The sequence below is a fragment of the Durio zibethinus genome, chromosome 26 (genome assembly GCF_047325235.1).
Source record: "Durio zibethinus cultivar Kanyao isolate XHJ-2024 chromosome 26, ASM4732523v1, whole genome shotgun sequence".
Lineage (NCBI taxonomy): Eukaryota > Viridiplantae > Streptophyta > Magnoliopsida > Malvales > Malvaceae > Durio > Durio zibethinus.
The window spans coordinates 422,926-495,014 of NC_143187.1; the positions used below are offsets into that span (position 1 = coordinate 422,926).

Here is a 72,089-nt window from a genome sequence, read left to right on the forward strand (position 1 = left end):
TTTAGCAAGAATTGGAGCATATGGTGGTTCTTGTAGAACTTTTAATATAGTTTAGTATAGCTTATAGGAATGGGATCAAAAGTCAATCTTTCCTAAGTTCGTGATTCCCGAGCACCACTTGTTATGTTAGTTGGGTGAACAAGGGATCTTGCTATGGTTGGGTAAAAAAATAATGTAGTTGATTGGTAAGGGAAGGCAAAAGTATGATTCATAGTGTGATGAGATATGGGATAGGTTGATCGGGGATAATTTTTGAATTGATGCCCTTCAAACTCACAACTTGAGCCTCATTTTCTTTTTTCTTAAATGCCCTTTTAGCAATAGAAGACTCCACACCTTCCATTTTGCCATTTTTAATGGTATTTTCCATGATTTCTTCTGAAATCATCATATTGGAAAATTTTGTTAGTCGCATTCCCAATCATTTTCTTATAGTATAATGACTTTAGAGTGTTTACAAACAGCACTGTAATTTTTTTTGTTAAGAGAGGTTGTACTTGAGCAATGACATCTTGCCACCTTTAGACATATTTCTTGAAGGATTCAGATGCTTTTTTTTTCATTTTTTACAATAAAAGGCGATTATAAGCCATATTTATGATGTGGTGATACTAATTGATAAAAGATCTAGTTAGATCTTTCCACGACCTTATGCGAGTCATGTCTAATTGAACATACTACCTTACGACAAACTCGATTAGGCTATCTTGGAAAATATACACGAGCAGTTTCACATTGCTAGCATGTGCTGTCATCTTATGACAATACATTGTGACATGTGTAATAGGGCATCTTTTTCCATTATATTTATCAAATTTTGGCACATTAAACTTAGGTGGGATCACCATATTTGGTACCAAACAAAGCCTTATGACATCCATAGATCCATAAAAATTAATGCCTTTCGTAGCCCACATTTTTTCCTTGATCATGCTCATGGCATGATCAATTTTAAAGTCCTTAGAGGGAGTAACTGTCTGCAACTTCTCTTTCTCTTTTGTCTTATCCAGATTAGGGATTTGGATGGGCTCAATTACTTTTTAAGTGAAGACAAGATTATTATAACTCTTAACATTCCCTTAATTTGGTGTATAAAGCATTCCTGAGTAATTGTAGTTTGGAAATATGGTTTGCTATGGCTGAAAGCTTGTAGTGGTTTGAGTTTCTTATGGATTGAAACATGGAGGATACAATGATTCAGTAACTTCGTGTAAGCTATCTTCCTCTATTGCTTTCCCTCTGTTTGTCTTTTTTATAGCTTTCAGAATCTTACTTAATTTTTTCTCAAGTATCTTCTGGGCTTTTTCTATCCTTTCGAAACAATTTGCATTATCCTACTCCATTTTCTTGGTTCTGGCCTGAGTGTTGTATGAATGTTGAGCTATTCTTTTACCTTAGTACCATAATTTAAAATTAATGATGATGATATGATAATGAATGAATGTGATGCAATGCTTGAAAAAGAAAGAAAGAAAAACATTTGTCCCTTTAAAGATTTCAGGGAAAGTGAACTTTCATTTATTCCACAAGAGTCTATTTTATATCAAATCTAATACTTTTCCTTTATAAAAATGCCTAACTTGCTCATACTGGTCATTGGTTTCCTTAATGAAGTTTAGCAGTCATTGTTTATACTCTTTTGCTAGCATTACTAAAGCTATCAATGTCTCAGCCTCCTCCGTCATTTCTCCTACCTTGACACTGCCTTACCTATTTGGGCTGTAAGATGCTTTATGTACTTTTATCTTTCCAGCCTTTTTTTTTACCGAACCACACCTGATAAGATAATTTTTTGTATTTTTTTCATAAAGGTCATGATGTGATTTTTTTACTCATTCAACTTTTGTTTCAAAGTCTAAATGTACTCTCTAAGCATTTATTTTCATGCTGAGCTTTGACATAATCATTATCCATTTGGGAGCACTCTCTTTTTAGCTTTTCATTTTCACAAGCTAAATCTATGTTATTTATTTCTTTGGCTTGCACCTGTATACACAACCTTTTGTGTTCATGTCACAGCTCCATCAACTATTTAAGGGTATCATCCTACTCTTAGACAACCTTCTGAGCCTTGCTGTATTCTTGGAACATCTTATGAACTTGAGTTTTGAATTTTTCTACTTTACCTTTCCATTGTTTATTTTCTTCTTGAAGCTTTAGGATTTCTTGATTCAATTTCTCTTTTTCTATTTTATGTTTCTTCCTTGTAAGTTTTGACTTTAAAGGTGCTTTACTCATTTCCTGGTTTATTGTTTAACAATGGTCCTTAATCATAGGTGCAATCTCTTAGCTCATTTTAGCTCTCTAAATTAGATATCTCTGAGTGGCTTTATCAATAAATGGTCTAGGGCTTAACTTTTTGGGTTTCTCCCAAGCTTTGATTATGCTATCAATCCTATTAAAAGTTCCAGGCTCCCCATAAGAACAATCAAATTGGCTAAGCATATATGTCATAGGAATAAACTATTTAGCTCTATGCTATCTCTTTGCCATCAATCGTGCATAGCTTGTTGACCCCCATAAACTTAAGAATGAAACCTCTATCTCATCCCTACAATGATACAATATAGGTTCTTGGTTCATCCATGAAGCTAACCATTTTACCTGATAGGCTATGAACTTTTACAGCATACACTCTTATTCTTTCTGTGTCTTGACTTTTGGCCAATTACTTTGACAAAATTTCTTAACTGGAATTTGACTGTTAAAATAAAGCTTGGAGAAAACATTTTTCTTGCATTCAAAATAACTCTTCATCCATATATACAATAATGGTATGTAACCAATAAAATGTGCTTTGCCATTTTGTCTACAAAAGCTTAGAGATCTGATAATTTCTGCCAATATAGTTGGTGAAGGATTACATCCATTTTCAATTTGTTAAAATAGATCCACCACTTCTATCTTGACTTGGCCTAGGACCTTAGGAAAATGACCATCCCATATATGGCTAAAGTAAACACCCTTATTCCCTTATCATCATTTGGATGTTTGATAATGAAGTCTGAGAGAATCTTCCATGGAATACCTTTACGCTCTTTTTTTTTTTTATGTATGAATCTATGAGCTCCTTTCCCACACCTAAAATGTGAACTAGCTTCTTATGATTTCCTAATTTGTGCATTTTCACATACACTCTATCTGGAGACCAAAGATACATACCCACTAAGGTTGAATACTCTTTTATTATTGGTACAAAGTCAACCTTATTGCAAATAAAACAATGATATAAGGGATCTCAAAACTGTATCATTGCCTTAAGGAATGAGTTATCAATCTTCATTGATAGAAGATATGCAATATGCTCGAACTTCTGACAAAAAGCCTATTATCTCAAAGGAGCCATGCTATTCTATATATCTGATAGGCTTTTCAAGTCATTCTATTTGAGAAGCGCCCGAACTTCCTTTGGTAATGTAGAAACATAACCAACAGGTAAACAATCTTTTTTTTCTTATTGCCTCTTTTTTGAGTCTATCTTCACATCTGTAGGCAAATCACATTTAAAATGTATAGACGAAGCGCAAACCTGACATTCTGTAGGCTCCATGAAAGCTTTCGTTGAAAATACTTTTAGGGTAGGAATAATATACAATCTACGTATATGTTTTTGAATATGCACAAAAGGAAAAACAATAAAAGAAGACAAAAAAATTAGTTAGTCAACTCAATAAAAAATACAAAATAGACACCATAGAGTAAATAGAATAACAACATGACCTTGAGTTTTGGATTAACTATAAAGGGTAGAAAGACATGGCTCTACCTATGGTTAGGCTCTTAAAGTTAACTATATTTGGTTTGGATTATTTTTAAATGTTCCCAAATTGTTCCTTATATCATTGTCCATTACATATTAGTAAGGCACCACGATCCTTGTCCATTATAAGCTATAAGCGAAAAGTATTTAATTTGAATGAGAGTGTTTTGCAAGCCCATGCGGAGATATGAGATCTCACAAAAGTATAGGTATTTCACTCCCTCCTAAGGGTAGAGCTCAGATGGAGAGCTTTATGTTATGTATATGCGAATGAATAATAGATATAATAAATAAATAAATAAATAAATAAATAAATAAGCAAATATAAAAAGAAGTAAATAGGAAAAAAAGAAAATAATCCTAAATTTATTAAGCAAGGCTTGGATAATAAGGAATCATTTATTGGCTTGACTCTCGATGTCCCCAATGGAGTCGTTAAACTATCATAATGTATAGATCTGTGGACCTACTGTTAGACATGGATTAGATGAGTCACCACCAATCTTTTTTGTTTAGGTGCAATTGGCCACTTGATTGAATCTGATCCATGAAACCAAATTTAAGTTTGGGAATGCGGTTACGCATGAAGAAAGTTATAGCACCCTCACAACGCCCATCCAAAGTTGGTATCAATTTGATTCCTAATTATCCAAGTCTTAAACATATTTATGCTTTACCAAAATATTTAATATTAAGAATTAACCTTAAAATTATCCTAATAGTTTGATACTAATTTAAGATCATTCTTTCACCTCAACAGTATTCATGGAGACTAGTGTCCTACGCTGAAGAGGCTTTATTGTCAGATTTATTAATATATTTTATTCAAAAAAATTAATACAACCTTCAAATAGTTTGATAAAATTTATTTTAAGGTAGATCTTCTAATAGTTTGATGAGATTTTATTTAAAAGATACTTGTAGACACCCAATTGGGTCCGGGCCCAGATCAATTGGGCCTGGCCCAAATGGGTAAGGCCCATTTCAATCCTGTATTTTTTTTCTTTTCTTTTTCTTCTTTTGTATTTTATGTATTTTATTATTATTATTATTATTATGTATATCTTTGTGTATTTATTTTTATTTAGATTAGATTTATATGTATTGTATGTATATAGTTATATATTTATTATTATTATTATTATCTCTTTTTTTTTGTAATATATTTTTGGGTTTATCTTATGTTATTTTTTTTTATTATCTGTTAATTTTATCTGATTTTTTTTTTCTGAATTATCTGATATTATTTTTTTATTTTTATACTATCATATCTTTTGATTATCTAGTATTTTTTTATTTATTTTGATTTTAATTCTGGATGGCTAAGATTCAAAGTTGAAGAATCCCACTCTGGAGGGGAATTCAATCAGAAGAGTCCAGTTGGATTCAAAGACTGAATTCCCGTCCAAGGAGGAATTGGGATTGATCAGGAACTCCTGATCAACCCCTATAAAAGGGACCCTCTGGAACAATGCTGAAGACACAGAAAACAGTAAGCAAAGCTACTGATTTGAGAGAAAAGGAGGCGTATAGGAAGCTAGGAAAAGTTTAGGAGTGTTTTGGGAGTGAGAAAAATTTTTTAGAGATTTTTTGGCGAAAATTTTTTCTGGAAATTTCTGGGAAATTTCCAGAATTCGGCGAAAATTCCGGCGAAATTTGAATTTTCCGGCAACAATTCCGGCGAACATTGAAGTTTCCGGTGACCTACCCAGTTTCCGACGAAGAATCCCAAAAACCGACGATCTTTCGGCCAACTTCCGGCGAAATTTCCAGATTCCGACGACATTTTCCAGAATCCGACACCGGTGTTCTTCGGTTTTTAGAGAGAAGGGAGAGAAAAAGGGCAGAAGAGAGAGAGAGGGGGAGGAGCGTTCTGCCAAAAAACGGAGGAAGGTGCCTTTTATACCCTCCCAAAACGACGTCGTTTTGGCCTTCAGTAACCCAGAGGATCCGCGCGTTTTGCCGAACCCGACCCGACCCGGGCGTCGACCCGCTTTCTGACCCACGCGTGCCGGCCCCCTTCGAGCCGAGCCGAGCCGCCAAGCCGCTCCCTCCGAGCCGTTTCTCTTCCTTGAGCCGAGCCGAGCCGAACCGCGATTCGAGCCGCTCCAGGTTTTTTTTTTTTTTTTGAATTTTTTTTTCTTTTTTTGTTTATTTGTTTATTTTATTTTTTATTTATTAGATTAGGTTTATGTAATATTCTTTTTATTTATTTATTATTATTTTATTTTCTTTAAATAAAAATAAAAAATTCCAAAAAAATATATTTTTAGGGAAAAGTTGAAAGTATCAATTTTCCTTAGAAATAAATTTCAAAAAAAATATATTTTTAGGGAAAAGTTGAAAGTATCAATTTTCCTCAGAAATAAATTTCCAAAAAAAAATATTTTTAGGGAAAAGTTGAAAGTATCAATTTTCCTTAAGAATAAATTTCCAAAAATAATTTTTAGGGAAAAGTTGAAAGTATCAATTTTCCTTAAAAGAAAAATAAATTTCCAAAAAAACTATTTTTGGGGAAAAGTTGAAAGTATCAATTTTCCTTAGAAATAAATTTTCAAAAAAAGGGTTTTTGAGGAAAAGTTGAAAGTATCAATTTTCCTTGAAAATCGAAATTTCCAAAAAAATATTTTTGGGGAAAAGTTGAAAGTATCAATTTTCCCTAAAAAAAAATCATTCTTTCCTTCCTTTCTATCTTAATTTTGATTTTGTTTTTTTTTCTTCTTTAAATAATCCGACGACGGAGCCTCTGCAAGTGAAACAGTAGTTTTTCTTGCATACTCTTGAGGTGAGGGAATTTTCTCAATTTTCTGCTAAAAGTATTAGAGTCAATTGAGAATAATTTTCAATAACTAATTACTTGGTAAAATTTTAAGGCTTTTGGATAACACAAATTTAAGCTAGTACCATCTTTTGATGGGCGTTGTGAGGGTACTATAACCTTCCTCACACGTAACCGAACTCCCGAACTCTGTTCTGGTTAGTAGACCTGAACCTATTCTTTTAGGGACCCTTAAGCTTAGGTGTTCCCTGAAAGGACAGATTCTTTAGGTGGCCAATCGCACCTAGATAAAAAAGATTGGTGGCGACTCCCTAAAAGTCAATGTCTAGCTATAGATCCCCGGATCTAGACGTTACGACAGCTTGGCGACTCCACTGGGGACCTTGAGAGTCAGGCCAGCAAATAATTTGTGTTATCCAAAAGCCAAATGAAATTGAACCTTGTTGTATATATGTGTTGTTATTCATTCATGTTTTAGTTACCTTGTTAATTATGTCATTCATATGCATGTGCATAACATGAGCTCTATACCCGAGCTCCGTCCCTCTAGGAGGGAGTAAAGTACCTATTGCTTTCGTGAGGTCTAATGCCTCCGCAGTGGCTAGCGAAATACTCCCACTCAAATTGAACCTTTTCCGCTTGTAGCCTGTAATGGGTGAGGATTAGGGTGCCTTACTAGTCTGTGATGGACAGGGATGTAAGGAGCAATTTGAGGACCTTTAGACTCTGACCTTAAAATCGCATGTAGTGAACCTTAGAAGTGCCTACACCTAAGATAAAGCCTTTTCTACCCAATGATAGATATGCCCTAAAATTAGGACACAAAAAAGGGTGTTTATCTAATCATTTTGATTGCTTAACTTTGTGTATTATTTTTATCATATGTAACATTATGCATCAACATCACTTACGTTTCATCCACGGAACTAACTATGTTGTTTGTCTGATTGTATGCATCTGTATTCTTTTCACGATCATGTTTCAACACAATCATTTGTATTCATTTCATACTAGATTTCATTCAAAAAATGTACATGTCATTTGTGTATCAAAGCATCATACATAAGGTACAGCATAACATTTCTAATCATAAGTATGGTACTCAAGGTCCGAGGATAGCTCCATCTAGCGAAAACCCTGCTCATCCATACAACACAAGATCCAGAGCAAGGCAAATGGAGCAGAAAAATTCTCAGAGATTTGAAAAGATAGAAAAAGCACAGGAGAAGATTGAAAGTGAGCTAAGCAAGATTCTGGAAGCTCTTAATAACATGAATAAAGGAAAGGGAGTTGAAGGAAGTACAAGCCAACAAGAAGTGGCTGACCCTTTGTACCCTCCAGGTTTCGACCCACCTCAAGCCCAGTCTACCCAAGAGGTCCCACCACAACATTTTGCATATCCAACATATCCTAGAATGCCATCAGCTTTTAACCCAGGGCAGTATAATAGCTATATAAATCCTGTCTTCACTGAAAAGGCAGCAGAACCAATTCCTGATCTAGAAGAGAAGGAGAAGGAAAAGATAAGGGTGGAAGCTGAGGAAAGCTCTAAAATTAGCATGCTAGAGCAGAGGCTACGGGCTGTGGAAGGATTTAGCTGTTATGGGTCAGTTGATGCTGCTGGGCTCTGCCTAGTTCCTGATGTGGTTATCCCCTATAAATTCAAAGTACCGAAATTTGAAAAATATGACGGTACAAAGTGTCCTAAAACCCACATCACCATGTATTGCAGGAAGATGGCAGCTCATGCACATGATGAAAAACTCCTGATGCATGTCTTCCAGGATAGTCTTACTGGTTCTGCTGCCAGATGGTATGTTCAGCTGGACAGGACTCGTATTCACTCGTGGAGCGATATGGCACATGACTTTATCAGTCAATATCGACATATCATCGATTTGGCTCCTGACCGTTTGTCTTTGCAGAACCTGGAGAAAAAGTCAAATGAGTCTTTTAAAGAATACGCCCAGAGATGGAGGGATATAGCTTCACAGGTACAACTTCCACTGACAGAGAAAGAGACCACAGTGCTATTTGTTAGCACTTTAAAGCCTCCCTATTATGAAAAGATGATAGGGAATGCAACAAAGAATTTTGCTGACATGGTAATCTCTGGAGAAATTATTGAAAGTGCCATAAAAAATGGCAAGTTGAGAGGAGGAGAAACTAAGAAGACATCAGAAAAGAAAGAAGCTGAAGCTCAAGCTGTGAGCTTTGATAGACAACAATTCAGGGGTTATCAACCCTATCCATCCCAAGGTTACTCTTCATACTATCCTGCTGTGAATAATGCCTCATCCTACCCCTACCAGCTAGCTCCACAACCATCTTATTCATCCACTTACCGCCTTAACATTCAAGCTCCTGTAAGAACCCAAATTCGTCCTACTCATCCAGCAAGTGGCTCACGAGAACAACGGACTACTCGAGAAAAACCTGTATTTGATCCAATCCCTATGACTTATACAGAGTTATATCGAGAACTCTATAATAGCCACTTAATTTCCCCCAGCCATGTGGAACCACTTAAACCACCCTATCCAAAGTGGTATGATCCTACAGCCCGTTGTGACTATCATTATGGAATTACTGGCCATTATACTGAAAATTGCACTGCTTTAAAGTATAAGGTGCAACGGTTGATCAATGATGGAATGGTAAGTTTTGATCAAGGAAAAGCAACAACACCTAATGTTAGTGTACTAAACGAAAGTCAAGAACAGAAAGGATCCGGAGATTCACAATGAATTGAGGGGCAAGATGTCAATGGAGATAAGGCTGGTTGAAGGTTTCTTCTGTCATTTTGGGATTTCTTTTCAAACAATGTTAGATTTTTTTTGCAATATGACTTCACTTGTTATCATTTTAATAAAGGCAAGTCAATGCATTTCATTACATTTTTCTCTTTCATTCGACCATTATTCCATGCCCTGTTACCTTTCATGACTTTACATTCCTATTTTCAAATTTCAGATGATGAATATTTAGACAATGGTAACAATAATTCTGGAATTTAATTTTGAGAACTCATTCACAGAGGAGATGATTTGAGTGAAAATAAAGAGGGTAAGCCATTACCAGAGATGAAAGAGATATATCTTGAAGGTGTGCAATCTTTTATACAAGTTCATGAGCTTTGTTCAATAGATGATGTTCAAGAAAGGTATTCACAATTGAGATGAAAAATGGCCATCTTTCTTTTACCATTTGAAAAACCATTTATTGTTACCCCTTTGAGCTTATCATTTTTTTTTTTACCCCAACCAAGGATCACCCTCTACACTGGAAGGTAAAAAAAAAAAAAAAAGAAAAAAAAAACACCACAAAAGGTCTCAAAAATGGAAAGAGAAAGAAAAGCAAAAGAAAAATAAATGCCACACATGACTTGGGGCAAAGTAACGAGAATCTTTTGTGTGAGAAAAGAAAAAGTAGTGAAACGATGTGGGGCAAAATGCCAACTTGTATCGAATGATCCTTTGGTTTTGAACCTTTTTAATACATGTTTTGAGCCTATTATATCCATTTCTTTTTACCCTTCACCTTAGCCTACATTACAACCTTGAAAAGTCCATTTGGATCAAATGTGAATACTCAACTTGAATGATCATAGGTTGAGCAAAGACATGCTCATGATGAAGCAATGGAATCATGCTACATGAAAGATATCAACAATGGATGAAAAATGAGAAAAGAGAAAAAAATAAAAAAAAATGAAAAAAAAAAGAAAAAAAAATGAGAAAATGAAAAAATAAAAAAAGATATTCAAATTGAAAACCTGAAAGGGTGATTTTGGTACTAAAAAAAAAAAAAAGGATCCAGGTCGAATGGCTCACATGAATGAAAGATCAAAGACATCTGAAGAACCCTCAAAGACTGGGGCAAAGTTCGTCAAGCTCAAGTTGACTTCAACAGTAAATGGAATGAGTTTTTGAAAAAGAATCCTAGATTAATGTTGAAAATTGTCTGAATATTCATCATTTGGACATACCATTCACCCCAATGACATGTATCCAATTTATTTCGTTTCCCATTTGTTTTGTACTAAAACAGATCTTCATTATTTATCTTTACCATAATTCACCTTGTGTTCTCTTATCATTACACCCCTAGAATGAATTGAGAAAATGCTTGATTGCATTGTATTTGTTAGGATTTGAAATGATAATGAATGAATGAATATGTGCTTAAAAGAGTCTTGCATTCATTTGAAAAGAAATCTAAGATGATGGTGGAGACAAAATGAAGAAATGGTAGAAACCTAGAGGAGATGATTTAGAAGGATATATGATGTGATCAAATGAAGAAATGGGGCAGTGATACAATCAAGTGATGAGTACGAGGATGAATTGGTCAATATGACTTGCAAGTTGTGATTGAATGATGAAGACAAAATCTGTTTTGGAAAAGTTAATGCTGAGACACCTATGAGTAATGACCCAGTGATGGTGGATGAAACTTGTTTTGAAATTTGTTAGTGCTGAGAAATTCATTGAATGATGGTTAAGTGATGATCGATTGATGAAGCTTATTCCAAAGTATTGAAAAATAGAACAAGGAAGAATCTGAGCGGAAGAGACAATTAAGAGCTACACTGGTTCGATCCTAGAAGAGCAGTGTAATTGGATCCTTGAAGAATCAAAGGGCTTGGCACCCAAGAAAGAAAAGAGCTTGAGAAACTTGAGTACCATACATTGAACAGGAATTAATTGGCCAACATTTGCATAGCATGCATTGAAAATCATGCACATTGCATAGCATACACTACTTTCAGGAAAGTATAGTGTACAAATTCAAGAAGCAGGGGTGTTCCAACATCCCACATGAAAAAGACAGATATGAAAAGACTTTGCAAGTTTGAGAAGAAACTTGTCAGGTAAGTTCCTAATCCTTGAAATAGGATGTCTCTTGGTATCGGGGTTGATTTATAAGACCTTTGGGCATAATCTCCTGAAATCCCTTCAAACACAACTTTCAACTCCTTCGGACATGATCGTCTAGGAGTATTTACTTTTCAAAGTTCGTTGCCTCTGTTTAGAGGAGCAATTTATTTTCCAAAGTTTGTTGCCTCTGTTTAGAGGAGCAATTTACTTTTTCAAAGTTCGTTGCCTCTGTTTAGAGGAGCAATTTCCAGATTCCGGCGAAATTTCCAGATTCCGGTGACATTTTCCAGAATCCGGCACCGGTGTTCTTCGGTTTTTAGAGAGAAGGGAGAAAAAAAGGGTAGAAGAGAGAGAGGGGGAGGAGCGTTCTGCCAAAAAACGGAGGAAGGTGCCTTTTATACCCTCCCAAAACGACGTCGTTTTGGCCTTCAGTAACCCAGAGGATCCGCACGTTTTGCCGAACCCGACCCGACCCGGGCGTCGACCCGCTTTCTGACCCGCGCGTGCCAGCCCCCTCTGAGTCGAGCCGAGCCGCCGAGCCGCCAAGCCGCTCCCTCCGAGCCGTTTCTCTTCCTTGAGCCGAGCCGAGCCGAGCCGCGATTCGAGCCGCTCCATGTTTTTTTTTTTTTTTTTTTCTTTCTTTCTTTGTTTATTTGTTTATTTTATTTTTTATTTATTAGATTAGGTTTATGTAATATTCTTTTTATTTATTTTTTATTATTTTATTTTCTTTAAATAAAAATAAAAAATTTCAAAAAAATATATTTTTAGGGAAAAGTTGAAAGTATCAATTTTCCTTAGAAATAAATTTCCAAAAAAATATTTTTGGGGAAAAGTTGAAAGTATCAATTTTCCTCATAAATAAATTTCCAAAAAAAACTATTTTTAGGGAAAAGTTGAAAGTATCAATTTTCCTTAAGAATAAATTTCCAAAAATAATTTTTAGGGAAAAGTTGAAAGTATCAATTTTTCTTAAAAGAAAAATAAATTTCCAAAAAAAATATTTTTGGGGAAAAGTTGAAAGTATCAATTTTCCTTAGAAATAAATTTTCAAAAAAAGGGTTTTTGAGGAAAAGTTGAAAGTATCAATTTTCCTTGAAAATCGAAATTTCCAAAAAAATATTTTTAGGAAAAAGTTGAAAGTATCAATTTTCCCTAAAAAAAAATCATTCTTTCCTTCCTTTCTATCTTAATTTTGATTTTGTTTTTTTTTCTTCTTTAAATAATCCGACGACGGAGCCTCTGCAAGTGAAACAGTAGTTTTTCTTGCATACTCTTGAGGTGAGGGAATTTTCTCAATTTTTTGCTAAAAGTATTAGAGTCAATTGAGAATAATTTTCAATAACTAATTACTTGGTAAAATTTTAAGGCTTTTGGATAACACAAATTTAAGCTGGTACCATCTTTTGATGGGCGTTGTGAGGGTGCTATAACCTTCCTCACACGTAACCGAACTCCCGAACTCTGTTCTGGTTAGTAGACCTGAACCTATTCTTTTAGGGACCCTTAAGCTTAGGTGTTCCCTGAAAGGACAGATTCTTTAGGTGGCTAATCGCACCTAGATAAAAAAGATTGGTGGCGACTCCCTAAAAGTCAATGTCTAGCTATAGATCCCCATGTCTAGACGTTACGACAATACTTATAAAATGTTATCTTTTATTTTTTGAAAAAATTTATTAAGTCTCCCAATAGTTTGGTGTGACTTAATTTAAGAGGCAAATCCTCAATAGTTTGGAGGATAAAAATTATTTTTTAATTTTTTTGAAAACTGATTTATGAAATTTTTCAATAGTTTGGTGGATTCCATAAAAATTGAATTCATGAAATTTCTTCAATAATTTGGTAGGATTCATAAATTTATTTAAAAAAGATTTATTTATTTTTTTGTTATTTTTCAAAAATAAAAATTTATTTTTCCTAAATATTTTTTAAAAATAAGTTACTCAATAAAAATGAATAAATAATAAGATTAGTAATATAAAATAAAATAAAAAGTCAAAATATAAAATAAATAAAATTAAAATTATAAAATAAAAGTAAAATAAAAAAAGGAAAACTTGCAATCAAGTTGGATTAGAGCGCGAATCAGCACGCGAATCCTATTCGGGTTACACATAGATCTGGATAAGCAAAAATGGTGTCGTTTTGAGATGGGTATAAAAGCCAATTGTTAGCCCTTTTTTTTTTTTTTTTCAGAAACCCTTGGTTCCTTATCTCTCTACTCAACAATTCCTCTGACCTCTCTCTAGAATAGCCAAGAATAGCCCAAGAACATTCCAATGGAAATTGAAAAACCTAGCGGTTTCTAAAAAAGTTATCGAAACATCCAATTAAAAACTAAAAAACCCACCAGTTTTTGAAAAGGCCGTCAGAATCCCATCGAAAAATTCAACTTCGTTAGAAAATTCCATCGAAAAATTCAAAAATTCATCCCAAACTCAGATTTCTAGAAATATTTTAGTTTTCCTTGAAATTTTCCCAGAAATTCACAAATTTCTCTAAATTACTTCAAAAACCCTCTAGAAACATAAACCTAATCCCAAAAACCCAAATCTAAACCTAAAAATTTCAAATCGAAACCAGAATTCACAAAAGTCAAAATCCTAGAAATTTTTTATTGCCTAAAAAATTTTTTAGAACACCATTTCTCCCAAAATCAATCGTGTTCTGTTCTTTGTAACCTTGTCCAATTTATAAGCAGTTCATAGTAGGGATTTTAGGGATCGGACAGAATCAATCCAAGCTTGAATCCTAGATTGAATTCTGCTAGAGCAAGATTTTAGGTTAAGTTTCAACAATCTGTCTAGATTGAATCCGAAACCCTTAATTATGAAATAAAACCTTTGACTATCTAAATTGAATGTAGATTTCAATTTTTTAAATCTACGATCACAATTGAAAGAAATGAAAGAAAGAAAAAATAATAATAATAATAATATAGTATAGTATAATATAATATAATATAATATAATAATAATAATAAATATGATATAATAATGATATAACATGATGTAATAAAATATAATAATAATATAATGTACTATACCATAATATGTTATCCTACAATATACTATACAATAATATACTATATAATAATACATAATAACATACTATATAATAATAGACCATAATAATTATTATAATAATAATATAATAAAAAAATCAATGGTTGATCTCAGACATAGATGGATGTCTATGACTACCCATGAGCAGCCGACTACTTTAGGAACTACTTATGAATAGAAAGTTTCAAAGACTTTTTGTTCGAGAAGAGCAGTTGATAGCCCATAAAGAGCAATCGATTGTCCTACCTAAAAAGTGGACAATTGATTTTCAAGAAGAGGGCATCTGGATGCTTGCATTCAGCTTGAACAATGCTGTTAACTGCTTTAGAGAGCAAACGACTGCTCATACTAATTTAGCCTCATAGAAATTGACTACTTAAGAGGTTAAAAAAAATCTTAAATTCTCACTACAAGAAAATGGAAAATTAGTGGCATTTTCTTAGCGGTGTTTCACTTAAAAACATCGCTAGCTTTTTTATTTTAATAAAACTTGTGACGTTTTTTTATCAAAACGTCACTAAATATTCAAATAGCGGCATCTGTAGTTATAAACGCCACTAAAATGCTTTAAATAATCCACTCATAAAAATTTAAGGGGATTATTAAATTCAATTTTGGCCTAAAACACCTTCAATAATCCCCTCTAAAAAATTGAAAAAAATTATTGAAAGCATTTTTGGTAAAAAATACCTTCAATAATATTCTCATCAAAATTTATAGGGTTATCGAAGGTAATTTTTGCTTGAAATACCTTCAATAATCATTTCATAAAAAATGGAAGAGATTATTAAAGGCATTTTTTTTTTTGTAAAAAATGTATTCAATAATCCCTTTTAAAAAATTAGAGGGGATTATTGAAACCATTTTTTTGCTAAAATGCCTTCAATATTCCCTTTTAAAAAATTAGAGGGGATTATTGAAGGTGATTTTGGCTTGAAATGTCTTCAATAATCTCCTCATAAAAAATTGATTATTGAAGGTATTTTTTGTAGAAAATGCCTTCAATAATCCCCTTTAAAAAATTAGAATGGATTATTGAAGGTGTTTTTAGCAGAAAATGCCTTTAATAATCCCTTCTAAAAAATCAAAGGGGATTATTGAAGGCGTTTTTGGTCATCAACTTATCTTCGTAGGCAATTTACTAAAAGTCAACAAAATTAGTTTAGATGTTTAATTGTTTGTTTTATTCAGACTTCAAACTTTTTTTCCTCTTTGGTGAGTCATCACCTCATCAGCTGATGACAATTCAATCATGTTCTATCTTATGTGAAATATATCTATCTTGATTTTGGTTTCAAGTCATTTTATTTTATTTTATTATCTTTCACATTTCAAGTTCTAACAATTTTTCATTTTCAACGTAATTTTTTGGGTATGTTTCACTTTCAAGGATGTTTTTGTGAGGTGCTTGGAGTCAACTACTAGTAGTTTAAATTTCTATCTTAGGTAATGAACTAAGTAACAACACCATTATATAGGTTGAAAGTAATAGCTTTTGCCTTTTTGTTCAATTATATTCATCTTTATCATTTGTTTAATGTCAAATAAAGTCATGCTTGTTAATGATCTGTATCTTAAAACTTGAAGAATGATTGGAGATATAACAAACAGTATAAAGTAGGATAAGACCATGTCAATTGGTGTGGTTACTATTCTTGCTTCTGGCTCTTACAAGCAAACAATCACCAGTATCCATATCCAAATAGCAAGGGTGTGTCTATTGAACAATTGGTTGATGGCCTTCATGCCTTATGGATGTTGGTTTTATTTGTATAACTTTTGCTCACTCAATATAAAGCCAAAACCATGCACAGGTTTAAAGAGAACATGTTCTTAGCTTGTCTATAAAAGTGACTTTCAATGCAGTCCACAAAGATTTTTAAGTGGAGAATCTTGGCTCCAACAAAAGAAAGATTGCTAAATAGTTCACATATAAAATTTATTTTATTTAGAGCTACTGAATTTCTCCTCATTAATTAAAAATTAAATCGAGAATAGTTGTCAAAATTATTGTTTCTTGTATCAAAACCTATTAGATTAATTCTCCTTAAAGAAGGCAACAACCATGATCAATCTTTTGAACAAACCCTTCTTATGAAACTGTAGCACCCATTGATATATATTTCATTTAGGTTCGGTCCCTTTCAAGGAAATGCCAAAGAAAAGCATCAAGTATTTATTTTAATTACATTTCTAGCAATGAATTTTGTTCTTTAGCTTTTCTTGGATGTTTATGTGACTATCCAATCTCATGTTGAGATAATTTGAGGTTTTGATATGATATATATATATATATTTAATCTCAACGCCTTCAATAATCTCCTCTTCAAAATTTAAGGGGATTATTGAAGGCTTTTTTTGCTTGAAACGCCTTAATAATCACTTCATAAAAAATATAAAAAAATTATTTAAGGCATTTTTTTACAAAAAATGTCTTCAATAATCCCCTCTAAAAAATTGGAAGGGATTATTGAAGGCGTTTTTTTTTTTTTTATCAAAAACATCTTCTATAATCCTTGTAGAAAAAATGAATTATTAAAGGCATTTTAGATAGAAAACGCCTTCAATAATCCCCTTTAAAAAATTGGAGGGAATTATTGAAGGTTTTTTTCCCCGAAACACCTTCAATAATCCCTCATAAAAGATAGAGGGGATTATTGAAAGCTTTTTTGGCAGAAAATGCATTCAATAATCTTTTTTAAAAAATTGGAGGAAATTATTGAAGGCATTTTAGCAAAAAAATTAGAGGAAATTATTCAAGGCATTTTTGGCTAGAAACATCTTGAATAACCCAATTCAATTTTTTGTAAGATATTATTCAAGGCATTTTATGGCAAAAAATACCTTAAATAATCCTCAAAAAATATTGGAGGGGATTATTAAAGGCATTTTTTGTCAAAAACGCCTTCAATAATCCCTTTCAATTTTTAATGGAAAAGGATTATTTAATATGTTTTTAGCCAGAAATGCCTTAATTAATCCTAAAAAATAAAATTGAAAGAGATTATTCGAAGCATTTTTAGTCAAAAACACCTTTAATAATCACACTTTTCCTTTGCTAAATTTTTCTTAAATTCAAACTCATGAGACCACCTTTTTGTTTTTCTTTCCCTTACTCATTTCTTCCATTTTTGCTCATTTTTGTCATTTTCTTCTCATTTTTTGCTTAAGTTTCAGTCATTTTGTAGCCAATTTTCATCTTTTTTCCTTTCGTTTTTGCAAATTTCAAGTTAACTTTCTTGCAATTTGGGTTAAATCCCTAAACTTCCTGTCTGATTTGTTAGGTCAAATCCCTAAATTTTCTATTTGATTTGTTGTGTGTCTGTTGTCGTTCAAGCTCTATTGGTAAGCTTCATTTCAACATTGGCAATTTTTAGTGTTTAGCCTTTCTTTTTCTTTTTTTTACCAATTTATTTTTTTTATTGTAGTTCTGAGTTTGGTTTTGTTTGGTTGGTGAGAAAAATTCAAGATAAAATAGAAAGTGAAAGAAATAGGGTTTGTCTTTGAAAAACTTGAAATTGAACATTGAATTTAGTTACAAACACGAATAAAATTTTAGGTTTAGTTTTTTTTTTCAACAAAATATTTTTTAAATTACTAAAAAATTGTTACTTGTTAACATGAATTTATTGATTCATTCAAGATATCCTTAGGAAACCATCTGAAATAGTCTATTATGTTTTTTTTTTAGCTCATCTTGGCATTTGTTTTGTTTGTTTTTTCCGATCATGGTGTTTGATGAAACGACTTAATCTTGCTTGAAAGGATTCCTTGTGCATGAAAAACCATCAATAATAGAAGATGGTAGTGACCAAGGTGGGAAAAATCTTTCATCAAATGGTAGTGTTCCAAATCTATGCAGTCATCAATTTCATACATTTTAAATTTTTTGTTAATGTACTAAAATAATTTGAATGTTATTGCATGTTTTAAACTTTGTGTTCCATCCATATGGGAACAAATTCTATATTTATAATATTCAGTTTATGAATTTAAGTTTTTTTTTTATTTCTTTTAATATTTTTTATTTAATGATAATAATCAATATTAAAAGAAAATTAAAAAAAATAAATTTCTTAATTTAGCAACATTTGTACATAAAAACGCCTTTAAATACCAAAATGTAGTGGCACTTTCTACTATAAACGCCATAAATTTAGTGGCGTTTATACTATAAATGCTTCTAAATTTAATGGTATTTTATGATAAAAACACCACTAAGTTAGTGGAATTTTTCTAAAAATGTTGCTATTTTCCCCGATACAAGTATAGGTGGCACTCTTAGTGGCGTTTATAAACGCTGCTAAATATGAAAAAAAAAAAAAAAAAGCTATTAAAAGCCTAATCCCCTGTAGTGTCTATTTGGAAGAGCAATCAACTGCTCTTATCTAGGTTGCATTGGGCAATCAACTACCCTGAAGAACAATGAACTACCCAACATAATTTGAGTTATTATTTCTAAAAAAACGCTTAAGGCAGTTGATTGCCCTTACATAGAGTCGACTGCTTAAAATTCAAAAAATAAATACATGACGTGTTCTTTCAAGCCAAAAAAGATGCTACTTCGTTCAAAAGGTGCTTATTCATAGAAGGAAATTTAAGATGTCTTTTGGGACTATAAATACTTCTCTAAACACGCATTTCATATATTTTTATATTCTTTCAAATTAAAATTCATAATTTTGCTTCTTTCACTATATTTTCTGATTTTGATACAAAGGAGTTTACAGAAAAATTTGAAGTGCAATCATCTTCTTTTTCATTGGATATTGTATATTGGGAACAACATTTCTTGTAATCATCTTACACCTAGTGGAAAAACAATTGTTCTAAAAAAATGTTTCTTGAAAGAGTGTTGCCCAAATTCTTCTTCTATTTCCTTTCATCTTCAATAAAGTTGAATGGTTGCCATTGACATACATACAACATTCCCTCCTAACGGGATTAAAATGGGGGATTGTTGAGCACATGAGAGTGCCATGCGGGTCCAACCCCATGGAATGGTTAAAAAGTCACGTTAGGTGACTGGTGTTATTTAATTGGATGGCTTTGATGATGCCACATATGATTGTCCAAGGGACAAGACATAAAACAACAAAATGTTTCTTTGGACAGCCGAATGTGGTCTTTGGCGTGTGAAAAGTGGTGAGCGACTATAAGGTGAGAAAAGAGAGCAACAGCAGCTTGGTTTTGGTCAAGGCGGCAGCCAAACCAAAGGGAAATTAAAGTGAGTTTTCTTGTTCGATAGAAAGAGCAAAGAGACGAATAAGCTATAGAACAATTGAGTGTTTCTTGGGTAGATTAATCGGTGAATCCAAAGAGGTAAAGATCATTGTTTTATTTCAATTGTTGTGAATCTTAAGCTGTGGCCAAAAAATTTGAGATATTAAAACTTTTTAAATGCTTTTTTTTAATAGTGAATTTTTTAATCAAATTGTCCCGTGATTTTTCTTCTCTATTTTGGAGAATTATTCATGTTAAAATTGGTGTTGCTTTATTTCCACGTTACTGCCTGCAGTTACATCTTTTGATTTGTCTGTCGATTTACTGATTGACTTAGCTTGATTGTTATATTATTCTTGTTGGCTTAGGTTTTATTGTCTATTTGTTCAGTATATTGTCATATCGTGCTTACACGTTGTTGATGGTTGCTTGGGTCCAACAAAATTTACTTTTATTTATTAGACTTTTTATATATTTACTAATTTCTTAGATGATCATTCCATGCACCATCAGTAAAGCATTAAAACTTAAACAAATGGAGTTAGACTATTGCCTCATATTTTTTATTTATCATATTAATTTATTAATTATTTTGAAATATACCTTAATCTTGTATGTAAACCATGATGAAGTTTGAAAACTCCATTGATGGTTTATTATATAATTCTATATTTTAAAATTTTTTTAAGAATAACATTTGTGAAATTCAGCCCAATTATAATTGCTTCTCAAATTTAAGATTGTTAAAGCCTTGAATTTCAAATTCTGAAGTCAGAAAAAGTTAAATTTGTAATTCTAGAATCAAAAGATTTAAAATACAGATTCAATCCAAATTTAAGTTCCTAAATGCAAGCACGAGTCTCTGTTTTGCCAGCAGAGTTTTGATATCTTATTATGACATAAACTTTATTATAAATTAGATAGTAACACAATGAAGTTACTGTCCAGGAAAATTACCCTTGAAAAAGAAAAAAAGGAGATACAACTTCCAAGAGAATGACTGAACGGTTGCGTGATCTGTTTGTAGAGTGCTAAAACTTTTATTTCCAATAATCAAAGTTCAAATTTTGACAGTCTCAATTATAAAAATGAATTTCCAAGAGAATGAATAGAAGAAATGCCCTGGGCAATTGTTTTCTCTGCTTTAGAGTTATCTAGAAAACAATATCTATTTGCCTCTTGCATTAGTACTAGTGATTAATGTGATGTGTTATTGAGTTAATGAAGTAGTCGTAGAAGCTTTACCATTACGATTTATGGGGAAGGAGGCGGACTGGGAGTCCTTTCGCTGGCATTGGCATTGGATCCACTATTATCTTCTCATCAGGTATCAGCTTTTCCCAATTAAACTTTTTGATTAAATTGTGCATGAACACAAGTATCTCCAGACGGGCATACTCTTTTCCAGGACACATTCTAGGTCCTCCTCCAAATGGAACATATGTATAAGGAGCTGGTCCATTCCCTTCAAATCTTGCAGGATCAAACTTCTCAGGCTCTGGAAACCACTTGGCATTTTTGTGTGTTGAATTCACATTCCAGTGTAACTGAATCCATTCAAAACCAGCAAGGTTAATGTTGTCTTTAACAACACTATATAAATGACATGGAATTGTAGTTTAGATTTTTTTTTTTTTTCAAATGAAGTAACCTTCCAACCCTTGGGAATGGAGAAACCAGCAAATGTGAAGTCAGTGATGGCCTCTCTGAAAGCACCCTGAAGAGGAGGAGCAAGTCTCATCACTTCACAGGCGACATTCCATGAATATTTCATCTTTTGAATGTCTTCCCAGTTTAGCAACTCCCCTTGTTTTTTGGATCGTGCAATCTCTATCTGTTCTGCCAGACAGAAAAAACGTGGATCAATATATTTAAAATGAATATCTAACGAACTCCTTCACATTCCATGTTTGTGGATATCTGAGGAAGGAGTTGTATCATATTCCAAATTAGTAAGTCTAGAAATCTTAACCTAAAGGTTCATTTATTCTAGAATTCATTAAGATTTCAGCAAGACATTTAATTAGTATTCGTCTAAATTACTTTAAATTAGAAGTGGCAAATAGACGACTCAAGTCGGGTTTCAGGGATGAAGAAAAGTTATATAATTTTGGACTCAATTCAAGTAAAAAAAAAAAGAAAACGAAAAATCAGATCATTTTGAGTTCAGAAGATTTTAGATTTACGTCAATTTGGATTGAGATAATTTGATTTTGGATTTGATCTTCAAATTATTAGGATTTAATTTAACACTATGGTTATTCATATTTAATTTGTTAATTTTTAAAATCAAATAAATATAATTAAATTATATAAATATTAAAATATTAAAGTTAAATAAGTAACTAATTTTTTATTTATCCATGCAAATGCATGAATTTTTTATATTTATAATAATATTTAATTTAATTTATTAAAAATCTACGTAGAATTTTTGTAGATTCAAAATTTTATTTTTATTATTAAATATTTGTATTTTCTCTTTTTTTATTTTTTATTAAATTTATATATTTAATGTTAAAATCTTTGATTTGATTTTTAATTTCATAAATTGAAAGTATAAAAATTTATAAAAAATATAATTTATCAACAAAATTTTCAATAAATTTTTTACCTCCATTTTAATTTAGAGAAGTATATTAATAAGTATTCAAGACATTGAAATTTTTAATTAAATTCGTGTCATAAATTTGATTACTTAATTGGTAAAAAAAAAATTGCTATATCAAAAAAGGTTTACATAAAATCCAAATGTAGTAAGTATTTATAGATTCCAAGAAATTATAAGAAAAACTAATAATTAAGATAATGTTGGGAATATTGACTCAAATCTCATAAGAGATTTGTTTGGGATTTGTCAGATATTGCTTGATGGACAAGAAGACTTGCAAAAGAAAAATTCCAAGAGAAAGAGGATTCTTAATAGGTAAGTTTGACTTGCAAGAGAAGAATTCTAAAAGGAAAGGGATTCTTAATAGGCAAGTTTGACTTACAGGAGAATAATTCTAAGAGGAGAGGGATTCTTAATGAGCAAGTTTGTATGGTTATAAATAGGTGAAGTCTCTACAGGGTTAGGTATGAGAAAAAAAATGTAAGAGAGTTGTAGGGTTTTGTGGGATAGACACCCCATAAGAGTATTGGGGCTCTACGTCTTATGGGTGTGTATGTTTGTTTGTGAGTGGACTAGAGGAGATTGAGAGGGTCCACATAGGTATGATGTATGGGAGCATATGGGTATGTATTTGGTTGTGTTGAAAGAGTGCACAAGGGTTTGGGTTTGTGTTTGTTTGGGTAGAGAATACTTCATAGGACTAGAGAAGATTGAGAATGTCTTATGAGTATTGATTGTTGAGTGAGGTTGATGATATGATGTATGTTTGTAATTCTCTACAACTAGTGAATCTTGTTTCTCATCCGTGGATGTAGGTCAGTTGGACCGAACCACGTTAAATTGTTGTCTCTTATGTGTTTGATTTATTGTTTGATTTTATTTCCGTTGGTGTGATTAGATTGGAGGCTTTTAGCCCAACAAATGGTATCAGAGCTGTGGTATTTTCCAACAAGTGGTATCAGAGCTGTGGTGATCCCCAACAAATGGTATCAGAGCTGTGGTATTACTCAACAAATGGTATCAGAGCTGTTGTGTTCCCTAACAAGTGGTATCAGAGTTGAAGGTTTGAAATATAAGAAGAGTTGAAGATTCAAGATGTGAAAAGAGCTTAAGGTTCGAGATGTGGGAAGAGCTGAAGGTTCGAGATATGGGAAGAACATGGTTTGAGACATGGGAAGAGGCAAGCTTAAAAGAACGTGATTCAAAAAAAAAAGTTTGAGTTTGTGTTTTGAGGATTGAAGGATTGATTTGTATGAAGCGTGAAGACACAAGAGAAGAGAAGATGATTGTAAGACTTTCATTACAGGTGGAGTCAAGCATGTCTAGCATGAAGACAGATGATTGATGGAATTTGAGTCAAGGTGGAGATTGTTGGGAATATTGACTCAAATCTCATAAGAGATTTGTTTGGGATTTGTCAGATATTGCTTGATGGACAAGAAGACTTGCAAAAGAAAAATTCCAAGAGAAAGAGGATTCTTAATAGGTAAGTTTGACTTGCAAGAGAAGAATTCTAAAAGGAAAGGGATTCTTAATAGGCAAGTTTGACTTACAGGAGAATAATTCTAAGAGGAGAGGGATTCTTAATGAGCAAGTTTGTATGGTTATAAATAGGTGAAGTCTCTACAGGGTTAGGTATGAGAAAAAAAATGTAAGAGAGTTGTAGGGTTTTGTGGGATAGACACCCCATAAGAGTATTGGGGCTCTACGTCTTATGGGTGTGTATGTTTGTTTGTGAGTGGACTAGAGGAGATTGAGAGGGTCCACATAGGTATGATGTATGGGAGCATATGGGTATGTATTTGGTTGTGTTGAAAGAGTGCACAAGGGTTTGGGTTTGTGTTTGTTTGGGTAGAGAATACTTCATAGGACTAGAGAAGATTGAGAATGTCTTATGAGTATTGATTGTTGAGTGAGGTTGATGATATGATGTATGTTTGTAATTCTCTACAACTAGTGAATCTTGTTTCTCATCCGTGGATGTAGGTCAGTTGGACCGAACCACGTTAAATTGTTGTCTCTTATGTGTTTGATTTATTGTTTGATTTTATTTCCGTTGGTGTGATTAGATTGGAGGCTTTTAGCCCAACAAATGGTATCAGAGCTGTGGTATTTTCCAACAAGTGGTATCAGAGCTGTGGTGATCCCCAACAAATGGTATCAGAGCTGTGGTATTACTCAACAAATGGTATCAGAGCTGTTGTGTTCCCTAACAAGTGGTATCAGAGTTGAAGGTTTGAAATATAAGAAGAGTTGAAGATTCAAGATGTGAAAAGAGCTTAAGGTTCGAGATGTGGGAAGAGCTGAAGGTTCGAGATATGGGAAGAACATGGTTTGAGACATGGGAAGAGGCAAGCTTAAAAGAACGTGATTCAAAAAAAAAAGTTTGAGTTTGTGTTTTGAGGATTGAAGGATTGATTTGTATGAAGCGTGAAGACACAAGAGAAGAGAAGATGATTGTAAGACTTTCATTACAGGTGGAGTCAAGCATGTCTAGCATGAAGACAGATGATTGATGGAATTTGAGTCAAGGTGGAGATTGTTGGGAATATTGACTCAAATCTCATAAGAGATTTGTTTGGGATTTGTCAGATATTGCTTGATGGACAAGAAGACTTGCAAAAGAAAAATTCCAAGAGAAAGAGGATTCTTAATAGGTAAGTTTGACTTGCAAGAGAAGAATTCTAAAAGAAAATGGATTCTTAATAGGCAAGTTTGACTTACAGGAGAATAATTCTAAGAGGAGAGGGATTCTTAATGAGCAAGTTTGTATGGTTATAAATAGGTGAAGTCTCTACAGGGTTAGGTATGAGAAAAAAAATGTAAGAGAGTTGTAGGGTTTTGTGGGATAGACACCCCATAAGAGTATTGGGGCTCTACGTCTTATGGGTGTGTATGTTTGTTTGTGAGTGGACTAGAGGAGATTGAGAGGGTCCACATAGGTATGATGTATGGGAGCATATGGGTATGTATTTGGTTGTGTTGAAAGAGTGCACAAGGGTTTGGGTTTGTGTTTGTTTGGGTAGAGAATACTTCATAGGACTAGAGAAGATTGAGAATGTCTTATGAGTATTGATTGTTGAGTGAGGTTGATGATATGATGTATGTTTGTAATTCTCTACAACTAGTGAATCTTGTTTCTCATCCGTGGATGTAGGTCAGTTGGACCGAACCACGTTAAATTGTTGTCTCTTATGTGTTTGATTTATTGTTTGATTTTATTTCCGTTGGTGTGATTAGATTGGAGGCTTTTAGCCCAACAAATGGTATCAGAGCTGTGGTATTTTCCAACAAGTGGTATCAGAGCTGTGGTGATCCCCAACAAATGGTATCAGAGCTGTGGTATTACTCAACAAATGGTATCAGAGCTGTTGTGTTCCCTAACAAGTGGTATCAGAGTTGAAGGTTTGAAATATAAGAAGAGTTGAAGATTCAAGATGTGAAAAGAGCTTAAGGTTCGAGATGTGGGAAGAGCTGAAGGTTCGAGATATGGGAAGAACATGGTTTGAGACATGGGAAGAGGCAAGCTTAAAAGAACGTGATTCAAAAAAAAAAGTTTGAGTTTGTGTTTTGAGGATTGAAGGATTGATTTGTATGAAGCGTGAAGACACAAGAGAAGAGAAGATGATTGTAAGACTTTCATTACAGGTGGAGTCAAGCATGTCTAGCATGAAGACAGATGATTGATGGAATTTGAGTCAAGGTGGAGATTGTTGGGAATATTGACTCAAATCTCATAAGAGATTTGTTTGGGATTTGTCAGATATTGCTTGATGGACAAGAAGACTTGCAAAAGAAAAATTCCAAGAGAAAGAGGATTCTTAATAGGTAAGTTTGACTTGCAAGAGAAGAATTCTAAAAGAAAATGGATTCTTAATAGGCAAGTTTGACTTACAGGAGAATAATTCTAAGAGGAGAGGGATTCTTAATGAGCAAGTTTGTATGGTTATAAATAGGTGAAGTCTCTACAGGGTTAGGTATGAGAAAAAAAATGTAAGAGAGTTGTAGGGTTTTGTGGGATAGACACCCCATAAGAGTATTGGGGCTCTACGTCTTATGGGTGTGTATGTTTGTTTGTGAGTGGACTAGAGGAGATTGAGAGGGTCCACATAGGTATGATGTATGGGAGCATATGGGTATGTATTTGGTTGTGTTGAAAGAGTGCACAAGGGTTTGGGTTTGTGTTTGTTTGGGTAGAGAATACTTCATAGGACTAGAGAAGATTGAGAATGTCTTATGAGTATTGATTGTTGAGTGAGGTTGATGATATGATGTATGTTTGTAATTCTCTACAACTAGTGAATCTTGTTTCTCATCCGTGGATGTAGGTCAGTTGGACCGAACCACGTTAAATTGTTGTCTCTTATGTGTTTGATTTATTGTTTGATTTTATTTCCGTTGGTGTGATTAGATTGGAGGCTTTTAGCCCAACAGATAAAGTATAACTAAAATTTAACAATAAAGTCGATCAAAAGAATAGAGGAATTTGAAATTGAAGAAAAAATATGATTTAGAAAGTCAAACCGAAAAAAATTCATCAAATTCTAAGTCATTCTTTAATCCCTTAAACATTTATATTCTCCATGTATACAAGCACCATGTTTCTATTCATTATAAAAAAAAGAATGACAAAAAAACTCCAATTTAAAATTTTTATCATCATAATAGAATAGAATTTAGAGTAACAACAATAGAACTAAGATATATTAAACAAAAATCATATGAAAATCAAGAAATGAAAACTTAAAAAAAAAAATCATGTACCTCAAGAAAACAAAAAAATGATTTTTTTTATGAAAATATCCATTATTTATTCTTATTAATCATATAAATCATTATAAAAAATAAAAATAGGAAAATTTATGGGAGGAAATAGTGTTTTGAAAAAGAAATATGAATAAAAAATAATTTTAGATGCAGCATTTGAAGAAATTTGGAATGGAAGTTCTAAAGAAAAGAGTATTAGATAGACTAAAATAGCCAAAATCTATTATGTGTTCAATTATACATAAAGTATTTTAAAATATAAATAATTGAATATGTTTTTATTATTTTATTTAAATGGATGTTTTATCTGATTATTTAATTGGAGATTTAGAAAATGTATTAAGATGGATATTTTTAAGTTTTTAAATCAAAATTTTTAAATATTCATGCATGCTCTTATCAATTTAAATAAATATGAATATTTTAAATGGATTTAAATAATACTAAATAAAGTAAATAATCGTGTATCCTTTTATTTGCTTTCAAATTAATATTTAAATATTTATTGTTATTTAATAATTTAATTTAAAAGTTTTTGATATTTGATTATTATGATAATAGATATTGTAATTATTTATTATTATCTTATGTGTCATCTGAAAAAACTATTCACTAAGCATTTATGTAAGCAAACTTTATCAGATTTATATGTATATTATAATATAATATTATATATGATATGCTAATAATATGAAATTATATTACGTTAAATATAAAATTAACTTTGTTAATGATAAAAATTTATTAATGATTTTTATTAATTGATATTTATTATTTTCAATATTTCATGAATTAACTATTAATTTATTGTTAGTAATTGGTATTGATATTGAATACAATTATATCGGTCCACATACTTAATAATAATGAATTGAAAATGAGCAAATAACTAGATAATTTCAAAATACCTTACCATCAAAATCATCAACAAAGAGTATGATAATGTTAAGAAAAGTACGATTCGCCAGTATTGATTACTTAATAGATATAATGGTGATCTAATTATAACACTTTAAAAAATTATCTAAAATATCAAAATTATTTGGACATAGTGTTATTCTAATTTAAATAATTGAAATTTTGAACAACAAGTAGTAAAAATATACAATAAAAAAAATGAAGATAACATAATTACTTTTTGACTATTAGCGTTACACGAAATGACATAATATAACTTGATGTATTTGGCTTAAGTTTGAAATGAATATGAGAGTAGTGATCAAATGCATAGTACTGATCAAATGCGTGCCTTATTAAATCTAATTAAACCTTTTATTCTCCTATATTTGCTTTTGTACCTTCTAGTTCGTTGCAAGTAAATATAAGTAGGACTTTACTTGTGCACCTAGGTATAAAAATGTAATTGCATTAACATTTTCCAGCTTGAAGCTTTAGTTTTGTTTTACTAGTTGCTTAGCCAGTCGTGTCTGCCAATATTTTATACTAATTAAATCAATGAAAATTAAATGCTTTTGGTGGCAATAGGAAACTTATTTGTTCTTTAACGAAGAAAGCTCACTTTCATGTTTTAAAGAGAGCCGATTTATGGAAAAAGTAGTAGATAATAATAAACAAGCCAAGCTGGTGCTGTATACGTCAAATTTAATTTCGCGCTTGACAAAAGATTTCCATAAGGAACGATTTTTTTTTTTGCAAAAGAAGGAACGGAATAAATTATAGCATTATTGAAGCAAAATAGAACAAAATTTTTCTAGAAAAGGGGAAGGGTTTAGAAAATGACCTTTGTAAACCTCATTGTAGATGTTAGGATGCTCAGCAAGATACTTGACAACGAAAGTAATGGCAGCACTAGCAGTGTCATGTCCAGCAATCAACAGACCAAGAATCCTGTCAGCTATGTTCAATTCATTCAAGTACTGCCCTTTCTCATCAGTTGCAACCAACATGTGAGACAAAATATCTTGATTTGGGGCTGCTTTATTCTCTGAAAGATCAATCTTCCTTTGCTTGATGATGGACATCAACTCCTTCCTAATCAATTCTGAAGCATTCATAGCTCGACGGAAAGGTGTCTTCGGTAAGTTTATGGGGACAGAAATTATTCCAGATGCCAAAACATTGAAAGGATCGGCAAATTTAGAAACATGCTCTGGGTCATCTATGCTCAAAAACACTTTGCAGGCAACCGAAAAGGTATATCTCTTTGCAAGTGGAAATACTGTTATGTCTTGCTTGCCTTCCCAACTCGCTTCAAAGTGTCCTTGCGCAGTGATGTCCATCATACCTATGTATCTTTGCAAGGCTTCTGGTTTGAGAAAAGTAGGTAGCATTTTCCTCATCTTGATTGCTTCTTCTTTTGAACTTGTTTGTGTCGAAGAAGGGAAAATCTTGTTAACAGAATCTGGCCACCAGGAAATCACAAGCTTGTTTTCATTGGAAAATAAGAACTTGTTGCCTGCTGCGCCGCAAACGACTGCCATAGGTTGTCCGAGTATTGAAGTTTTGAAGACTTGTGAAGAGTACTTTGCCGTTCTATCGTTTAAGAACTTCTCAGGATGACCTTTTCGACCCGTTGAGAAGTATTCAAGGCTTTCACCGATCAATGGCAACCCCATCCTACCGGGTGGAAGATTAGGGTGAGAAGCATTAGAAATCTTTGAGTATAAGATGATTCCAAGAGAAATGGCTGCAAAGATGATTGTAAAGAAGAGTAGAATGGGATTCATGTGTGTCGATCAAATTGATTTTCTTTTATATAGCTGAAGATTAAAACGATCAAACAGAGCTAATATAGGCAAATTTAAGTGCCAATTCTTCACAACAGAGCACCCGATAGGATCTTTTTTTTGAAGAAGCTTGAGCTGGGACAAAATATTCTCAACATTATTCTTTTCTATTTTGTTTTCGTTTTTTTGTGGGTGGAATATACTAAGACACTGTAAAAGAACAAATTTATAGAACAGATTGAAAGGGACAAATAAATGGTTAACGTGGACCAGTTTACTGGAGATATATATATATATATATATATATATATAAGTTTTACATTTTTTATTATTGGATTTGAATCAAAATAAATATTTCAAATTAGACATTTTGATACAAAGATAAAAAAAAATATAATACTTAAATTGGAGTAACTAGATCTTACTCTGATATATATATATATATATATATATATTTATATATAAGTTGAGCTTTTCACTGATAAAAGTAGTTGAATTTTCCTGTTAATTTTAAATTTAATACACAATATGATATCAAACTCCAATTTTTTTAATATTTCAGTTTCTTGTTGCTTTTTATGTGTTGTTCACACGATACACATGTTGGTTAGTTTCATTTTGTGCCAAGACGTGTGAGAGGAGGTTAGTTTCAATTTGTGCCAAGACGTGTAAGTAAAAATATAAAAATAAAAAAAATCAAGATATGATTGAGAATTGTTGTGTTTGGTTTGAATCAATTTTTTTGTTTTATTCAAATTAAATTAGATATTAAATATATATATGTTAGATTCGTATCAAATTTCAGATTAAAAAAAAAAAACAAACCTAATTATATATTTTCATTAATTTTTATATATTTTAATTTTTTATAAAATAAAATAATTATTTTATATCTAAATCTATTTAAATATACTAAAAATTATAATAAAATAACATATAAAAAAATAAAAAAATAAAATTTAAAAATCGATAAATCGAACAAAATCGTTAAAATTTAATTTAGATCAAATTGATTTAAAAAAAATCGATTCAAATTCATATCAAATTTTAAAAATTCATAATATTATATATTATTTAAAAATTCAACCATTATCATCCCTAATTTTGAATGGTACATCTTATATTTTTTATGGCTTTTATATTTAAGTTTGAGCTTTTTACCTTTTTTTTTTTTCTTGATTTTGAGGTGAATCCTTACGAAAAAAACTCCTTGATTTTTTTAGTAAGCAAAATTTACAAGGGGCAATAATTGAGCTAGTTACATGTTAAGGGTATTTTATGATTTAAAGGGGTATAATAGTCTTTTCATTAAGAGAGTGATTCACCGTTAAATCAGGATCATTTTTGTTATTAAGTTTGAACTGACGTAACAGGTCGACTTAAGTTTTCAGAGTCCAAATCAGCTCAACCAATTTTACATCTCATTTGATGACTTGTGAATATGTTGACTTGTCAATCTCTCATGGAACCTTTCCTAACATGTCGGGTCAGATCAGTTCCATCAATCCTAAATCTGACTCTCATAGTTTGGATCATCCAAATCCGAACACCTCTTCTCTCAAGTATAAAAATCCTTTCACATTCAAGGGATGTAATCTATTCTCAACATTCTCCCTTTCTAGATTTCTTCTCTTTCTCTCTTTTTTGAATATTGATTTGAGCGTCAAAATATAAATATTAGAAGTGTTTGGCCTTCATCATTGATCGATCTTTTGTGATTTCAAGCTTTTATTCTCCTAGTTGAACTCGGCACCAACATTAGGATATATTGACTAACTAGCAATTCTATCATAGCTATCAAAACAATTTAATGCTGTTAAAATTTCATCGGTTCACTTGATTGTAAGTTCTTGATTAAGGACTGATATTTTTATTGCAATAAAATGATAGATACTCATATGATATATATTTAATAAGTTGTGCTTATTTCGTGTTTTAACCAATTAAATAAGAATTTTTAAACCATTAAAAAAAGATTTTATAGAAAATTAAATAACTAAATTTACTAACATACACCATTTAGAAAAAAGGGTTAATAATTATAGTTAAAGTTCAAATAATAACAAATTAAAATTATCAAAACTTGTAACATACAATATAAAATATAGCAAAAACAAATGCAAATCCAAAATTACCAAAGGTTATTATGGATCCATATTTTAGAACCAAGTCAAGCCATTAACCAAATTTCCAAAGCATATAATTATAAATTATAGTTATATCTTTTTTTTTTATTAAAAGTGTCAACTTAAAAAATGCCAAAACATATAAGTATAAATTATAGTTATATCTTTTTCTTATAAAAGTGTCAACTTCAAAATTTCTAAAATTATTTGACTTAAATATCCCTTAAAATTGACCAAATTAAAAATCTTACTTATAGTTTATTTTTTATTCATGAATTTAATACTTGTTAATGATGAATTTTTTTAGACTCCTATGGGTTGCTTCTGTCGTAGTATTGAACCATTACAGCGGTAACAGGATTTCTCTATGGGTATTCATTCATCTTCGGAATCAAATATATCTAGGCATTTGTTTGGTTTGGTCAATATATTACTAGGCATATTTGATTATATTGTTTGGTCCCATAATAATATTATTGGGAATTAATAATCACGGTAATATGATAAATTTCATAAAATATATTTAAAATTAAATTTTGTATTTTTTTTAATTTTTGAAAAATAAAAATAGGTTTTCTTAATTATTGTTTAATCTTTTAATAAAAATATTTTAAATTTTTTTCTAAAATTAATAGAATAGTGAAAATATTTAGTTTTCTTTTGTCAAACTCCTATTGAAATGAATTCGTTATTATGAAACTTGAAAAGTAATTCATACCACATGTAAATTGGAATAAGTACATATACTTTATATAATAAAAAATCACTTCAGCTTTATTACTTGATTTGCTTTTCACGTACTATTTCATATAATTTCCTAAGATCATGCTCAGTCATAATCCAATTTCAGGATTCAAGTTTGGATTGGTTCATTCGATATCTAAAATTTCTACTGAAAACTGCTTATAAATTGGACAATGTTACAAAGAATAGGACACAATTGATTTTGATAAGAAAGGTTTGGTGTTTAAAAATTCTAGAAAAGCTTTCGGGAGTTAGGTTTATGAGATTTTGGTTTTGGAGTTTTTGGGCTCGAGGTTTTGGTGTTTGAAAAGGATTTGGTTTTCTGGTTTCTGTTTTAGATTATTGGGATTGAGGTTTTGGATATTTGGGATCAAGGTTAGATTTTTAGAAAAATTTTGAAAAATTTGGGAAAAATCTAGAAAAGTCTGAGTTTGAGATGAATTTTTCAATTTTTCAATTAAATTTTTCGATGAAGTTTGGTTTTTCAACTAGATTCTTGCGACTTTTCCAAAAACTGGTAGGTTTTTTCAATTTCTAGTTGAATGTTCTTAAGCTGTTCTTAGTTTTCTAAAGAAAAGGCAAAGAAATATGAAGTTAGAGAGAGAAAAAACTGGGGCTTCTGAAGAAAATGCAAAGGACTTGACTTTTATACTGACCCAACATGGTGTTGTTTCTGAATGCCCAAATCCAAGTGTAACTCGACTAGGATCCATGTGCCACCCGTGGTTCGACCTGACCTAATTGTAGGTTTTTCTTTTTCTATTTTAATTTTAATTTTATTTTAAGTTTTTTATTTATTTTATCCTACTTTTTTATTTTTATTGAATAATTTGTGATTTATTAAATATTTTATAAAAAATATTTTCTAAAAAAAGATAATAAAAAATAATAATAAAAAAAATCTTTTGAAATAAATTCATGAATCGTACCAAACTATTGGAGAATTTTCATTGATTTAAATTTTATGGAATCCACCAAACTATTAAAAATTTTCATAAATAAATTTTTTTAAAAAATAAATAAAAAAATGATTTTTATCCTAACCGAGCTATTGGAGGATTTACTTCGTAAATTAAGTCATATCTAACTATTAGGAGACTTAATAAATTTTTTTTAAAAAATAAAAATAAAATTTTATAAATATCTTTTAAATAAAATATCACAAAACTATTGGAATATCTATCTTAAAGTAAATCCTACCAAACTATTGGAAGACTTTATTAATTTTTTCGAATAAGATGCATTAATAAATCTGACGATAAAGCCTCTTCAAAGTAGGATACTAGTCTGCATGAATGCTATTGAGGTTAAAGAATTATCTTAAACTACTACTAAATTATTAAGGTAATTTTAGGATTAATTTTTAATATTAAATATTTTGGTAAATTATAAATACATTTAAGGCTTGGATAATTTGGAATCAAAATGGTATCATCATTTGGATGGGTGCTGTGAGGGTGTTATAACCTTCCTCACGCGTAACTGCACTATCGAACCTAAAATTTGGTTTCGTTGATCAAAATCTACTATTTAAAGATACCTAAGTCAATCTTGGGACTCTTTTTAAAATATAACAGATTTAATCAGGTGACCAATCACACCTTCACAAAAAAAAATTAATTGCGACTCCTAAAAACTATGTCTAGTGGTAGGTCCATAGATCTATACGTTATGATAGTTTGACGACTCTATTGAAGACATCGAGAGTCAAGCCAATAAATAATTCCTTATTATCAAAGTCTTGCTTAATAAATTTAGGATTATTTTCTCTCTTTCTTATTTACTTCTTTTCATTGATTATATTTGCTTAGTTGTTCATTTATTTATTGTATATATCTATCATTCACCTGCATGTGCATAACCTAAAACTCTCCACCTGAACTCTACTTTTAGGAGAGAGTGAAGTATCTATGCCTTCATGAAATTCCATATCTCCGTATCGGCCTACAAAACACTCCTACTCAAATTGAACCCTTTTTGCTTGTAGCCGATGATGAGTGAAGATCGAGGTGCCATACTAGTTTGTAATGGACAATGATGTAAGAAATAATTTGAAGACTTTTAGAAGTAATCCAAACCACATATAGTTAACTTTAAGAGCCTAACCATAGGTAGAGCCATGTCCTTCTACCCTTTATAATTAATCCAAAATTTAGGGTCATGTTGTTATTTTACTTGCTTTATGGTGTTTATTTTGTATTTTCTATTAAGGTGACTCACTAATTTTCTTGTCTTCTTTTATTGCTTTTCTTTTTATGCATATTCATAAACATATATGTAGATTGCATATTGTTCTTACCCTAAAAGTATTTTTAATAAAAGTTTTCATGGAACTCACAGAACATCAGGTTTGCACTTCATCTATACTTTTCAAATGTGATTTGCCCACAGATGTGAAGATAAAGTCAAAAAAGAGGCAACAAGAAGAAGGAGATTGTTTATCGCCTGGTTATATCTCTACAATACCAAAAGAAGTTTGTTTGCTCTTTAAACAAAATGATTTCAAAAACTTATCAAATATATGGAATAGCATGGCTCTTTCAAGGTGGTAGACTTTTTGTCAGAAGTTTGGGCATATTGCATATCTCCTATCAATGAAGGTTGATAACTCACTTATTAAGGTGATGATACAGTTATGGGATCCTTTTTATCATTGTTTCATCTTTAATAAGGTTGATTTGGTGCAAACAATAGAAGAGTATTTGACTTTAGTAGGTATACATCTTTGGTATCCAAACAGAATGTATGTGAATAAGCACAAATTAGGGAATCATACAAAGCTGGGTCATATTTTAAGAATGGGAAAAGAGCTCATTGATTCATATATTCAAGAAAAATGAGAGCATAAGGGTATTCCATGAGAGATTCTCTGAGATTTCATTATCAAACATCTAGATGATGATTAAGGTGTTTACTTTAGCCATATATGGGATAGTCATTTTCCCTAAGGTCTTAGGCTACATCGAGATAAAAGTGGTAGATTTATTTGAACAGACTTAAAAAAGGTGTAATCTTTTAGCAGCTATATTAGTAGAAACCATTAGATCTTTGAACTTTTGTAGATAAAATGGCAAAGCATGTTTTATGGGTTGTACACCATTATTGTATCTATAAATGAAGAGCCATTTTGAATGCAAGAAAAGTGATTTCTCCAAGCTTTATTTTCGCAACCAAATTTTAATTAAGGAATTTTGTCAAAGTAATTGCCAGAAGCAAAAACCTAAAAAGAATGGGAGTGTCTGCTACAAAAGCTCATAGCTTGTCAAGTGAAATGATTAGCTCTATGGATAAATCAAGAACCTATGTTGTGTCAATGTGGAAATGAGATAAGGGTTTCACTCTAAAGTTTATGATGATCAATAGGTTATACACCATTGATGATAAGGAGACAACATGGAGCTAAATAGTTTATTCCTATGACATACAAGCTTAGCTAGCTTGACTATTTGTATAAGGAGCCTAAAACTTTTCATAGGATTGATAGCATAATCACGGCTTGAAAAAAGCTTAAAAGGGTGAGCCCTGGATCATTTACCGATAAAGCCACTCAGGAATTTTGATTTGAAAAGCCAAAAAGAGCTAAGAGATCGTGCCTATGATCAATGACCATTACTAGCTAGCAAACTAGGAGATGGGTAAGGTACCTTTAGAGTCAAAACTTACAAGGAAGGAACATGAAGCGGAGAAAGAGAAATTGAAACAAAAAATTCTAAAGCTTCAAGAAAAAAAAAGAACAATGGAAAGACAAAGTGAAAAAATTAAAAGTTCAAGTCCATAAGATTTTCAAAAAATGCAATAAGACTCAAAAGGTTATCAGAGAACAGGATGATGCCTTTAAGGAGTTGATGGAGTTGCAGCAAGAATACAAGAGGTTATGCATATAGGTGTAGGCCAAAGAAATAAACAACACAGATCTGGCTTATGAGAATGAAAAGCTGAAAAGAGAATGCTTCCAAATGGAGGACGGTTATGTCGAAGCTCAACATGAAAATGAAATAATCAAAGAATACATCCAGACACTGAAATAGAAGTGGAATGAGCAAAGAAACAACATCATAGCACTCACAAAAAGGCATAAGGAATTATCCTATCAAATGTAGTTTAGCAAGAGATAAGGGTTGGGAAGACAAAGATACATAGAGCATCTTACAGCCCAGATAGGCAAAGTGGTGATTAAGGCAAGTGAAATGGCAAAGAAAGCTGAGACATTGAAAGCTTTGGTCATGCCAGCAAGAGAGTATAGATAGTGATTGTTGAACTTCATTGAAGAAGCTAAGGATCAGTATGAGCAAGTTAGGCACTTTTATAGAGGGAAAGTATTAGATTTGATGTAAAACAAACTCCTGTGGAATAAATGAAAATTCACTTTTGTTGAAATTTTTAAAAGGGCAAATATTTCTTTCTTTTTTTTTTCATGCATTGCATTCATTCATTATCATATCATGATCATTGATTTTAAATTATGGTACTAAGATATAAGAATAGCTACACATTCATGTAACACCCAAGCTAGAGCAAAAAAGATGAAGCAAGATAATGCAAACCATTTTGAAAGGTTAGAAATGGCCCAAGAGATAATTGAAGGGAAATTAAGCAAGATTTTGAAAGCTCTGGAAAAGATAAATAAAGAGAAAGCAGTAGAAAAAATACCTTACATAAAGTCACTGAATCATTATGTCCCTCAGGTTTTGGTCCAAATCAGACCAAATCACCCTAAGCTTTCAACTATAATAGGCCACGTTCCCGAATATAGTTACCCAAGAATGCTATATGCACCCAGTCAAGGGAACTTTTAGAATTATACCAATCCTATCTTTACTTAAAAAAGTAGTTGAGCCCATTCAAATCCCTAATCTAGATGAAACAAAGGAAAAAGTGAAATCATAGATGACTATGCCTTCAGAAACTCAAAGATCGATTAAGCCGTGAGCATGATTGAAGAAAGGTTGTAAGTTGTAGAAGGCATTGATTTCTATGGATCCATGGATGCTATAGGGCTTTTTTTGGTACTAGACGTGATGATACCACCTAAGTTCAAAGTGTCAAAATTTGAGAAATACGATGATACTAAGTGCCCTATTACACATGTCATAACGTACTATCGTAAGATAGGAACACATGCTAGTAATGAAAAGCTTCTCATGCATATTTTTTAAGACAGCTTAACCGAGTTCGTTGTAAGGTGGTATGTTCAGTTAGACAAGACTCGTATAAAATCATGAAAAGCTTTGACTCGATCTTTTATTAATCAGTATCCCCATATCATAGATATGGCTCATGATTGCCTCTCATTGCAAGGAATAAAGAAGAAAGTATCTGAGTGAATATACCAAAAGGTGGTGGGATGTTGTTGCTCAGGTACAACCTAACCTAATAGAAAAAAATGATAATGCTATTTGTAAACACTCTAAAACCATTGTACTATGAGAAGAAGATTATGAATGCGATTAAAAATTTTACCAATATGGTGATTTCTATAGAGATCATAAAAAATGCCATTAAAAATGCCAAACTTAAGGGGGCAAATCCTCTGCTACTAAAAGGGTGCCTAAGAAAAAAGAAAGTAAGGCTCAAATTGAGAGTTTTGAAGGTAGCAATTCAAAAACTACCTTCAACCAACATATCCCACATATCACCACACTGTAAATCATACTTCTACTTCACCTTATCAACCAATTACATGACTTTCTTACCCAACCACACCAAGATCCCCTGATTACTCAGTCAACACAACAAGTGGTGTTCAAAAATCACAGACTCAGGAAAGGTTGACATTTGATCCCATTTCTATAAGTTATACTAAACTATATCAAGAGCTCTATAATAACCACTTGATTACCCGTATTCCTACTAAACAGCTTGAACTTCCTTATCCTAAATGATATGATTCCATTACCTATTGTGACTACCATTATAGAGTGGCTAGCCATTCTATTGAGAATTGTAACTCTTTGAAGCATAGGGTGCAAAATCTAATTAAAAAAGGGCTGATAAGCTTCGATAATAGTGGAAACTCAGCACCCAATATCAATGGGAATCCACTACTTAATCATGTAGTCAATGCCTTGAATGAAGATAAAAAGCATATAAAAAAAAAGTAAAAAAGATTAACATGTCATTCGGATAACTATATGATGTTTTATATGAGGCCGAATTGATACAACCAGTGCCCCCATGTACTTATCATGAGATATGGGTCCTAAACCAAATATTTAAGTATCATAGTGGGACTCTAGGGCATTCCATTAAGACATGTTGATAGTTTCATCACTAGGTATAGAAATTAATAGATTCCTACCAGATAGAGTTGTATGAAGGGTCAAAGGCCTTGAAAAATACCAAAGTGGCTGTAATAGACAAATGGGTACCAAAACCCACCACCATCTGTTATAATGAGAAGTTAAAATCAGTTGAGAATAAGTTTGTTCTCAAACTAATAACTTTCAAGGTCTCAAGTCTATTCCCCTATAAAAGTGAGAAAATTGTACCATAAAAATATGTTTGTGAGGTAATATTCTAGGGTCAAGAAGAAATTATGCTAAAATATGAAATTGCCAACATAACAAGTGTATGAGGCATGACCAGGAGTGAAAAATATTATACTTCAGAGATCTTAGAGAAAGTAAAGGAGGGGATGGAGAAACAGACTGAACCAAAAGTGATTCCAAATAAAGACATCCTAAAGTCTATGCTAAAAAAAAAGGCCTACAAGTTTTTGAAGCTGGTAAAACATAATAAATACTCTATGGTGGAACAATTGAACAAGATACCACCCAAAATCTCTTTGCTATCACTTTTTTTGAACTCAGAACCGTATTGCAATGCATTACTAAAGGTATTAAATTATGCTTATGTGGCATATAACATGTCTGCAAAGTATGTGAATCACTTGGTAGGAAACTTAGTGATACTAGATCACATCTCTTTTAGTGATGATGAAATTCTACCCAAGGGTAAAGAAAGCACCAAGGCTTTGCATATCACTGTTAAATGCAAAAGCCATATAATAGCCAAAGTCCTTATTGATGATGGATTAGCTATCAATGTCATACCCATGTCTACCCTAACAAGATTACCCTTTGACAGGTCTTACATCCAAAATAGTCATATGGTGGTCTGGGCATTTGATGGGACCAGACATAAAGTATTGAAAAACATTGAGTTACCCATACAAATTGGGTCATGTGTTTTCAACATAAATTTATAGGTTATAGATATCTTTCTTTCTTACAGTTATTTATTGAGAAGGTAGTGGATTCACATGGCAACACTATTCCTTCTTCATTACATCAAAAAATCAAATTCAATGTAAAAGAACAATTGGTGATTGTGGCTAGGGAAGAAGACTTGTTGGTGATTCAGCCTATAAATGCTTCATATGTAAAAACTGTAGAAAAGTCAGTGGAATGCTCTTGTCAATCTTTTGAATCTATCAATGTAGTAGGTGAAGGGCTTAAATTCAGTAAGATTATAATTAATTAGATGATTAATAAGGGTTGGAATATTGGGTTTGGTTTGGGTAAAAGTCTACAGGGGATAAAAGAGCCACCAAGGATTGAAGACAATAGCAGAAGACTGGGTTTAGGTTATGAGATGGAAGAAGTGCGAGACAATAGTAGGAAGGCAAAAAATGGGCCGATAGTTGTTTCCCATTTAAATGAAACCTTTATTCTTGAAGGATACATGTATTTGGGAGTTGAAAAGAATACAGGAGAAGAATCAAAGTGGGAAAAAACTTTCACCAAATTGATCATTCTTATAGTAGGCGATGATAGCCAAAATTAGGAAGCATTATTTACTCATACCCACCAGACTATGAGTTGAAAAATTATAGTGTCATCCATATGCCTATTGTTTCTAATTTTTTTTCAATGTAATTATATTTCCTAATTGCTTATGCCCAAAAACATTAGGATAATCCCTTATGTTTTGACTTTTTATTTTTCATTATTTCAATAAAGATAAGAGCATGTATTTTATCCATTTCTTATATTCAATCCATTTTTTCATCAAAGCATCTTGTCGATATCTCCTATTTCATTTAATTTTAGGTGCCTAAATGAATATAAAAATAATCATGATAAAGATTGGGGATTTAATTTTAAGAACTCAATTAATACTGATGAATTTAATATTGATCAACCTCTATTCCCTTTTCACTAACTATAAAGCCCAGTAGTTTCCCTGACTTGGCTTTGAATGTGCATTTGGATGGATTCAAGTTAAGCTAAACTTATCCCTGCCAAGCACAACTCAAAGGGTCTGAAGTTTCTTGGGTAGATTAAACTACATTTCTCGATTCATCTCATGACTTACTTTTAAATGTGATCTCATCTTTAAGCTTATTCAAAAGAATAATCCCGATGAATGGAATGAAGAATGTTAAAAAGCTTTTGACAATGTTAAACAATACCTGTCAAACCCTCTAATTTTAGTGCCTCATGTTTTAGGAAAACCATTGATTTTGTATATAATGGTGCACAAAAAGTCGATAAGATGTGTGTTGGGAATGCAGGATGAATCTGGCAAGAAAGAAAGAGTTATTTACTACTTGAGTAAGAAATTTATAGAGTATGAGTCTAAGTATTTATCACTAGAGAAGATGTGTTGTGTTTTGGCTTGGACAACTAAAAGGCTTAAGTAATATATGCTCTACCACATAACTTGGCTTATAGCCAAATTAGACCCAATTAAATACATCTTTGAGAAGCCATCGTTATTAGGAAGAATCGCAAGATGGTAAGTGATACTTTCAGAGTATGACATAGTTTATGCAAACCAAAAGGCTATAAAAAAATTTTTCATTATTGAATTTCTTATGGATTAGGTTGCTAAAGATTCTGAGCCCATGAAACTTGATTTTTCAATTGAAGAATTAATGGCCATCTCAGGGTTAGAAAAGGATAATGAAAAAATATGAAGAATGTATTTCGATAAGGCTGCTAATGCTATGGGGCATGGGATTAGAGCAATTTTCATATCTTTAACAAAACATAACTAACATGTTACAGCAAGACTGAACTTCAACTGCACCAATAACGTCCCTGAATATGAGGCTTGTGTTATAGGATTACATACTACTTTGGACAAAAAAATTAAGGCATTAAAAATGTTTAGGGATTTGACCTTGGTCATTTATCAACTAAAGGGTGAATAAGAGACAAGGGATTCATAGCTTATCCCATAACATAAATACATCTTAGAATTGTACAAACAATTTGAAACAGTCCAGTTTAGACATTTACCTTATGAAGAAAATCATATCGCAAATACCTTGGCCACCTTAGTTGCAATGGGCAAATTGGTAATACAACTAAAATTCAACCTAGCAAGTTAGATGTTAAGGACATGCCAATGCATTGCACTAGTTTGAAAAAGGAAGAATATGGAAATCCTTGGTATTATGACATTATACGATATCTAAGGGATCAGTAATACCCAGATTAAATAACAAAAAATGATAAAAGGGTACTAAAGAGATTGGCTATAGGATTAGTTTTAGATGAGAAAGTTATGTATAAGAGAAGCAGAGAAGTGTTATTGCATTGTATAGGTACTTCTAAGGCTAAAAAGATCATTGGTGAGGTGCATGATGGTATATATAGAGCACATATAAATGGGTATATAATGGCAAGATAGATTATGAAAGTCGATTATTATTGGTTGACAATAGAAAGATTGTATTGATTATGCTTGAAAATGTCATAAATACTAGATTTATGTCGACAAGATTCATGCTTCGCCCACTGCTTTACATGTAATGGCACCACTTTGGCCATTTTCTATGTAGGGAATGGATGTTGTTGACCCTATCACCCCAAAGGCATCAAATGGGAATAAATTCATTTTTGTGATGATTAACAACTTCACTAAATAGGTTGAAGCTGCTTCTTTCACAACTATAACTTGATCAGTAGTCTGTAAGTTCCACAAGAGAGAAATAATATGTAGATATAGACTCTCGAAAAAAATTATCTCATAAAACGTAAAAAACTTATATAGTAAAATGATGCAAGAAGTATGTGTGCAGTTCAAGATCAAGCACCATAATTCAGCTTCTTATCACCTAAAGATGAATGGGGCAATCAAAGCTATAAATAAAAATGTTAAAAAAATTCTAAAAAAGATGACTGAGACATATAAGAACTGGCACGAAAAATTACATTTCACTTTTCATGCTTACCAAACATATGTACATACCTTAATCGGGGCAACTCTTTTTTCTTTAGTTTATGGAATGGAAGCTGTATTGCTAGTGGAGGTAAAAATCATGTCCTTAAGAGTCCTAAAGGAAGTGGGGTTAGAAGATGCTGAATAGGTCCAAAAGCACTATAAGTAGTTAAACTTCATTGAAGAAAAGAGATTAGCAGCACTCTATCATAGTTAATTGTACCAAAAAAGAATTATGAGAGCTCATGACAAAAAGGTCCAATCTTGTCATTTTTTAAAAAAAGAGCTAGTATTGAAAAGAACTCTCCCATTTGAACATGACGATAGGGGGAAGTGGACTCCAAATTACGAAAGACCATATGTTGTAAAAAGGGCTTTTTTAGGAAGAACCTTAATTTTGTCAGAGATGGATGGAGATAATCTTCCTAATCCCATAAATTCTAATGTCGTGAAGAAATACTTCACTTGAAAAAAAAAAAAGAGTTCAAGTTGAAAACCTAAATGGGCAGCTTGAACCAAAAAAAAAAAAAAGGGGAAAGCTCAAGTTGAAAACCCAAAAGGGTGGCTTGAACTAAATGAAGGTTATCTGAATTGAAAACCTACAAAAATGACTTGGATAAAGAGGATATGGCATTACATAAAAGACATACCAAAGTCAATGAATTTCAAAGAGCTCTAAAGCATCAAGGCATTATATTTTGGTTAAGTTTTTGAAAAAAATCTAAGAGTGTCACAACATCTAGATTCGGGGACCTATTGCTAGACATTGATTTAGAAAGTCACCACCAATCTTTTTTATTTAGGTATGATTGGCCACCTAACTAAATCTGTCCTTTTTTAAGGGAAACCCTAAGTTTAACTTAAGTATCCTTAAAAGGTAGATTCAATGCCTGCAAAACCAAAACTAGGTTTAAGAGTACGGTTACATATGAATAAGGTTATAGTACCCCTACAACGCCTATCGAAAGATAGTACCAGCTCGATTTCATGTTATCTATTAACTTTAAAAATTTTATCAAGTAATCAATTATTAGAAATTATTCTTAATTGACTCTAATAATTTTAGCAGAAAATTAAAAAAATTCTCTCACCTCAAGAGTATACAAGAAAACATTGTTTCCCTTGCAAAGGCTCCGTCATTGGATTATTTAACGTTAAAAATTTTCAAGAAAAGTAAAATGAATAATACTTAACCTTTCATGGGGATCTCTTTTATTATTTTCTTTTTACTTTAAAAAAAATTCATGCCTTTATGCAAGAAAAATTGATACTTTTAACTTTTTCTCAAAATACCTCTTTTGAAATTTGTATTTTCAAGGAAAATTGATATTTTTAACTTTTCTTCAAAAATATCTTTTTTCAAAATTTTTAATTTCAAGGAAAATTGATACTTTCAACTTTTCCTCAAAATTAATTTTTTTAAAATTTTTTTATTACCAAGGAAAATTGATACTTTTAATTTCTCCTCAAAAAATGCTTTTTAAAATCTTTTTTTTCAAGGAGAATTGATATCTTCAACTTTTTCTCAAAAATACTTTTTGAAATCTTTGTTTGCAAGGAAAATTGATACCTTCAATTTTTTCTCAAAAATATATTTTTTATTTTTATTTTCAAGAAAAATTGATCCTTTCAACTTTTTCTCAAAAATGCTTTTAAAATTTTTTATTTTTTAAAAAAATTGATACTTTCAACTTTTCCTCAAAAATATTTTTTGAAAATTTTTTTTATTTTCAAGGAAAATTGATACTTTCAAAATTTTCTCAAAAATGCTTTTTGAATTTTTTTTTATTTTCAAGAAAAATTGATACTTTTAACTTTTCCTTAAAAATATTTTTTAAAAATTTTATTTTAAGAAAATCATTAAAAATTAAAGAATTTTAATGAAATAAATAAATGATTTCAATTTAATTAATAAAAAAATAAGCCAAAAAATATATAAATAAATAATAAATAAATAAATAAATAAATTGATAAATAGGATTTAAAAAGAAACCTTGTTGCGGCTCGGCTAAGATAGAGTAGGATTCAGCTTTAGAGGCAGGCGCAGCTGAAATGGCTTGGAATATTGCTTGGTTCAATGGCTTAGATGATAAGGTCAGGCTTTTGGATCAACAGCACGAGTTGGGTCAGACCAAAAGAAAACATGCAAATCCTACTTCTTTTTAGCTTAAAACGATTTCGTTTCTAGATACTATAAAAGGCATCGATATCCCTTTTTCTTCAGATGCTCTATTCTCTCAATTTCTCTCTCTTCTCTTTTGTTTCTCACTCTAGATGATTTTTTGTCATCGTTTTTCATTGAATGCCATAAAAAAACTTGCCAGCTTCTAGGTTGACTTTTAGATTCTAGAAATAAGTCGCCATAAACTAGGATTTCAGTTGAAAACTCATCGAAAAACTTAAATTTTTGTCAAAAAATTCAACAAAATTTTGGAATTTCCAAAAAAATTACAAAAAAATGTAGAAAAATCCAAAAAAAATTCTTAATCCTCTAATCGAAACACTAACTTTCCCAGAGACCTCCTATTAAAAAAACTAAAGCTCTTTCGCAAAATTTGTTGATTCTGATTACTCTTTCTCTCTCTTTTATTTATCCTCTATTATGATTATTAGATGATTTATATAAGACTAGGCACAAGAGTTTGAAAATCAAAACCTTCTATCCTCTAATCTATTTATCCCCATTTAAAAACAAATCCCTTTCTTGATCTAGTTTTCAAAATTTTTTAAAAAAAATTATCCGGTAGTTTTATTAGGAATAAAACTTTATTTTTATTTATCACTTTATTTTTTATTCTATTATCCTTATCTACAGCCCTCCGAGAAATTCAATTCTAAAAGTGAATATCTACAATTGCCTCTCTTTGCATATTTTCTGTGAAACAGAAATTATGCAAAGACGTAAACACCCATCATGATCTTATTCAAGAAAAATAACAAGTTGAACTAATATGAAGTCTAAAGACAAGAAAATTTGGATTGGACCGAAATTCGAGATGAACAACTTGGACAAAGTCAAAAAAAGATTTAGTGCAAGCCGAAATCCAAAAACATAATGATTTGGATCGAATCGAAGTCTAAAATAAGTAACTTGACTGAACTGGAGAAGGATCTGGCATAGGTCGAAATCCAAAATCATAGTGACTTGGATGGAACCAAAGTCTAAAAAGAATAACTTAGACTAAATCAAATAAGGATCTGGCATAGGTTGAAATCCAAAACAAAATGACCTGAACTGAACCAAAGTCTAAAATAAATAACTTGGACTAAATCAAAGAAAGATCTGGCATAGGCCAAAATCCAAAACAAAATGACTTAGGCTAAATCGAAATCTAAAAAGATTAACTTAGACTAAACCAAAGAAAGATCTGACATAGGCCAAAATCCAAAATGAAATGACCTGGATGGAGTCAAAGTCTAAAAAGAATAACTTGGACTAATCCAATGATGGATCTAGCATAAGCTGAGATCCAAAACAAAATAACCTAGATAGAACTAAAGTCTAAAAGTAATAACTTGGACTGAGCCAAAAAAAGATCTGACATAAGTCAAAATCTGAAAACAAAATGACTTGGACTAAACTGAAGTGTTAGCACAGGTTGTATCAAAAGTTTAAAACAACTACACTTCATTCTTGATAACTCTAATCATCTGTGATGTTGAACACCTTCCTGTAAAAGTAAATGACATGTATACACGAAGTGCTATGAAATGCCAATTTTCCTGGAATGCCTACATGAAATGTTATCAGATGTTGGGCTTATCTGATTATAGTAAACAGATTCTCAAGCTCTTTTCTGCTTTCATTGACCTGCCAGTTATGGATCTTTTAACTTCTAAACATATTCAGTTAAGGAATCAAACTATCATTGTTTTTTAGTTTCGACCAAATCGAGATCACTATTTCACTAAGTTTCCATTGCCTTCAATTCGCTTACCCATGCCACTCTTAGCTTTCCAGAGTAATGAAGAGAATTTTCATACCATTATTTGTTCATTCATTATCATTTCAATATAATGACAGATGTAAAACAAATGTACATTTCTTTTATCCCGGGTAAAAAAAAATAAAAAGAAAATAATAAAAGAGGTTAGGGTTGACATCATGAAAGAAAAGGATTTTATTGATTGAATGGGACTAAGTTACGAAGATGGGCTAAAGTGGGTTGTCAAATAATCATGATCAAAGTAACCTAAAGTTCTCTCTTAAAACCATCCAACTGAAGTCCTTAATCCTTTCAAGTTCATCAAATCACACTTGCATTTTGCACTATGAATGTAATGTCTTGAACCTCTATGCTACCTTTTTAGGCTTTCAACTTAGATATTCTCGAACTACTTTTTGTGGGTTTTCAATTTTAGCTTTCCCTTTTTGGAACTCAAATCACCCTTTACGACTTTTCAATTTAAGCTCTTTTCCTCTTTTTCTTTTTTTTTTTATTTTTTTGAAACTTAAATCGCCTTTACGGGTTTTTAATTTGAGCTCTTTTTTTTAACTTAAATTGCCCTTTACAAGTTTTTAATTTGAGCTCTTTTTTGTTTTTTTAAACTTGAACTGCCTTTTACGAGTTTTCAATTTAAGCTCTTTTTATTCCTAAGAAAAATACTTCTTTACAGCTCTGAATTTATTAGATTGGGTAAATCTTTTTTATCTATTTCTGTCAAGATTAAAGCTCCTCCTGAGAACACCTTCTTGACAACATATGTACTTTCCCAATTTGGAGTCCATTTTCCCTTATTTTCATGTTGACTTGGAGAATCTTTTTTAAAGCCAACTCTCCTTCATGAAAACATCATGGTTGAATTTTCTTGTCATATGCCCATATCATTCTCTTTTGGTATAACTGCCTATGACACAGTGTTGTTAATCTTTTCTCTTCAATAAAATTCAATTGCTTGTAACGCTCTCATATTCATTCAGCTTCTTCCAAATCAACTTTCCTTAAGATTTTCAAAGAGAGAATTTTTACTTTCACTAGTAGCACTACTTCTATCCCATATATCAAAGAAAATGGGGTTGCCTTGGTAGAAGTACGTACTGATGTCCAACAAACATGCAAAGCAAAAGGTAACTTTTCATGTCAATCTTTATAAGTCTCGATCATTTTTTCAAGAATCTTTTTAATATTCTTATTTGCTGTTTTTACTGCTTCATTCATTTTTAAATGATAGGGTGTCGAGTTATTATGCTTGATCTAAAACTAGACATATATCTCTTTCATCATTTTACTATTAAGATTTTTGGCATTATCTGAGATAATTCTTTTGGAAGCTCATATCTTCATATTACTTCTTTCTTAATAACTTACATACCATCGATCATGTCACACTGGCATTCGATGTAGCCTCAACCTATTTAGTGAAATAGTCAATCATTACAAAAATGAACCTATATCCATTTGAAGCTTTTGGCACAATAAGTCTGATAACATACATGCTCCATATCAATAATGGCCATAAGGGTGCTATAACATGTAAAACATTTGGAGGGGCATGTATTTTATCTACGTAGATTTGGCATTTATGACATTTTTTAGCATAATCTATGCAGTCACTTTCCATGGTCGACTAGTAATACCCCACTCTTATAATTTATCTTGCCATCATATGGCCACTTGCATGAGCTCCACAATTCCCATCATGAACTTCTTCCATAATCTTTTGTGCCTTTGTCGCATCACACATCTCAAGAGAACTAGATCACGATTCCTTTTATATAAAATATTCCTGTCAAGGAAGAAACTCATGGCTAATCTTCTAATGATCCTCTTGTCATTTTTAGTAGCATGCTCTAGTTATTGTTGATTCTTCAGATACTATAAAATGTCATGATAACAAGGTTTCCCATCAACCTCATCTTTTACATTTGAACAATGCGTAAGGAATTCTCTCACATCAAGCTTTATGGGTTGAATTTCAATATCTGTCTTCATTTTGATCATAACTGCCAGCGTTGCTAGGGCATCAACAATTTGATTATCTTCCCTAGGTAGATGTTTAAATTAAATCTTCTCAAATTGTTTAACCAAGTTGATGACATACTTATGATAACATTGACTTAAGGAGTCGTCACCAATCTTTTTTGTTTAGGTGCGATTGGCCACCTAAGGAATCTATCCTTTCAAAAAACACCTAAATTTAAGGGTCCCTAAAAAAATAAGTTCAGGTCTGTTAACCAGAACAGGGTTCAAGAGTATGGTTACATGTGAGGAAGGTTATAGCACCCTCACAACGTCCATCGAAAGATGGTACCAGCTTAATTTTGTGTTATCCAATAAGCCTTAAAAAATTTATCAAGTAATTAATTATTGAAAATTATTCTCAATGGACTCTAATACTTTTAGCAGAAAATTGAAAAAATTTTATCACCACAACAGTATGCAAGGAAACTACTATTTCACTTGCAGAGGCTCTATCGTCGAATTATTTAACATAAAAAAAATTCAAGAAAAGAAAAAAATAAGAAAAAGGAATGGTGATTCAACTTTCGATATAAATCTTTTTTTTTTAAAAAAATGGAAGTTTTTATTTTAAGGAAAATTGATACTTTCAACTTTTCCTTAAAATATTTTTCTTTGAAAATTTTATTTTCAAGGGAAATTGATACTTTCAATTTTCCATCAAAAATATTTTTTTATTTTAGTAAAATCATAAAAAAATAGAATAAGGATAAGAATAAAAAAATAATAATAATAAATAAATAAAATGAAAAAACAAACCTTAACGCGACTCGGCTTGAGCAGCTGGGATCAGCTCGGCTTAAGGAAGAAAAATGGCTCGAAGAACACGACTCGGGAGCATGTGGCTCGACTCGGCTCCAGGGGAAGGTTAACACGCGAGTCACTGGATCGGGTCGCGATCGGGTTGGGTTGGATTTTAGCAAAATACGCAAATCCTGTGGGTTCACTAACATCAAAACGACATCATTTTTTAGCACTATAAAAGGCTCCAACTTTTGTTTTTTTCGTAGACTACCTTTCTTCCTTCTCTCTTTTCCCCTCAACTTTCTCTTCCTTCTCTCTACCCGTGAAGAACACCGATGGAATTCTCATCGAAAATTGGGTTTTTCCATCGAAAACTGGATTTTTGACTGGAATACTCACTAAAAAACTTGAATTTCGTCGAAAATTTTTGGAAATTGTCGAAAAATTTTGTTAGATTCTGGAAAATTTCCAAAAATTTTCTAAAAAAAAAACTCCAAAAAAAATTTTCAAAAAATTTCCTAAAGTTCTAAATTGCCTCTAACACTACTTTTGCCTCTGATTTCACCTCTTTGTGTTTTTTACCGTCTGTGTGTGCTTGGGTTTTGTTTCAATACCTATTTATAGGGATTGATCAGAAGAGTTTCTGATCAATCCCAATTCCCTCTGGGACTAGGATTCATTCTTTGAATCCAATCCAAATTCTTTCAACCCCCTGATTCATGGTAGAACCTGCTTATAGAACTGGAAATTATATATTTAAGATGATAATTAAAACAAAATTTAGAACAGATAAATAAAAATAATAATAATAATAGATAAATATAAAAAATATACCTTAATAGATAAATAATAATAAATAATATTAATGGATAACCAATAAAAATATATATTATTAGATAAAAATATATAAAAATAATAAAAATAAAAATAAAATGGGCCATCTTGCCCCATTTGGATCAAGCCCAATTGATCCCGCCTTGGACCAAATTGGATGTCTACAGCTGCCCTTCTTTACGTATTTTTTGTGAAACAGGAATTGTGCAAAGACAGACACATATTCAAGACTTAATTGGATATTTTTTTGCTTCTTTTTTTTTTTTTGTTAAAATTTTGATCAAAGCTCCTCTAAACAAAAGGCTCAGTGACTTTGGAAAATAAATAAAGCTCCTCTAAACAAAGGCTCAACGACTTTGGAAAATGAACAAAACTCCTCTAATCAGAGGCTCAATGACTTGAAAGAAAATAAACAAAGCTCCTCTAATCAGAAGCTAAGCGACTTTGGAAAAAATAAATTACTCTTCTAAACAGAGGCAACCACGACTTTGGAAAAGTAAATTACTCTTCTAAACAGAGGCAACAACGACTTTGAAAATAAATGCTCCTTGACAATCATGTTCAAAGGAGTTAAAAATTGTGTTTGAAGGAATTTCAAGAGATTATGCCCAAAGGTCTTACAAATCAATCATGATACCGAGAGATATCATATTTCAAGGATTAGAAACTTACCTAATAAGTATTTTTTCAAATTTGAAAATGGCTTCACATCTGTCTTCTCTATGTGGGATTTTGGAAAACCCTTACTTTTTGAATTTATGCACTATATTTTCTTGAATGTAGTATATGTTATGCAATGCGTGTGGAATTCAATACATGCTATGCAAATGTTGGCTAATTAATTCCTATTCAATTATGGTACTCAAGTTTCTCAAGCTCTTTTCTTGGGACTCGAACCCTTTGTTCTTCAAGGGCCAAGTCCGTGTAACTCTTAATCATCTCTTTCATTTAATTCTCAAATCCTTTCTACAGGCAATCTCTTTCTAAATTCAATATCCTTATCAGGAACTAAACATCTCAAATTTGCCTTTATCACTCTTGACCTTTCCAATGTAATGTAATAATATTTCATGTTATTATTCATTTATCAATCATTATTTCAATATCAAAAAGTAAGAATGTATTCGCACATTTCTTCCATTACAAAGTATTAATGAGAAAAGAATAAGAATGATTAGAAAATAATCAACAGAAAAGGCACACAAAGAATGAAAAAGAGTGTCTTTTATTAGCAAAAAGGTTAGCAAACTTTAGCCAAGAAAGAATTACAAAGATAAGTATGGGGAGACAATGCCCAAAAATAAACAATCGGACAATCATGATAACACATCTCAAGGTTTTTTTTTTGAAAAACTCAATCACCCGATACATTTAACAACTTAGAGCTCCTCAGAATTTGCTAGCCTCTATGCCAATGAATTTCTAGATTTAATACTGCATTCTCCTTATCTAAGCTACCTTTTTAGGTTTTCAACTTAGATAAACCCCCTATGACTTAAATCCCCCTCTTGGGGTTTTTGCCTTAAGTTCTCCTTTTTCATTCACTTTTTCTTTTCTTATTGTTCTTCTTTCTTCTTTTTTTTGGTTTTTTTTCAAGTATAGTACTTCTTCACAGCATCATAATTTATAGGATGGGGCAAATCATTTCCATCCATCTCAGCCAGTATCAATGCTCCACTCGAGAAAGCTCATTTCACCACATATGGTCCTTCTCAATTCAGAGTCCATTTCCCTCTATTATCGTGTTGATTTGGAAGAATTCTTTTTAAAACCAACTCGCCTTCTCGAAAGCAACGAGGTCAAACATTTTTATCATGGGCCTTCATCATTCTTCTTTGATATAGCTGACCATGGCATAACGCTGTCAATCTTTTTCCTCAATGAGATTCAACTGCTCATAACGCTCTCGAATCTATTTAGCCTCTTCTAGTTCAACTTCCTTCAAAACCCTTAAAGGTGGGATTTTTATCTCCATTGGTAGTATAACTTCCATTTTATAAACCCAAAAAAATGGAGTTACCCCAGTAGAGGTATGCACTGATGTTCGATATGCATGCAGTGCAAATGGCAACTTCTCATGCCAATCTTTATAGGTCTTGATCATCTTCTCAAGAATTCTTTTTATATTCTTGTTTATATCCTCAACTGCCCCATTCATTTTTGGACAGTATGGTGCTGAATTGTGATGCTTGATCCTATACTGGGCATATATTTCATGCATCATTTTGCTATTCAAATTTTTAGCATTATCTGAAATGATTTCTTTTGAAAGTCTGTATCTACAAATGATTTTTTTTTTATGAACTTATAGACCACAGATCGTGTCACACTCCCAAATAATGTTGCTTCCACCCATTTCGTGAAGTAGTCTATCATCACAAAAATAAACTTATGCCCATTAGAAGCCTTTGGAGTGATAGGACCAATGATATCTATGCCCCACATTGAGAATGGCTAAGGTGGTGTCAAAACATGTAAAATAGATGACGGAGCATGGATCTTATTACCATATATCTGACATTTATGGCATTTACTAGCATAGTTAGTACAATCACTCTCTATTGTCAACCAGTAGTATCCTACTCTCATTATTTGTCTTACCATCATATGTCTACTAGCATGTGGCCCACATATTCCATCATGCACCTTTTTAATGATTTTTCTTGCTTCAACCTTACTTACACATCTCAGTAATACTTGATCATGGCTTCTTTTGTACAAAACATCTCCATCCAAGAAAAAGCTCATAGCTAATCTTTGGATACCCTTTTATCATTTTCTGTTGCTTGAACTGGGTATTGTTGATCCTTAATATACTGTAAGATATCATAATACCAGGGCTTTCTATCCTTTTTTTCTTTTACATTGAAGCAATGAGCTGGCAAATTCTTAACATCTAGCTTGATGGGCTAAATGTCAGAATTGCCATTAATTCGAATCATTGTAGCCAGAGTAGCCAAGGCATCAACAATCAGATTCTCCTCTTAAGGTAAATGGTCAAACTAGATATCTTCAAATTGCTTTATTAATTCTAAAATATACTTATGATATGGAATGAGTTTTGAATCTCTCATCTCCCATTCTCTTTTCAATTGATATATAACTATAGTTGAATCCTCAAACACTTTTAATGCTTTCACTCTTCTATCTATAGCAGTTTGTAAACCCATGACACATGCATCATATTCAGTAATGTTATTTATGGAATTAAAATTTAACCTCGCTGTTACATGATAGTATTATTCTTCTAGAGAGATCAAAATTACCTCAATTTCATATCTCAAGGCATTCGCAGCTCCATCAAAATACATCCTCCAACATTTTTCTTCATGCTTCTCTTTCTCTAATTGGAAAATAGTCATTAGATCTTCATCAAGAAATTCCAATCTCATTGGTTCATATTCTTCAATAGCACAATCTGTGTGGAACTCAGCTATAGCACTCTTTTTTATTACCTTTTGGCTTACATATACAATATTATATTCTGAGATCATTACTTACCATCTAACAATTCTTTCAGATAAAGAAAGCTTCTCGAAGATGTATTTAATTAGATTCAGTCTTGCTATGAGCCATGTGGTATGATAGAACATATATTGTCTGAGTCTTTTGGCAGTCCATGCTAATGCACAACACATTTTCTTCAATGAGAAATACTTAGATTCATATTTTGTGAACTTTTTACTCAATTAGTAAATAACTCTCTCCTTTCGACTAGACTCATCTTGCTATCCCAGCACACATCCTATTGAATTCTTATACACTGTCAAGTATAGAATTAAGGGTTTCCCTGGAATAGGTGGCACCAACACTGAAAGATTTGACAAGTATTGCTTAATTTTATCAAAATTCACTTGGCATTCCTCATTTCATTCTCCAAGATTATTCTTATGGAGAAGCTTAAATATGGGATCACATTTATAGGTAAGCTGAGAAATGAATCAAGAAATGCAATTCAATCTTCCCAAAAAACCTCGAACTTCATTTGGTGTACTCAGAGGTAACAAATTTTGAATGGCTCATATCTTGTCTGGATCAACTTCAATCCCTTTTTTACGGACCACGAAGCCTAGCAACTTCTCTGATCTTGCCCCGAAGGTGCATTTGGCTGGGTTTAGCTTGAGTTGGAATTCTTTCAACCTTTCAAATAACTTTTTGAGATTGGTGACATGATCTTCACCTTTTCGAGATTTTACAATCATATTGTCTACATACACCTCAATCTTTTTGTGCATTATGTCATGGAAGAACATCACCATGGCCTTTTGGTATATTACCCCAGTATTCTTTAACCCAAAAGGCATGACTTTATAATAAAAGATTCCTCACATAGTCATGAAAGTAGTCTTTTCCATATCATCTACAGCCATTTTTATCTAATTATACCCTGAAAACCCATCCATAAAGGAGAAAATTGAATGTTTAGCCGTGTTATCTACTAGTGTGTCGATATGAGGTAAAAAAAAGTTATCCTTTGGGCTAGCCCTATTCAAATCATGATAGTCTACACATATTCATACCTTTTTATTTTTCTTAAAAATTGGTACTATATTGGCCACCCACTCTAGATACTTAGCCACTTGTAAGAAGCCTATATCAAACTGTTTCTTTACCTCTTATTTGATTTTTGGTAGCATTTCAGGCTTTATTCACCTCAATTTCCATTAGATTGGCTTACATTCTAGCTTTAGAGGTAGTCTGTGCTCCATTATCTCTGTACTTAGCCTCGACATATCCTGGTAAGACTAAGTAAACACATCCATGAATTTTTGAAGTAGATCTTCCAAATGTTGCCTATCCTCCGACAAAAGTGAAGTGCTGATTTTGACCTCTTTCTTATTCTCTGCATCTCTTAGATTCACTAAGTCAATTATCTCTTGATGAGGCTCAATTGGCTTATTTTCTTGTTCAATCAATCTCATTAGGTCTGAAGGAATAACTTATTCCTCAAAATTCTCTTCATTGTCAAGTTCATCAGTGTTAATTGAATTCTCAAAACTAACATCTTGATTGTTATCGTAATTATCTTCATATTCATTTAAGGACCTAAAATTGAATGAAATGGGATATGTTGGCAAGATGTATTTGAGAAAAATGGCAATAATGAAGACATAAGAAGAAATGAATGAAAATACATCCTTCCTAATCTTTATTAGAATAATAAAAGATAAATGGCCCAAACAAGAAAGATCACCCTAATGCCTTGGACAATAACTATTAGGATGTACAATTACATTAAATTAGTTTCAAAGGTCCAAGGCATTTCAATGGCACTCTAATTGTTTAGCTCATAATTTGACGGACAAAGGTAGACCCACCCTTCTTACTTAAGCCCCATTTCATCTTTAATAGCATGGATAGTTAATTGGGTGAAAGTTTCTTCCATACCTTTTTTTGCATCTGGGTACATGAATCTTCTAGGTCTAAAAGTCTTGTATTGGTGTGGAATAATCATTATTCTTGTTGTTTTACCTGCTAGCCTTCTCTTGATCTCCCATTCTGCTACTTCATAGCCTAGGTCTAGCCTTTCACTATTGTCACCACTGTTGGGGGTTCTCTTATTCCCTGCAAGTTCTTGCCTAGTCCTATTTTTGGATACCAATGACTTGGTTCGTCACTATCTTTGAAAAAAGTTGACCAGTTCAAAAGATCAATAGGAACACTTCTCCACTTCCTCGGTAGCTTCCACATATGGGGCATTCAAAGGTTGGGTCATTAGCATGTCTTTCTCCCCAAACACTACCACTAACTGGCCTTCCATATTGAACTTAATTTTTTGGTGAAGAGTAGAAAAAACAGCCCCTGCCATATGATCCATTACTTAAAATTTCACATTAAAAGTGCATGACCTAATTTGCAAGGGCATCTTGATATCTTTCAGGACTTCCCTTTTGGTCCCATCAAAAGCTCGCACTATCATTTGATTGTCTTTCATATGAGAGTAGTCGATAGGTAGCCTTGCCAAAGTTGACATAGGCATGATATTGATAGCGAAACCATTATCAATAAGAATTTTAGCCATGATATGGCTCTTGCATTTAATTATGATATGCAGAGCCTTTGTACTTTCTCTTCGCTATGAGGGAATCTCATCATCAGTTAATGAAATATAATTTGGCATGACTAAATTTCTAGCCAAGTGGTTCACATTTTCAACATATACATTATGTGCCACATATGATTGGTTTAATACTTTTAGTAGGGCATTTTGATATGGTTCTGAATTCAATAATAGTGATAATAATGAGATTCGTGCTGGCATTTTGTTCAGCTATTCAACAACTGCATATTCACTATGTTTTACCAACTTTAGGAATTCACAAGCCTCTTTTTCTGACACCGACTTCGGATGATCCTTTTTGGGTTCCATTTTAGGGTTATTTCATCTTTCTCCTACCTTGGCTTTCTCTCTTTTAGCCTTCTCTAATATTTTTAAAGTGTAGCATCTTTCACTTCGAGTAATACCTTCTACACCAGTTATATTGAAGGCGTCAGTCTTAGAGACATTCTCTTCTTACTTCTGAACCACTGTATCATAATCATATTTCCAGGGTATAGCTTTATCATCCTTGTATAAGAAGGGAGTCAAAACTTTAAAAATTATTGGTTGGGGAATGAGTTTGTCTAGAATTGACTTTGGCTTGCTCTCACCGTGAATTATCATCGATTTTGAAAATAATTTTATGGGTTTGTCAGTCATGGATACTTCAACACTCTTTAAGTCTTCTTCTTTTTCATAGACCTCCATCTGGTATATGCTCACAAGTTTTGATAGAGTGACCCATTATCCCATTATGATATTTACAACTAGTGCCTGCTATATATGTTTCATGATAATAGTGTGGACTCACTGGTTGTATCATGTCAGCTTTCTTTAAAGCATCAAATAGCTGATTGAGAAGTGTCCTAATATCTATAACTTTTCTCTTTAAATGATGCTCCTGTTCATTACTCAGAGCATTCACAATATGATTAGGCAAATGATTGCCACTAACATTTGGTACAGTTACCCTTCCTGTATCAAAACTAATCATTTCATCCTTGATCAACCGTTGCACTTTGTGTTTCAAGGCAGTGCAATTTTCAATGGAGTGACCAACAATCTCATAGTGATAGTCACAATGGGCTATGGGATAATACCACTTAGGGTAAGGTGGCTTAAGTGGCTCTAACTTACTTGGAGCAATCAGATGACTATTGTAAAGCTCACAATATAACTCTGTATAGGTCATGGAAATTGGGTCAAATATACCCTTTTTACGAGTAGTTCGTTGCTCCCAAGAACCTCCTATTGGGCTTGCTAAACGAGTCTGGGGTCTTGGGGTAGGCTAAGTGCTAGGACTATATGTGGCATTCTGAGGCCTAAGAGGAGGTTAATATATTTGGGGATAAGATGACTATACGAATGGTTGGTATGGATAAGGAGAAGTGTTATTTACAGCAGGATAATATGAAAGGTATCCTTATGTTGAGGAGGGTTGATAACCCCCAAATTGCTGTCTATCAAAGCTCATAGCCTGAGTTTCAATCTCTTTCTTCTTTAGGGCTCTTTTGTTGGATGCTTCACCTCCTTCCAACTTGCCATTCTTGATGGCATTCTCAATAATTTCTCCTAAAATCACCATGTCAGTGAAGTTTTTGGTTGCATTCCCTATCATCTTTCCATAATAAAGAGATTTCAAAATGCTGACAAATGGCACTATAGTTTTTTTTTTAGTTAGAGGAGGTTATACTTGAAAAGCTACATCTCTCCATCTTTGGGTGTGTTCTTTAAAAGATTCATTTACCTTTTTCTTCAGGTTCTATAAAGATAAACGATCAGGAGTCCGATCTATAATATGTCGATATTGACTGATGAAGTCATGGGCCATATCACTCTAAGAACGGATACGGGTTCTATCCAGCTAGACATACCACCTAACAGCAGAGTCTGTAAGGCTATCTTGAAAGACATACATTAATAATTTTTCATTATGGGCATGGGCTACCATTTTTTGATAATACATAGTAATGTGAGTCTTTGGATACTTTGTACCATCATATTTCTCAAACTCTAGCACTTTGAACTTTGAAGGAATGACTATATCCGGGACTAAGCAAAGCCCAACGCATCGACAGAACCATAAAATCCAATTTCTTCTATAGCCCGTAACCTTTATTCAAGCATACTAATCTTCGAATCTTCCTGAGATTCCACCACTTTTTTCTTTTCTTTCTCTTTCTCTTTCAAGTCATCTAGATTAGGAACTTGGATCGATTCTACTATCTTTTTAGTAAAAACAGGATTTATATAGCTATGGTAATGCCCTGGGTTTGAAACTGATGGCATTCTAAGGTATATAGGATATGTGAACTGCTGTGGTGGTATATTTTATGTGAACTGAGCTTGTTATGGACCAAAACCTAGAAGATATAGAGGGTCAGCCACTTCTTGTGATGGGGGGTCTTGTTGGCTTGTATTTTCTTCTATTCTTTTTCCCTTATTTAGCTTGCTAAGAGCATCCAGAATCTTGCTTAACTCATTCTCAATCTTTTCCTATGTTTTTTTCAGTTTCTTAAATCGATGAGAGTTTTCTTACTCCATTTGTCTAGCTCTGGCTCTTGTGTTATATCAATGGATAGGGTTCTTACTAGTGGAGCTATCCTTAAACCTTGAATACCATATCTTAGAATTAGCAAGTTTATATGACAAACTTACAGTTACTTTGTTAAATGTATTGAATGAGAATGTAATGAATGAAAATGCATGCATTAAGAGAACATTTGCCTTAAGACAGTGTTCAACCAAAAGAATTCATTTATTCCAAAAACCTTTCATTTACATAAAATCTATCATCTTAGAGTTATAACCAAAATCGTTTGATCTGCTCATACTGGGTTATGGCTTCCTCGATAAAGTTCAAGAGACGCTACCCACGTTCTCCTACTGGAGTTACCACTTCTTTTAATGCATCTTCTACCATCTCTCTTGCCTTACATACCTCTATGTAAATTTGGATTGCTAAGTGCTCGATGTACTTCTGTCTTTCTAGGTTTTCCCTTTTACCATACTACACTTGGTATGATAATTCTCTATGCTCTCTAACCAATGCAGCAATGTAGTCCTCTTGTTCATTCAACCTCTGTTTCAACTTGCTTAAGTAGCTGTTCAACATGTTATTTTTTATCTATTCAACTTGGTACTTTCTTCCTCTAATTCAACATATTCTTGCTTCAATCACTTATTCTCTTCAATGAGGTTAACAATTATTATCTCCTTGGCCCTTTCTCTCACACATAATCTCTTATGTTCTTAGTGTAGCTCTGTTAGGTCTTCAACAGTTGTTTCACGTTCTCTAGCAATCTTGTAAACTCTAGCTTCATGTCTTTCAGCTCTATCTTTTCACTGATCTCTTTCTTCTCGAAGCTTCTAGATTTTTTGCTTTAACTTACCCTTTTCAGACTTAAATTTTTTTGTCACAAGCTCTAATTCTGATGGTGTCTCTTCAAGCTTTCCTCCTGTTGGTGGTTGAAAGCTTTCATAAGTGAATACCATTGTCTTCGTCTTGCTCTCTAAAGTAAATACCCTAGAGTGACTTTATTAGTGAACGGTCCAGGACTCACTCTACGAGGATTTTTCCATGCTTTAATCACTTCATTCATCCTCTAAAATATTTTTGGCTAACTATAAGAAAAATCCAATTGATAAAGCCTGTGGATCATAGGAATGAACTGTTCTGCCCCAAACTATCTTCTTACTAGAAGTGGCGCATAACTTGTTACCCCCTATAAACCCAGAAGTGAGACCACAGTATTATCTCCACACTGATATAGCATAGGTTCACGATTCATCCATGCGACCAACCACTTTACTTTGGCACTTGTCAGTTCTTGTAAGAAAACTATCCATTCCTTTTTTTACTTTTGTTTTAACCACTCATTTTCATAGAATTCCTTGATCAGAGCTTGATTACGAACATAAAGCTTCAAGAAAGTACCTTTTCTCCACTCGAAATGGCTTTTCATCCATAAGTATAATAATTGTATGCAGCCTATAAAATGCCCTTCATTTCGACGATAGTAACTCAAAGATTTGATAGTCTCTGCTAATATTACTGTTGAAAAGTTACAGCCATTGATCACACTCTCGAAGAAATCAACCACTATTATTTTAATATGACCCAAAACCTTTGGAAATATCACCATTCCGTATATGGCTAAGGCAAATACATCTAATCCCCATTCCTCGTCGGCATGTTGCACTAAGAAATCATGAAAGAATTTCCAAGGTAGGCAAACATGTTCTTGTTTCTTCTTTATGTGAGAATGCATAATCTCCTTGTCTATCCCCATGAGATGGGCCAAATCCTTACGAAATCCTGACTTGTGGTTTCTAACATATATCTTGTCAGGAGCCTTAAATTGCAGGCCCAACAAAGTCGAATATTTTTTTATGGTTGGCATCATATCCACTTCATTGAAGATAAAACTCTTGTATATAGGATCCAAAAATTGCACTGTAGCTCTAACTAGTTGATTGTCGACATTTACTGCAAGAAGGTGTGCTATATGCTCATATCTCTGGCAAAACTACTCTTGTCTTGACGAACTCATCTTCTTCCATATATCAATCAAATCCTCTATATTATTTTATTTGAGAAGGATAGATGTTTCTTAAGACAAGGTAGAATCATGGCTGATTGGTAAACAATCCCTCATTTTCAGTTGAACCTTTTCTAACTGGACCCTTACTTCGTTAGGTGACTTGCAAGGAGCTAATACAGATGAGGAACAAATTAGTCTTTCTATAGAGTCCATAAAAAATTTTTGTTGAAGATCATCTTTCAGGCAAATGTTCTTTATGCAACTTTATGATATGAGTATGAATCATGCAAACATGAATAAGAGAAGAGGTTAGTATATCACATAAAGAGAAATAGGCAAATAAATAACTAAAGAAATTAGAACATCACACCCAATAAGAAAAATGAATCCTATGCTTTTGGACAATTCTAAAGGGAAGAAAATGGCTTTATCTATATGTTAGGCATTTATAAGGTTTACTATATGTGGTTTAAGGTTAAATTTTAAAGGTTCCCAAATTGCTTCTTACATCATTGTCCATTGCAGACTAGTACGGTACCCCAATCTTCACCCATTACAGGCTACAAATGAAAAAGGTTCAATTTGAGTGAGAGTATTTCGTTAGCCACTACGGAGGCATTAAACCTTATGAAAGCAATAGGTACTTTACTCCCTCCTAGAACGATGGAGCTCGGGCATAGAACTCATGTTATGCACATGCATATGAATGACATAATTAACAAAATAAATAAATATGAATGAATAAAAAAATATATACAAAAGGTTCAATTTTATTAGGCTTTTGGATAATACAACTTTATTTGCTAGCCTGACTCTCGACGGTCCCCAGTGGAGTTGTTAAACTATCATAACGTCTAGATCTAGGGATCTATCTCTAGACATTGACTTAAGGAGCCACCACCAATCTTTTTTGTTTAAGTGTGATTGGCCACCTAAAGAATCTATCTTTTCAATGAACACCTAAACTTAAGGGTCCCTAAAAGAATAGGTTCAGGTCTATTAACCAGAATAGGGTTCAGGAGTACGGTTACGTGTGAGAAAGGTTATAGCACTCTCACAATGCCCATCAAAAGATGGTACTAGCTTAATTTTGTGGTATCTAATAAGCCTTAAAAATTTTACGAAGTAATTAATTATTAGAAATTATTTTCAATTGACTCTAATACTTTTAGCAAAAAATTGAAAAAATTTTATCACCTCAAGAGTATGCAAGGAGACTATTATTTCACTTGCAGATGCTCCATCGTCAGATTATTTAACATAAAAAAATTTAAGAAAATAAAAAAATAAGAAAAAGGAATGGTGATTCAACTTTCGATATAAATCCCTTTTTTCAAAAAAAAATGAAAGTTTTTATTTTAAGAAAAATTGATACTTTCAACTATTCCTTAAAATATTTTTCTTTGGAAATTTTATTTTTAAGGAAAATTGATACTTCCAACTTTTTCCCAAATTTTTTTTTTGAATTTTTATTTTTAAGGAAAATTGATACTTTCAACTTTTCCTCAAAAATATTTTTTTTTTTGAAATTTTATTTTCAAGGAAAATTGATACTTTCAATTTTCTCTCAAAAATATTTTTTTATTTTAAAAAAATCATAAAAAAAGTAGAATACGGATAATAATAACAATAATAATTATAATAAATAAATAAATAAATAAAATAAAATAAAAATCTTAATACGGCTCGGCTTGAGCGGTTGAAATCGACTCGACTTGAGGAAGAAAAATGGCTCAAAGAACAGGCTCAGGAGCACGCGGCTCGACTCTAGGGGAAGGTTAACACGCGAGTCATTAACCAGGTCACGATCGAGTTGGGTCGGATCTTGGCAAAATGCACGGATCCTGTGGGTTCACTAACACCAAAACAACATCATTTTTTGACACTATAAAAGGCTCCAACTTCTATTTTTTTCGTAGATTGCCTCTGTTCTTTCTCCCTCTTCCCCTTAGCTTTCTCCTCTTTCTCTTTACTCACAAAGAACGCTGATGAAATTCTCACCGAAAACTGGGTTTTTGACAAGAATACTCACCGAAAAACTTGAATTTCACTGAAAAATTTCACCGAATTCTAAAAAATTTTCAGAAAAAGAAAACTCCAAAAAAATTTTCAAATTTTTTTTTAAAAGTTCTAAACTGCCTCTAACACTACTTTTGCCTCTGATTTCACCTCTCTGTGTTTTTGGCTGTTTGTGTGTGCTTGGGTTCTATTTCAATACCTATTTATAGGGATTGATCAGAAGAGTTTTTGATCAATCCCAATTCCCTTTGGGACTAGGATTTATTTTTTGAATCCAATTCAAATTCTTTTAACCCCTTGATTCATGGCAGAGCCTTCTTCTAAAATTGGAAATTATATATATAAGATGATAATTAAAACAAAATTCAGAACAGATAAATCAAAAAAAATAATAATAGATAAATATAAATAATATACATTAATAGATAAATAATAAAAAATAATATTAATGGATAACTAATAAAAATATATATATTATTAGATAAAAAATATATAAAAAAATAAAAATAAAATGGGCCATCTTGCCCCATTTGGACTAGGCCCAATTGATCTGGGCTTGGACTAAATTAGGTGTCTACAATCATCAGTAGCCCGTTCCATCAGAATTCAGCTATGGCACTTCCTTTAACTATTTTTTGAGTTACATAGATAATATCGTATTCGAAAAGCATTACCTGCCATCGAACAATTCTTTCAAATAGTGAAGATTTCTCGAAAACATATTTGAAAGGATCCAATTTTGCTATGAGCCATGTGGTATGGTATAGCATATATTGCATAAGTCGACGAGTCATCAAGTTAAGGCATAACACATTTTTTTCAATGAGGAGTACTTCAACTCATAGTCAGTGAATTTTTTGCTTAAATAGTAAATAGCTCACTCTTTCTTGCTTGTTTCATGTTGTTGCCCTAGCACATATCCCATCGAACTTTCATTCACTGTTAAATACAGAATCAATGATTTTCCTAAAATAGAGGGTACCAATACAGGCGGATTTGACAAATATTCTTTGACCTTGTCAAAAGCTTTCTAACATTCATCATCTTATTTTTCAGAGCTATCTTTACGAAAGAGTTTGAAAATATAATCACATTTAAGAGTGAACTAGGAAATGAATCTAGATATATAATTCAATCTCTCTAAGAATCTTTGTAACTCTTTTGGTGTGCATGAAGGTGACAGATATTGGATGGATCAAATTTCATCGGGATCTACCTCTATTCCCCTTTCACTGGCTATAAAACCTAATAATTTCCCTGTCTTGGCTCTAAATGTGCATTTAGATGGATTCAATTTAAGCTAAAATTTTCTCAACCTCTCAAATAATTTTCGGAGGTTGGCAACATGATATTCTCCTTCCCTATACTTAACAATCATATCGTCTATATACACCTCTATTTCTTTATGCATCATGCCATGAAAGAAAGTTACCATAGCTCTTTGGTAAGTGGTCCTAGCATTTTTCAACCCGAAAGGCATCACTTTATAGCAAAATGTTCCCTACATAGTTATAAAAGTAGTTTTCTCCATGTTATCCCTAGCCATTCTGATTTGATTATGCCATTAAAAATACATCCATAAAAGAAAATATGGAATGTTTGGCCGTGTTGTCTACTAAAGTGTCAATGTGAGGCAAGGAAAAGTTATCTTTTAGGCTTGCCCTATTTAAATCTTGATAATCAACACACATTCAAACTCTTTCATCTTTCTTCATTATTGGGACTATGTTTGCTACCCATTTTGGATACTTAGCCACCTTTAAGAAACCTACATCAAACTACTTTTTTACTTTTTCTTTGATCTTTAATAACATTTCAGGCTTCATCCATCTTAATTTTTGTTACACCGACTTACACTTTAGCTTTAAAGTTAGCTTATGCTCTACTATTTTAGTACTAAGTTCAGGAATATCTTGGTAGAACCATACAAAGACGTCTATATATTCATAAAGCAACTCTTTAACCTCTGTCTATCATTCAGAGGTAATGACGTGCCCATTTTAACTTTTTATTATTATTATCATCTCTCAGATTTATTAATTCTGTATTTTCTCGAAGAGGTTCAATTGGTTTCTTTTCTTATTCTACCAATTTCACTAGGTCAAGAGGCAAAGTGTCATCATCTAAGTCCTCTTCATGATCAAGTTTACCAATATAGATTGGATTTTCGAAGTCAAACCCTGGGTTACTGTCATGATTATCTTTATTGTTTGGGTACCTAAAAGTAAGTAAGAAAGGAAAAATGTCAGCAATATGTATGGAATGAAAACTAAAGATTGGACAAAAAAAATGAAAATACATCACATCGATCTTTTTATTGAAATGAATGAATGGCCCATACAAAAAAAAATAAATCCTAGTGCTTTTGGGCAGAAGTATAGGAACTTTATTCACTACATTACTTTCAGAAAGATTCAAAGATAATAGGTAGCTCTATGATCTCTCAATTCTTTAACTCTGAACCTTGTAAGGTTAAATACACCAACAGCTCTTTATCTTGACTATCAAATGCCTCCTCTTCCATCATTTGAATGGTAAGTTCAGAAAAAGATTCCTTCAGCCCTATATCTTGATTGTCATCTCCATGATAAATATATCCCTCTAATCGAAAAGTGTCATAAAGATAAGGAATAGTCATTTTTCCTTATTCCAGCTCTTGTCTTTTAAACTTGACCATCCTCTTCTCCTTTTTACTTTCCATCAGCTTCTTCTTATCCATCTTGGTAGGCTTACCTTAAGCCAAATCTCTTTTGGTTGCTGATCACAGCTAGTAGCTTCTAAATTCCTTGTTATTTCTTTTCTAGTCCTCTTCTAGGATGCCACCCTTTCTTAATTATCTGTTTAATAACCATCTTGGTAGCTACTAATAATTGTGGTGTATACAGCTTAGACCTTTTGCCAACATAAGTTGTATTAACAAGCTTAAAGGACCTATAAAAGCACTCTAAAGCTTTATATAAAACTTTCACTTATGGGGTATTTGTTGGCTAAGTCACAAGTAAATTTTTTTCCCCTGATACACACACCAGCTTCCCATCGACAATGAACTTTATTTTTTGGTGAAATGAGGATAGGATAATGCCTGACATGTGGATCCATGACCTTTCTAATAAATAGCTATACAATGGTGAAATATCCATAACTTGAAACTTGATGTTGAAATTACATAGCCTGATCTATAGTTGTATTTTAATATCACCTACCACCTCTCACCTAGCTCTATCAAAAGCTCTAATGACCATGTGGCTAGTTCTCATGTAAGACATGTCAACAGGCAACTTAGCCAGATGGTCATAGGCATCACATTAATCATGGAGCCATTGTCAATAAGAACCTTCACCATTATGTGGCTCTTACATCTGATCGTAATATGAAGAGCCTTAGTGTTTTCTCTCCTCTCTAGAGAAATCTCATCATCATTGAAAGTATTATAGTTTGAGGCTACTAGATTTCTTACAAGGTTATCTATGTATTTCACAAATACATTATAGGATACATATGCCTGATTTAAAACCTTTAACAAAGCATTACATTAAGGTTCTAAATTCAACAACAATGATAAAAGTGATATCTTAGTTGATATTTTATTCAGCTATTCTACCACACTATACTCACTGTGTTTGATTAACCTTAGGAACTCACAGGCCTCATTTTAAGAAATGGGTTTTTGGTACTCTTGACTTGGCACTACCTCAAGATCTTTTCTATTCCCTTCTTCCTCTTTAACTTTTGCTTTCTCGTTTTTAGCCTTTTTTAACATTTTTGGAAAGTAGCATCTTCGGCTTCTAGTCATGCCACCCATCCTGGTTATATTTACTATATCAAAATTGTTTGACATATCTCATTCATGTGACCCTGTCGTTATAACATCATAGTTGTATTTCCATGGTACTGTCTTATTACTCTGGTATGAAAAGAGACTGAGAATTTTAAAAGTTATAACTGGTTTAGAGGTGGGTTGACTCTCCATTGGCTTTGGCCTCTTGTAATATATTGTCACTGGTTTCAGGACGAGCCTTGAAACCTACTTGATGGTGGATATCTCTACATTTCTTGAGCCTTTCTCGTCTTTGTAAACCTCAATTTGGAATGAATCCATAAACTGTTGCAACATTTGGCAAAATTGATCATAATTTTCAATCGAATGCCCCATAGCTCCATTATGGTATTTGCACTTTTGGGTTGGATTATACTCTCTAAGGTAGGTACGTGGGTCTACTGGATACAACATCTTTACCGTAAACAAGGCATCAAACATTTTAGCTAAAAGGGTTCTGATCTCATATACTCTTTTTTTAATCTAGCTGGCTTGGTCTTTATGTATGACATTAATTGTTGCCCTAGTATGAGTTGGCAAAGGATTGCCATTGACATTAGGTGCTCCTTTTTCTTCAAAGCTTATCAGACCTTTTTTTTATCAAGTTTTGCACCTTATGTTTCAAAGAGATGCAATTCTAAGTGGAATGGCCTGTGACCTTATAGTGGTAATCATAATGAGCACTTGGGTATTTAGGGAAAGGTGGTTTTACGGGATCTACAGAGACCCAGGCTACTAAATTTTTCTCTATGAGCTATGGGAGTAAATCTACATAGGGCATAGGGATCGGGTCAAATGTGATCTTTTCCTGATTGTTCCATGATTCTTTTAAGTTACTTGGCTGGGTATTTGGTTTAAGGGCAAATCTTACTTGGGGTATGACAACTGAGTTGTATATGTAAACGGGTAGTTGTGGTTGAAGCATGGGTCGATAAACCTACTGGTATGATGGTTGATATAGGTAATGGGTAGTGGTTACTTAGGCTGGATACATAGGTTGGTTATAAAAAAGAACATAACTTCTAAACTGTTGGCCCTCATAACTCACAGCAGGAGCTTCTCTTTTCTTCTTCTTGGGTAAGCCACTTTTCTTTGCACCGGTTGTCTCTCCCCCATCTAATTTACCATTCTTAATGGTGTTTCAATCATCTTGCCTGATATAACCATGTTGGCAAAGTTTTTTATAGCATTTCCTTTTAATCTTTCATAATATAAAGACTTAAGAGAACTAACAAAAAGCATTGTTACGTTTTTCTCTATGAGGGGTGGTTAGACTTGAGAAACGACATTCTCCATCTTTGAACGTATTACTTAAAACTTTTTGTGGCTTTCTTTTTCATACTCTGTAGGGAGAGGCGATCAGGTGCTAAGTCCATTATATGTCTATATTGGGTTACAAACGTTTTTGCCAAATCATTTCAGGAATAGATACAAGCTTGATTTAACTGCACGTACTATCTAACCATAGATCCTGTAAGGCTATCTTGAAAAACATGCATCAACAATTTCTCATCATGAGCATGGGCGACCATTTTATGACAAAACATGGTAACGTGGGTTACCAAGAATTTAGTCCGATTGTATTTTTCAAATTCAATGACTTTAAACTTTAGAGGAATGACCATGTTTGGGACTAAACATAGTTGGGCTGAGTCCATAGAGCTGAAATAATCCATACCCTCAATGGCTCGAACTCTCTCCTCCAAAATGCTCATTTTTTGTTGGGAGCTTGACTCTTATATTACCTTAGAGGTTTTTGCTTTTAGCCTTTCATTCTTTTTTAGGACATCAAAATCAGGGACTTTAATTGGGTCTACTATCTTTACCCCAAAGGTGAGGTTAGCGTAACTACGATATGGCACTTTAGGATAGGTGTAAGTATATGCCCCAGAAAATGGTATGTGTGGGGCCTATGTCTTTTGAGAAAATTGACCTTCGTTTGGGCTGAACCTAGGAGGGTATAAAGGATCCATAATATCTTGTCTTTCATTAATATTAGAGGTCTCTTCTACTGTTTTACCCTTATCCAATTTTTTCAACATTTCTATCATCTTGGCCAACTTCTCTTTTATCTCTTCATGAGCCTTCTCGATCTTGTCCATATGGGTATTTTATTCCTATTCCATTTACCTTGCTTGTGATCAAGTATTATATTGGTGACATACAGGTTGGCTTAAATTTGTCGATGATCAAGCTATCCTTGAATCTTTTATACCATATTTCAGAATTAACAAGTTTATATGACTATTCATAAAAACCTAAAATGGTTATTTTGTTAAATGAATGAAAATGCATGCATGCAAAAACATTTTCCTTAAGACAGTGTTCAACCAAATGATTTCATTTATTCCAAAGAACTTTGTTTACATAGAATTTATCATCCTAGAATTATAAACGTAGAATTGCTTTATCTGCTCATACTGATCTCTTGTTTCCTCAAAGAAGTTTAGCAAATGTTGTCCATGTTTCCCTATTGAGGCCACCACTTGCTTCAATGCTTTTGCCTCTTCGACCATTTCTCTTATATTACACACCCTTTTGTAAATTTGGGTTGTAAAGTGCTCAATATACCCTGTCTTCCCAAGTTTTCCCTTTCACCACACCATACTTGGTACAATAGTTCTCTATGCTTTTTGGCCAATACAGTGATATATTCTTCTTATTCATTCAACCTTTGTCACTACTTGCTTATGTAACTATTCAGCATATTATTTTTTATTTGCACTTGGGTACTTTCTTTTGCCAATTCAATATATTCTTGCTTCAATCGCTCATTCTCATTATTTAGGTTAGCAATTGTTATCTCCTTGGCCTTGACCTTCACATACAACCTTTTATGTTCTTGGTGTAGCTCTGCTAGGTCTTAACAGCTATATCGCGTTCTCTAGCAATCTTACAAACTTTGACTTCATGTTTTTCAGCTCTATTTTTCCATTAATCCTTCTCCTCCTGAAGCTTTTGAATTTTTTTCGATCTCAAACTCTTTTTTTGCAAGCTCAAATTCTAATGGTTGGTTGTAGAAAACCTTTAGAAGTTAATACCACTTCTTTTCCTTGTCTTGCTCTCTAAATGAAGTACTTATGAGTGACCTTATTAGTGAAAGGTCTAGGACTCACCTTATGGGAGTTTTTCCATGCTTTAATCACATCGTTCATCCTCTAAAATGCTTTTGGCTCATTGTAAGAAAAAATCTGACTAATAAAGCTTATGTGTTAAGGGAATGAACTATTCTGCCCCAAACTGTCTTCTCACTAAAAGTGGTGCATAACTTGTTACTTCCCATAAACCTAAAAGTAGAACCACGATGTTATCTCAACATTGATATAGCATGGGTTCACGATTCATCCACGAGACCAACCATCTCACCTTGATACTTGTTAGCTTTTGTAAGAAAGCTATCCATTATTTTTTAGACTTTTGTTCTGGCCACTCACTTTCATAGAATTCTTTGATTGGAGATTGATTACGAAAATAAAGCTTTGAGAATACACTTCTTTTACACTCAAAGTGGCTTTTCATCGATAAATACAATAGTTATATACAACCCGCGAAATGCCCCCCATTCTGGTGATAATAACTCAACGATCTAATAGTCTATGCTAATATTAGCATTGAAGGATTGCAGCTATTTACCACACTTTCAAAAAAGTCAACCACTGCTATCTCGATATAATCCAAAACCTTTGAAAAGATCACCATTCCGTATATGGCTAAGGCAAACACATTTATCCCATGTTTTTCGTTAGCATGTTGTACTAGGAAATCATGAAAGAACTTCCAAGGTAAGCAAACCTGCTCTTGTTTTTTTTTTTGTATGAGAATCCACAATATCCTTGTTTTTGCCCATAAGAAAGGCCAGATGCTTATGAAATCTTGATTTGTGTTTTTTGACATATATCTTGTCAGGTGCCTTGAGGTACAGACCCAACAAAGTCAAATATTCTTTGATGGTTGGTGTCATATCAACTTCACTAAAGATGAAACACTTGTATGAAGGATCCCAAAATGCACTGCAGTTCTAATTAGTTGATTTTCAACATTCACCATAAGAAGGTGTGCTATATGTCCATGTCTTTGGCAAAAATCCTTTTGTCTTGATGGACTCATCTTTTTCCATACATCATCTAAATCGTCTAGATTGTTTTGTTTGAGGAGGATGGATGTTTCTTAAGACAAGGTAGAAGCATAGCTGATTGGTAGACAATCCCTCTCTTTTTGTTGAATTTTTTCTAACTGAACCTTTACCTCATTTGGTGACTCGCAAAGAGCTAATACAAATGAATAGCAGACCAATTGTTTTGTGGAATCCATGAAAAACTCTTTGTTGAAGACTATTTTTTCAAGCAAATATTCTTTATGCAACTTCATGATATAAGTATAAATTATGCAAAATTGAATAAGAGAGATGGTTAATACATTGGATAAAGAAAAAAAAATATAAAAATAAATAAATTAGAACATCATACACAATAAAAGAATGAATCCTAAGCTTTTGGATAATTCTAGAGGGAAGGAGATGGCTCTATCTATAGGTTAGGCATTTCTAAGGTTCTTTATATGTGGTTTAAAGGTTGAAAATCTAAAGGTTCCCAAATTGCTCCTTACATCATTGTCTATCACAGACTAGTAAGGCACCCCAATCCTCGCTCACTACAAGCTACAAGTGGAAAAAATTTCAATTTGAGTAAGAGTATTTCATTAGCCACTACGAAGGCATTAAACCTCACGAAAGCATTGGTACTTTACTCCCTCCTAGAAGGACAGAGCTTAGGTATAGAGCTTATGTTATGCACATACATATGAATGACATCAAAAGTAAAATAAATAAATATAACGAATGAATGAAAATCTTTACAAATAGTTCAATTTTATTAGGCTTTTGGATAACACAAATTTATTTGCTAGCCTGACTCTCGGCTTGTCCCTAGTGGAGTTGCCAAACTGTTATAACGTCTAAATCCGGAGACCTATCACTAGACATTGATTTAAGGAGTCACCACCAATCTTTTGTATTTAAGTGTGATTGGCCACCTAACTAAATCTGTTCTTTTTTAAGGGAAACCCTAAGTTTGACTTAGGTATCCTTAAAAGGTAAATTCAATGTTTGCGAAACTAGAACTAGGTTCAAGAGTACAATTACGTATGAGAAATGTTATAGTACCCCCACAACGCCTATCGAAATATGGTACCAACTCAATTTTGTGTTATCCATTAAGCTTTAAAAATTTTACCAAGTAATTGATTATTGGAAATTATTCTTTATTGACTCCAATACTTTTGGTAAAAAATTAAGAAAATTCCCTCACCTCAAGAGTATAT

At 32.5% G+C, this 72,089-nt stretch overlaps 3 protein-coding genes and 1 long non-coding RNA gene across 4 annotated transcripts; 2 read left to right on the forward strand and 2 right to left on the reverse strand.

The window, feature by feature from the left end:
* The first annotated feature begins 19,502 nt into the window (after positions 1–19,502).
* LOC149511095 (uncharacterized) lies at positions 19,503–21,249 on the forward strand. Its single transcript, XR_016334243.1, has 3 exons — positions 19,503–19,806; positions 20,935–21,034; positions 21,116–21,249. It is a non-coding gene; the product is annotated as an uncharacterized LOC149511095 (long non-coding RNA).
* Positions 20,955–29,781, reverse strand: LOC111275452 (beta-amyrin 28-monooxygenase-like). Its single transcript, XM_022860832.2, has 3 exons — positions 28,827–29,781; positions 21,359–21,546; positions 20,955–21,254 (listed from the first exon to the last, which is right to left on the reverse strand). Exons 1-3 carry the CDS (start codon positions 29,770–29,772, stop codon positions 20,955–20,957), a joined length of 1,434 nt encoding a protein of 477 aa, XP_022716567.2. The 5' UTR covers positions 29,773–29,781.
* Positions 29,782–42,648: 12,867 nt separating this feature from the next.
* On the forward strand, positions 42,649–43,281 carry LOC149511096 (uncharacterized). The gene is made up of 2 exons (XM_089755845.1): positions 42,649–42,941; positions 43,140–43,281. Exons 1-2 carry the CDS (start codon positions 42,649–42,651, stop codon positions 43,279–43,281), a joined length of 435 nt encoding a protein of 144 aa, XP_089611971.1.
* Positions 43,282–48,131: 4,850 nt separating this feature from the next.
* On the reverse strand, positions 48,132–49,864 carry LOC149511097 (uncharacterized). The gene is made up of 4 exons (XM_089755846.1): positions 49,788–49,864; positions 48,630–48,797; positions 48,414–48,507; positions 48,132–48,164 (listed from the first exon to the last, which is right to left on the reverse strand). The coding sequence occupies exons 1-4, from the start codon at positions 49,862–49,864 to the stop codon at positions 48,132–48,134; spliced, it is 372 nt and encodes a 123-aa protein (XP_089611972.1).
* Between the last annotated feature and the right edge of the window lie 22,225 nt (positions 49,865–72,089).

What these genes read in the sequence shown, in the direction of transcription:
- LOC111275452 (XM_022860832.2), bottom strand. Translation starts at nt 29,772, where the DNA reads ATGAATCCCATTCTACTCTTCTTTACAATCATCTTTGCAGCCATTTCT. An exon ending in CTACAATGAGGTTTACAAAG is followed by an intron (nt 21,547 to 28,826) that starts GTCATTTTCTAA and finishes TCTGTCTGGCAG; the next exon opens with AACAGATAGAGATTGCACGA. An exon ending in CCATTCCCAAGGGTTGGAAG is followed by an intron (nt 21,255 to 21,358) that starts GTTACTTCATTT and finishes GAATGGATTCAG; the next exon opens with TTACACTGGAATGTGAATTC.
- LOC149511097 (XM_089755846.1), bottom strand. Translation starts at nt 49,864, where the DNA reads ATGAGAATTCCATCGGTGTTCTTCACGGGTAGAGAGAAGGAAGAGAAA. An exon ending in TGTTATCATGACATTTTATA is followed by an intron (nt 48,508 to 48,629) that starts GTATCTGAAGAA and finishes ATCGTGATCTAG; the next exon opens with TTCTCTTGAGATGTGTGATG. An exon ending in ATGCAAGTGGCCATATGATG is followed by an intron (nt 48,165 to 48,413) that starts GCAAGATAAATT and finishes TTCACTAAATAG; the next exon opens with GTTGAGGCTACATCGAATGC.
- LOC149511096 (XM_089755845.1), top strand. Translation starts at nt 42,649, where the DNA reads ATGATGCAAGAAGTATGTGTGCAGTTCAAGATCAAGCACCATAATTCA. An exon ending in AGAGTCCTAAAGGAAGTGGG is followed by an intron (nt 42,942 to 43,139) that starts GTTAGAAGATGC and finishes ACATGACGATAG; the next exon opens with GGGGAAGTGGACTCCAAATT.